Source organism: Drosophila serrata, unplaced genomic scaffold (genome assembly GCF_035046125.1).
Source record: "Drosophila serrata isolate PLE 108 unplaced genomic scaffold, ASM3504612v1 contig_49, whole genome shotgun sequence".
Classification (NCBI taxonomy): domain Eukaryota; kingdom Metazoa; phylum Arthropoda; class Insecta; order Diptera; family Drosophilidae; genus Drosophila; species Drosophila serrata.
In genome coordinates, this window is record NW_028256947.1 from 17,565 (window position 1) to 89,653 (window position 72,089).

General features: G+C 37.0%; 1 pseudogene; it reads left to right on the top strand.

Moving 5' to 3' along the window:
- Positions 1–23,537: 23,537 nt before the first annotated feature.
- On the top strand, positions 23,538–32,165 carry LOC147644959 (uncharacterized; annotated as a pseudogene).
- Positions 32,166–72,089: the final 39,924 nt, after the last annotated feature.

A 72,089-nucleotide genomic window follows, 5' to 3' on the forward strand; every position in this document is an offset into this window, starting at 1 on the left:
CTTTACAACTATGTATACTGCAAATATACATAATATACATAAATACACAAGAAAAGTTTAACAATGATGTGAACTTATTTATTTTATTTTAATATTGTTTAACATAAATAAATCTTCATATATTTTTTAGTTGACTTGTTAGGGTAGACCCTTATATAAGAGTTCACTTCTATTTCTTTTTTAACGTCAAAAAAGTATTATTCAAAGTAAATTATTATTATTTAAAGTAAATTTGAAAGTCTATAAGAAATTTTATTTTTAAAAAATGTCCTTTTTCCAATAAGATCATCTTAGAGTTGAACTAAAGATATAAACAAGAGAAATGAATTTAATGTTTTTTGCTAACTAAGCAAAGTCAAGTTCTTGTATTCAATTGTCTTATGCATGTATATAGTCAAAAATACCATAATACCAACGCTTCTTTTAGGGTATTTTAGATAGTTAAGTAAATACCGCATCACTTCTTAATAAAAAATATACAAAAATTAATCAAAATTTAAGTTGTTTAAATACTCTTATATTATTGCGGGGGCTTGCATCTTCCAGCCGAAGTACCGGAAAAATCCAAATCTTTTTGTTCAATGATTGGAATGCGATCGTCATACAAAGTTGGAGCTTGTAAAATGATTGCTGCAGTACCAACAAGAACGGCTAACGTAAATATCCATAGAAAAAGTCTATCTAACACCATTGCAACATATTTCCAGTCTTCTTTAACCTAGAAAAGAAAAAAAATTAAATATATTAGATTTTTTATTGTTGTTTTATGATATTAATTAATTCGTGAAATTTTGGTTGTGCGTAAACTCTAAAAAAGCTGAATTCATTTTCAGGGTTTTCGTTGTATCTGGTACCAGTAGGGTAAAGGAATTATAGTTTTGTACCAACCTAGGAACCAACAAGACAATAGGCATATACAACCTTACCCTGCAGTACCGCGAGTCATCAATAGGCCACTGTCATCAACGCGCTGACTGCGACTTCTACCGAGGCGACGCTCTGCCGACTGCGACTTCTACCGAGTCGACCCTCTGCCGACTGCGACTTTTACTACGACGCTCTGCCCACGATACAGTTACAGCGGTAGTCTAGACGGCATTACCATGGCCGGCCGATGAGAAATTTGTTGATGAAACATCGATGAATTATTTATGAATCATCGATGATTTCATGACGAATTGTTGATGAATTTGTTGATGAATTGTTGATGAATCATCGATTAATTGTTGATGATTTTTTATTGATGACTGCCTAGGACATGCCCATGTTAAATTCATCAACAGTTTGTATGGCCTGTCATCGATGAATCACCAACAGCACCCCCTTGACTGTTGATGAAACGTTGATGAATTATTGATGACATAGACTGCAGGGTATCTTTTCGAAATACATACATACATACATACATATACAGGGGTGGTCAAAGGTATCCCTTCAGTACCATTCCTTTAGGATTCAGGTCTGAATCAGGTTGGATTGGCGAGGCCTCCATCTAGAATCATTACGGAGCTTTCATACAAGCCATCCAGGAATTTCCACACAGTAGGTGTTATTAAACCTGAATTCGGTCTCAAATTTCCCTGCAGTACCGCGTGTCATCAATAGCCATTGTCATCAACCCGTCATCAACGCGCCGACTGCGACTTCTATAGAGTAGACGCTCTGCCGACTGCGACTTCTACCGAGTCGACGCTCTGCCGGCTGCGACTTCTATAAAGTCGACGCTCTGCCGACTGCGACTTGTACGGAGCCTACGCTCTAATGTTGCCATGGTGATTGTCCCTCTCATTGTCTCACTCACTCTTCAAACGAGCGAGATAAGCCAAAAGCATATAAGCACTAAGCAAGAAACACATAGAGGTGTCAAACAGTACCAAAAAGTACTATCACAAAAACGGCTGAGCCTGGAACCCCAGAGCACCCGAACGATATGTCTAGAACCCCAGAGTGCCTTCGGCTTTTTCGAGTTCGAAGCAGTCGTTCGAAACCGAGCACAACAAGAATTCACTTTTCAGTGGCAGATCGACCGTGGAAGGATGAGCAGGGGTGCGTTTCTTTGCGCTGTGCTCTCGTTTCTTTGTATATGTGTATATGTGTACAAGCGCTCACACGTTTGTATGCGTGTGCAAATTTCTGTTCGCAGAGTCTTTTTCCTAGGTTTCGGACGGCCACAGCCAGTGGGCCCAAGCGGCGGCTCACTTGCTTATGACGTCACAGCAATACTTAGCGGCTAGCGCTTGCATTGGGGGACAAATTATTTAAGTTATCTAACTATAATTACCACTTATTTTAATTTAATTTTTGTTTTTCCTGACAATATATTTCCCAAAAGTCATTTTGTTGATGAATCATCGATGAATTGTTGATGAATGATCGATGAATTGTTCATGAATTTGTTGATGAATCATCGATGAATTGTTGATAAATGATCGATGAATTGTTGATGAATCATCGATGAATTGGTAATGAATTTTCATTGATGACAGCCTATGACATGCCCATGTTAAATTCATCAACAGTTTGTATAGCCTGTCATCGATGAATCATCAAAAGCACCCCCTTGACTGTTGATGAATTACTGATGACAGGTACTGCAGGGTATGTTGTTGTTGTCTATGCAAGTGATTTGCGCGTGTCACTTTTTGTTTTGTTTTGATTTTCTAAGATTCTTTGATTTGTTTTAATTATGCTTACATACATACATATGTCAATATCTATGTATGTATGTACATATGTACGCACTATTTTGTTGTTGCTTAGCAAATGAAAAAAATTAAATTAAATAAATAAATACTTAAATAAGAATGCATTAACAATTCATCGATGATTCATCAACAATTCATCGATCATTTATCAACAACTCATCGATGATTCATCAACAATTCATCAACAAATTCATGAACAATTCATCGATGATTCATCAACAATTCATCAACAAATTCATGAACAATTCATCGATGATTCATCAACAAAATGCCTTTTGGGAAATATAGTCAAAAAAGAAACTTAAATTAAAATAAGTAGTAATTATAGTGAAATAACTTAAATAATGTGTCCCCCAATGCAAGCGCTAGCCGCTAAGTATTGCTGTGACGTCATAAGCAAGTGAGCCGCCGCTTGGGCCCACTGGCTTTGGCCGTCCGAAACCTATGAAAAAGACTCTGCGAACAGAAATTTGCACACGCATACAAACGTGTGAGCGCTTGTACACATATACACATATACAAAGAAACGAGAGCACAGCGCAAAGAAACGCACCCCTGCTCATCCTTCCACAGCCGATCTGCCACTGAAAAGTGAATTCTTGTTGTGCTCGGTTTCGAACGACTGCTTCGAACTCGAAAAAGCCGAAGGCACCCTGGGGTTCTAGACATATCGTTCGGGTGCTCTGGGGTTCCAGGCTCAGCCGTTTTTGTGATAGTACTTTTTGGTACTGTTTGACACCTCTATGTGTTTCTTGCTTAGTGATATAAGTTAACAATTAAAATCGAACCAACTGTTTCGCACCCTAGAAATTTAGCATTTCTATTTGTATAATATATTATCATGAACAATTATAATGATAGTATTAGAAATAAATATTCTTTAAATATAAAACGAGAATGAAATAATAATTGCATACGAATAAATAGTTTGAGTGGCAATATCATTTTAAGTAACTTTTTGCCTAGTCGGATATATCCTTCATACCCTGTTTCCAATGGAAGCAGAACACTCGGACACAAGTTTGCCAAACGGGGCTTTGTGAAACGAAACGAACAATAAGAGAAAAAAACGGACTTGAGGATCCGTTTTTCCGGATCGTTGTTCATTTTGTTGTTGGAGGCACGGTCCTTTTTTTTCCTTTCCGTTTTTCGTGTTTTCACTTGCAGTTAAACAGTGAGCTAAGTAAGAAGTGTGCGCAGGCCAAATTTGAAAAAAAATTATACATATATGTACATATTCTGTTCAGTTTTCGATAATTGAAATTATATATCAGGTGAGTTTTTATTTAAAGATTTAAAAAAGTTTACTTTCGTATCAATTCTGTCTTCTATTTTGCGTACATCTTCCCCTTCTCCCACTTCGTGTCTGCATGCAGTTATTGTACTTAGAGTACAACATCGATGGTGCGAAGTGTAAGAAAAGGCTTCGAGACCATAAGAAGTTCTACTCAGCACTCTTAGGTAATTATGTATTTGTTTTTAGATTTCGATTTATTTTCCATATTTTTCTTTTTCAGATGCAATAAGTCAAGTTGATGCAACGGAGCCAGCTGCCAAACTGTTGACTAAAAGACTTCGTTGCGCAAAAAATTTGGAGGCACAACACAAAAAAAGGAAAAGGGATGATGGCGTTTTAGAATGCGGTCCGAGCGTTTTCCAGTACCTCAATACTTAATTTTTCATGTTTATTATTATTATTTTATTATTATTATTATTTTTAATTTATTTTTTATTATTATTATTAGAACTTTTTTTAATTTAATTATTTTTATTATTTAATGTATAATTTTAATTTTATTATGTTACTTTTTAATAGAATATGAAAAAAGTGAATAAATTGAAATATGAAATTATATTTTTTTTTATTTTTTTATTATAAAAGATAATTATGTTTTGTAATTGATTTATTGTTGACAATTCATTGATGAATTGTTGATGAATTGATGATGAATTGTTGATGAAACATCGATGAATTTATGATGAAACATCTATGTTTTATCGATGTGTCATCAACAAAACATCGATGAATTGATGATGAATTGTAGATGAAACATCGACGAATTGTTGATGAAACATCGATGTCAGGGTAGATAATCTGTCTGTCATGCCAAAGGCCCTTATAGCATTCCCACCCACGAGACATATATTTGTTTCACGACTTTCCCCATCTTAAACATCGGAAGATGTTATCGCCTTTATTCAAGGCAAAACCAGAGCCGACAAATTAAATTAAAGGTGGAAAATAAATGTTCCAAACGAAATCTTTAACACTATGCCCTATTAACTTCTGGCCAGAGTTTGTTGTTAAGGAAGTTCGAAGCTAAGGAGAAGAAAACGCGGCCTATGAGAATAACTATTCCCGGGTCTGATCAGACCACTTACGTCAGAATAATTAACTTTTAAGGAATGCAACGATGTTGAATTCCTTTGTGTGAAGCTATCTATCAATAGTAGTTCCATTTTTTTTTTACCTGTTCCTACATACCTCCTCTTACATACCTCCTTTCCGCTATTCAGGTGGCTTCCAGAAATCTTTTGAATAGAGACCAGTTGATGACTTTAATATTCCTGTTGCTATTTGGTGCTCAAATAATACCACCAATACTTTCCTAATTTCTGAACAACATGACTTTATCGCTGGCTTGTTCGACATTGCGCTGTTTCAAGTCAACCATGTACGAAATTTCTTACAGCGCTTGCTCGATCTATTCCTTTAGTGTTGCACCACTGTATAACTTCTTTTAAATTGCAAAAACCTTTAAGAGCATTGTGTGCAAATAATAATGATTTGTACACATTAATCTCTAACGTAGATAGCCTTCGAAAACAAAACATTTAATTCTAACCCACTTAATAGGCATGCAGGCAAGCAAGTTGGCAGCACTCCAGTAGTTAATTTCCTCTTGTATGTACTGAACAATAAACATCAATATTCAGAATGGCAGAACGCATAAGGTCCTTTTTAAGAATAACTAATCAATCTAATGTTCTCAGGGTTACTTTTGCCGTCCCGCAAGGTAACCTATTGGGTCCCCTATTTTTTACATTATTTATTTACGACCTGCCCAAAGTTCTGACTAACTTCAGAGTACTAATGTACGCTAAAGACGGCTAGCTTTGCATGCAAAATAAGGACGCCTGCCAGTCGGACTTACAAACAGATCTTAATAATTTTCAACCATGGTGCCGTGTAAAGTTATTAAACTTATATTCAAGCTACTGACATTCTTTTGTGTCCCAAGGTTGCAACTTACAAGCTGAACTGCTACTCTTTGGAAAGAAATAATTCAGTCCGCTGGAACCCTTAACATGACTTTATCGGTCATATTAGTGAATAGAGCCAGGGGTGTTATATATTTCATTAGTTCGTCCTTTCTTGGAGTATGGATCTTGCCTTTGGAGCCCTCAGTACGGAGTCCATAGTAAACGCATTGAATCGATTCAAATGAACTTTTTACTTTTCGCTCTACAACAAAGATTACCTACCTATTCTAATAGACTCTTGTTAATAAACTTACCGTCCTTAGCCAATCGTCGAACCATGCTAGGAATAATCTTTTTTATAACCTTATCCATGGTGATGTATAAAGTGCTGACTTGTTGAGTCAGCTAAATTTCCACGTTTTATTACGAGATGCGAAATGCGCCCCCCTTTGAATTGCATGAAAAGTCTTCCCAAATTAAAATCTTTAATACTAACACGCTTAATAAACATGCAACCAAACAACCTGGCAGCATGTTCTCTGATATTTTTCATCGCGCCTACAAACACTTAACACAAAATGGTTCGTGCCTGGTGTCATACGGGCCACTTGAGTGTAGTGACCGTAGTGCATAAACGCCCATAGATTGCACTCAGTCAACACTTTGGTTAGGTCGTTAACGATCCAATTGGTTCACTTGCGGGATGCCTGAGTTATGTTAGGTTAGGTTAGGTTTAACCGGAGGGGGCCAATCATAGGCCAGTATGGCCCTTACTTATCCGGATGTTGTTTTCACATGGACCTGGAGAATCTTACGCGGTGTTGAAGTCCTTTAAGATCACGGTATTTTTTGCGAAGGCAAGTAGTTCACTTGGCGTACTTCGAGGCTAGTTATGTCAGTACTGGGGCGCCTAAATGTTTTACTCTTGCCTGCGTTAGGGCTGGCCACTTACAGATGAGATGCTCCAAGGCTTCGGTTGCTTCAGATGTATCGCATTTCCTACAGTTGCCGTTGTTGGTGATGCCCAGCCTGACTGCATGCGCGGCAGCCGGCATCTGTCTGTGAGAATTCCCACCAACGGCTTGCAATCTTTCCGAGGAAGATGCAGCACGTAGTTCCTGAGTTTAAATTTGCGCTCTTTGCACATGATTTTTGATAGTTTCCAGGTTGTGGAGTTTCTCCCTTATCTGATTTTTCCACGTGCATCTGCCCACCTTCCCAATTCGCTTTGGATCATTCTTAGGGAGACGGGGACTTTTTAAATTCTGTCACTGACCGACTCCTTTGCAAGTGCGTCCGCGGTCCCGTTGCCATCGATGCCCTGGTGGCTGAGAACAAAATAGATCCGCATTTACGTTGTCGTGCGAAGGATATCTAGTACATTTCTGCTTGCCAGTACATTTTTGGAACTGACCGCTGACTATTGCGTGGATCTAATCGCTTCTTTACTGTCTACAAACAGGTCTGCGAAAGCTCTGCCGCCTTCCTGAAGGCAAATACCTCACCCTGGAATATACTGCATTGGCTTGGTAGCTTATACGACAGCCTCAGCTGAGGGTCTACGCAGTATATGCTCGCTCCAACTTTTCCTTCTATCTTGAAGTCGTCGGTGAGGTAGTCTAGACTACATTTCTTAGGCGTGTCAGCTCTTTGCTGAGGTTAGGATAGGTACTGGAACACACAACAAAAAGAATGGGGCTCATGGCGCTGTAAAAAATGTCCACGGCGGTTTCCGAGGACAAATACACATCGGACCAAATTAATTCGGATATTTGATAGTCAGCTTTTCAAAAACAACGGACTTTGTCAGGTATTCAGATTTCCTTTCTAATACAGCCCTCGTATCCGATAGTCACTTCAGAAGTTGGATGGAAAGGATCTTCAGGTCACAGTGGCGGTAATATCACATTTTGCAACAGCTCAGGACGAATAAAATTAACTTGTAAACTACAAAATACATTTAAAAAAAAAACAAGAAAGGAAGCTTACTTCGGAACGCCGCAAATTTATAAACCCTTGCAGATAGAACTTCGATGACTAGGAATCCATACAATATAAATTATATATATTTATGTTAAGAAACAATGAAGTAATACCTGCTTTCATTTCATTCACCTTTCCTTTTATTTTCCAATTTAGTTGTGCTGCTTGTGCTAGCTTTTGCATATTTTGCATTACTTTTTGTACCTTCTTCGTCTAGCTTTTGTTTGCGCCGTCGCAACAGCTAAACGTTTTTGCTATCTACTTATCTCCCACGCTCTCCCACTCTCTCGCTTTAGCTGTGTCGCTCCACTTCTTATCTTATCTGATCCCATACGCTCTCCCGCTCTCTCGCTCTCCCGCTCTCTCGCTCTCGCTGTGACTCTTCACTTCTTTCTTCTTAGCTCTGTTTTTTTTTTTTTTTTTTCAAGTACAAGTAGAGTGGTAAATCCTTATAATGTCCGTAAATATTGTCTGTTTCGTCTAAACCTGCAAAAAGGCAATTTCTGTAGGTGACCTTACAATCGGCTGCTGGCTGTACGACAACGTCATGCAACATTGGAGTTGCAGCTCGGACGATGTAAAAAAAAAACATCGGCCTGCGTTACTGTTGTGAGGCCTGTCGCGATGTAGAAAGGGAGATGATGTCTTTCATGCGGCAAACCAAAAGTGGTTTTAAGGGAATTTTAACGAGTTTTCGTAAAACTCTTGATAAGTATGTTCTTGGTGCTGGACACCTAATTTAATAGCCTTACGCTATTAAATGAGTCTCCTAGGCGCAAAAAAACTGCTATTGGTGGGCAGCATGTAGACAGACCCCAACTACCTGCAACGGGCTCTCAGCAGCAGCCTCCCTCGGCACAGCCCTCGACCTCAGCATTAATTCCAAGAGTGCTGAGATCGAGCGCTAGAAACTTCTGGCCAGAGTACAGTGTTGTTAAAGAGTTCGAAGCAAAGAAAAAGAAAAAGCGGCCTGTGGGAATAACTGATCATACCACTGCGCCTTCTACGTCTTCCAATCCCGACCCAAAAAACTAACCAACTCCCTAGGTATTTCCTATCAGAATGCAAGAGGCTTACCTAGTAAGCTTCCTAACTTGTATTCTGATAGCCTTTCGTTTGCATCTCAGGTTATTGTGCTCACAGAAACTTGGTTAAAGCCGGAGATTCTGAGCTCCGAAGTTTTTCCAGCTGTGTTCACAGTATATCGGCTAGATCGCCCTATTAGACGCGGGGGTGGAGTTCTTATAGCGGTGAACTCCCCACTCACGTCACAATTATTAACCTTCGAGGAATGCAACGATGTTGAATTCCTCTGTGTATCTGTATCTGTATCAAAGGTGCGCTCCATTTTTATTACCTGTTCCTACATACCTCCACTGTCGGAACTTCCTATTTATTGGAATCACCTTTCCGCTATTCAGATGGTTTCCAGTAGACTTTTGGATAGAGACCAGTTGGTAGTCCTAGGAGATTTTAATATCCCTGGTGCTATTTGGCGCTCAAATAATTCCACCAATACTCTCCATACACCTACACATCATGACTTTATCGCTGGCTTGTTCGACATTTCGCTGTCTCCAATCAACCATGTTCGAAATTCCTTAGCGCGCTTGCTTGATCTTTGCTTCGTCTCTGATCCCTTGAGAGTTAGTTTAGAAAGAGTGGCGCCTCTGATGCAGCCCGAAGATCCTTATCATCCAACTCTCGATGTGACTCTTGATATTGGGTGTGACGTACAGAACATTTCTGACCGTCCAGACAATAAAGTCCTATGTTTGAATAATTTTATAAACGAGTTTTTTTTTACTGAATGTGTTCCGTTATATCGTTATCCGCCAAGCTCGAATAAGCCGCCGTGGTTTACTACAGAATTGAGCCGACTTAAGAATAAAAAAACTAGACTGAATGCTACATTTAAATTCACCGGTTCTCAATCTGCCCTTTCCTCTTATTTAACAGCTCGGTCAAACTTTACCGTGCTGAACGCGCAGTGTTATAAATTTAAATATTGTAACGAATTTTCCTCTGTCGTGGTTGTTGTTGAGCCACAGGCAGAGTTCGTCACGGAAAGCCGAGCGGAACTTTTGATTTGGTGTGGCTGCCGAGTTCTTACTTAGTGGTTTTTATTGGTGATCAGGGACGCGTGTTTCTCCAGACACGTCCAAAAGAAGAAGAGGCGGAAATCAAGAGCGCTTAGAGAGACCAGGTCATCCTGGCTGTCAAAAGCTCTCAAAATTGCGTCTCAAAGGGATTTCGCGGTTTCCCGCGTTGCCAACGGTTACAAATATCGCGGATTATTCTAATCTAGCGGTTTTCGTTACATTACCCCCCTCTCAGACTCGAGCCTCCTGGCCGAGTACTTCGGGATTCGGATCCCGATAGGGTGACAGGCGGTTGACGTGAACGGTCCTAGTGGTACGCTTCCTCGGTAAGCGGATCTCGTACACTAGGTCAGAGTGGCGTCGGATGATGGTGGCGGGTCCAATCCAATCCGACTGCAACTTAGGGCATCGTCCTACCCTTCGAGTAGGGGCGTATAGCCATACTTCTTCTCCAACGACGAACTCCACTGGGTGCGATCGAAGGTCATAGCGTAACTTGTTGACGTTGGCGGCCGCAATTAAATGTCGTCGTCCGAGCTGCTGCGTTTGTCGGAGACGGTTCTGCAGTTGGTCCACGAATGCTGGGTAACTTTCCGGATTCGGGGACGGTCGCCCATACAACAATTCGCCTGGTAGCCTGAGTTCACGTCCCAGGGTCAGTAGAGACGGCGAGAACCCAGTCGCCTCATGTGGGGCCGATCGATAGGCCCACAGAGCTAGCGGCAACAATTGATCCCAATCGCGTTGATCTGCAGCAACGAATTTCGCCAGATAGTCCAGGAGAGTTCGGTTAAACCTCTCAACCATTCCGTCTGATTGAGGGTGCAACGGCGTCGTACGAGTCTTTTCCACATCAAGCAGGCGCAGGCAAGCTTGGAATACTTCTGACTCAAAGTTTCGGCCTTGATCCGAGTGAAGGATAAAGGGGACACCAAATCGGCAAAAGACTTCTTGCACTAGCGCTCGGGCTACCGTTTCAGCCGTTTGATTAGGCAGCGCTATGCATTCCGGCCATTTGGTGAAGTAGCACATCACTACGGCGATGTAGCGGTTTCCTTGTGCTGTAGTGGGCAGCGGACCCAGTATGTCGATTGCAAGTCGCTCGAATGGAGCGCCTAGAACTTTGGGTCGCAGTTGGCCTACCGTTCGACGAGTAGGTCCTCTTCTGGCATTGCATTCCGTACAGCGGGCGCACCAAATGGCAACGTCGGCTGTTTGTCCAATCCAAAAGTAGCGTTTCTTCAACTTGGCAACTGTCTTCTTGATGCCAAAATGTCCACCGGTCGTGGAGTTATGGGCGCTACGAATGGCTCCTTCCTGAAGAGAGCGAGGCACTACCAGAGCTGGGTCGGCTGTTTTGGTAGTAATCATCAACAGGCCTTTATCCATGAAGAGCTGTTCGAACAAATGCCAGTAAGCTTTTACTTCGGGGCTTTCACTCCATGTTGCAGGTTTTGCTGGCCGCTCTCCCTTCTCTACCCATTGTAAAATCAATCTTAAAGTGGGGTCCTTTTCCTGGCTGCGAGCGATGTCGAGGGGTTGAGTCTGCAGAAAGAGGATCTCGTGACCATCGTTTTGCTCGGCCCTGGTACATACGCGGCAGTCACCGCAGGGTCGACGAGACAAGGCGTCGGCATTTCCATGTTGCTTTCCGCTGCGGTGCTGGATGTCCATGTCATACTGTTGGAGTCTTTCAATCCATCGAGCTAGTTGTCCTTCAGGCTCCCGGAAGTTAAACAGCCATCGGAGACATGAGTGATCCGTGCGCAGCAGGAATCTCCGGCCATATAGGTAGTGGTGGAAATGCTTCGTAGCCAGAACAACGGCTAGCAGTTCTCGTCTAGTTACACAGTAGTTGCGCTCCGCAGCGCTAAACGACTTGCTGTAATACTCCAATACACGCTCCTGGCCGTCTTGCCGTTGTCCGAGCACCGCCCCGGCACCGTGGTTTGACGCGTCGGCATCCACGATGAACATCCCATCGGGAGCGGGAAACGTTAGTACCGGGGGCGTGGTTAGTTTGATTTTGAGCGCCTCGAAGGCGCCGTGAGCAGCTGTTGACCATGTGAAGGAGCGCTTAGCTTCCGTTAGGTCATGTAAAGGGCGCGCAATGGTGGCGAAGTCCGGAATAAACTTCCGATAATAAGAACATAGCCCCACAAAGGAACGCACTTCCTTTTTGTTTCGAGGTGGTGGCCAATCGACGACTTTTCGAACCTTCTCTGGGCACGCTCTTAAGCCCTTGCGGCTGACAATGTGACCCAGATAGTTAACCTCGGTCCGAAAGAAATGACACTTGTTGGGGCTCAGCTTCAGCCCTACGTTCTGCAATCTATCGAAGACTTGCTGTAAGTGGTCCAGGTGTTGCTCGGCGGTACGAGAATGTACAATGATGTCGTCGAGGTACACCAGGGTGAATTTCCTTGTTGAACCGGAGAATAATCCGTCCATCAATCTTTCAAAGGTGGCTGGCGCGTTGGTCAAGCCAAACGGCATTACGTTGAATTCGAACAGACCAGCGTCACACGTAAACGCGGTCTTAGGTCTAGAGTCCTCGTCCATCTCCACTTGCCAGTAGCCGCTCTGGAGGTCCATGGTAGAGAACCAGCAGGCTCCGTGCATAGTGGCGAGGATGTCGTCCATTCTCGGTAGGGGGTATGAATCTTTGACGGTGATGTCGTTCAGACGTCGATAATCCACACAGAACCGTGTGGAACCGTCCTTTTTCTTTACTAGGACAACCGGCGAGGCCCATGGGCTGGTGGACGGCCGAATTATGCCTCTAGTCTTCATATCGGCGACGAGCTGCTCTACCTCGTCCTTTCTTGCCATCGCTATGCGACGCACTGGTTGTTTAATGGGTCGAGATTGACCCGTGTCTATGACATGTCGTGTTAAATCGGTATGTCCCGAATCATCGTCGTTTCTGGCAAACACCCGGTGGAAACGGCCGATCAGTGCCGTCCATTTTGGGTGAAGGTGGGCCGGCAAATCCGGGGGCACCTCTGCGTGGGAGGATGCTCCGGCCCCGTCTACTTCTGGGATCGAGGTGGGCAGGGGTTCCACGGGCTCCACCTGTCCCACTATCATCTGCGCGGGTAGCAGGTATTCCTGTGCGCTAAGGTTCACTAGGTGCAGGGTGTTGGTGTCGTTGGAGGTGTCCACCAAAGTGCTGCCTAGTAGAACATGGGGTGGCAGTTGAGAACTTTTCCCACGTTCCAGTAAAGCCAGAGGAAGCAGTTTTTCCGACCTGCATCGCACTGCTACGTGGGTGTCGCTATGTGGCGGGATACTGGTGGGTGCAGTCGAATAAAGCAAATTTCGATGCTGGGTATCCGGGGCATATAGCGGCAGAGATCCCCACGGGAGTCGTAACTGAAGATCCTTTAGATCCACGGTGGCCTCATGGCGCAGCAGAAAGTCCATACCCAAGAGGCTAGGAGTGCTGCCCTCCACCAGTAGGAATTCGTGGGTGACCGGTCTTCCGACAATTTCCAGTCTGGCGTTGACTCGAGCGGTGGCCACGAATTGTTCTGCCGAGGGTCCTTGTAGAGTCACTCGGCACGGTGTGCTCGGCAGTCGTTCTGGCAGAACGCTACCATTTAGTAAAGAGACAGCGGCTCCGGTGTCGACGATGAGGCGAACCGGATGCTTCTGTAAAAACATCAAACAATGTAAATGTGGGCCACTAGCGGCACTACACGTATACGTAGCTTGACTAGGTGGAGGCTGGATCCCGCGAAGCTCAGGATTTCCAGGTTTCCTCCGGTTCCCCGCAGTTAAGGGGATGGGTGGTGGTTCTTCAGGTGGGCGTTCGGCAAACAAACGGCTCAAGATGGAGTCCACCTGGGTCAGGTCCGAGTCCTCTTCCTCGGCTGGCGGCGGAGATACGGTTCCATAGTACTCGGCGGCGGTCGTAGTTCGGATCGAAGTCCTTGGGCAGAACGGCGGGCGGAAGGCGGTTTCGCCTAGCGCCGGCTCCTGCGACAACTGTGAACGGGCGGCCTGCGCCTCCTCTGAGGGGGGGCCCGTTGGAACAGTTCTTCTCGGGGTGCTCGACGACTCTCTTGGTCGGCGCAGCGGGGCGGTATGCTGGATTGCGGCAGACTCTACGCTCGGGGACGGGGCGGCATTCTTGGGCGGCGGCGGCGAGAGCAAGGGGGCCAGGCCGGCTTCGATTCCCTTAGGAGGAAGACTGTGGCGGGCGCCAGGTTGCTCATTGGTTGGCGGCGGCGGCGCAATGAGGTGCGGCGAAGGGTCGCGGAGGTAGGAATCCGGTCCAGGGTTCCGTGTACGAAGGGAAGTGCCGTGTTTGGGCGCTTCTTTTGAATGGCAGAACGGCGGGCGGCAGGCGATCTTGCCTGGCGCCGGCTCCTGCGGCAACTGTGAACGGGCGGCCTGCGCCTCCTCTGAGGGGGGGCCCGTTGGGACAGTTCTTCTCGGGGTGCTCGACGACTCTCTTGGTCGGCGCAGCGTGGCGGTATTCTGGATTGCGGCAAGCTCTATGCTCTGGGACGGAGCGGCACTCTTGGACAACGGCAGCGAAAGCAAGGGGGCCAGGCCGGCTTCGACTCCCTTAGGAGGAAGACTGTGGCGGGCGCCAGGTTGCTCATTGGGTGGCGGCGGCGGCGCAATGAGGTGCGGCGAAGGGTCGCAGAGGTAGGGACTCGGTCCAGTATTCCGTGAATGAAGAGAAATACCGTGTCCGGGCGCTTTCTTTGAAGAGGGGCCTATTGGGGCATCGGTTATTTGGGGGGTGCTCGACGACACTCTTGGTCGGCGCAGCGTGGCGGTGTTCCGGATGGCGGAAGGCTCTATGCTCTGGGACGGAGCGGCACTCTTGGGCGGCGGCGGCGAGAGCAAGGGGGCCAGGCCGACTTCGATTCCCTCAGGAAGAAGACTGTGGCGGGCGCCAGGTTGCTCATTGGGTGGCGGCGGCGGCGCAATGAGGTGCGGCGAAAGGTCGCAGAGGTAGGGATCCGGTCCAGGAATCCGTGCACAAAGAGGGGTAGGAGACGTAGGGAGCGGGTATTCGCTGGGGCTTTCGGGGTGGGATGTCAACCTCTGCCCCGAGAAGTTGACGGCAGTTAGTTTCCCGAGGACGACATGGGTCTCCGGGAGGAGCTTGGGCCGGCCATTTCGTTTCTGTGCGGGCCTCGGTTTCCTCCTCGGGATGCGCCGAAGTGATCGGCTGTAGGCATGGCGGCGACAGTCATCACGGCGGCCGCTGGGCGTCGTCGACATTGCGCTTCGATGCGGCAGGCCATGTCCAGAGCCTCGGTCAGCGAGCGTGGATTGCTGCTGATAATAGGGACCTGGTATCCGGTCTCCCGGATCCCATCGATGAAACGTTGCACTATGATGCTGTTATAAGTCGCGGGCGGTAACTCGCCCAGGACGCATCTGCCTAAACGCTCCAGCTCCATTGCGAAGTCTTCGAAGGACTCTCGTGGTCCTTGCATCCGATTATGAAAGGCGTGATAGCCGGCATGCTTGCCGACTGTGAAATATTCGCGCATGGCGGCGGTTACGGCGTCATACGAGCGGAGTGTGGCCTCTGGGAGGGTGGCGTGAAAACGCTGGGCACGCCCTCGAAGGCTTGTATACAGCTTCCGGCACCTCTTTCTCTCGGACCAGTGGTATTCCTCGGCCATGTCATCTAAAAGGCGCTGAAATTCCGGCCAGGGACGGGTGCCGTCGAAGGTGGGCGGTAGTTCTGCGTCCGACACTTCCAAAATTCCCCAATGTGAGGTTAGGTCGCCCGCTGTAGGCGGCGCAGAGATTGGTGCTGCACTTGGCCCGGTATCCATTCCTCGAGGAAACACCTGCCGCTGTCCGGAGTCCACGTTCGATGCCTCACCTACGCGCGGGGTGCTCGCAGAATGTCGATCGTTCCCGGCTGGCGGCATGCTACCACGACGGAGGGCCGGCTGGCTGCCGTTGTTTCCAGAACGGTCACCCAGCATAGTCCTCTCAAAAGTCGCCCACATTTGCTCAAACTTCTGCTCCAGTTTTAGGTGGAGCGACTGATCCAACGCGTCCACTTTCTGCTCCATTCGCCGGAACGAGCGGTCCACGGCTCGGTCCACGGCGTCCATCGCTGCGACTCCTTCTCGCAGCTCTCCCTGTTTACCACCTTCGGGTGAGGCCTGACGGCGGTGGCGAGCGGAATTCTTCGGCATTTTCATAGGTCAGGGTTTTCGCAAACCCTAGTGACCCCACACCTGGCACCAATGTAACGAATTTTCCTCTGTCGTGGTTGTTGTTGGGCCACAGGCAGAGTTCGTCACGGAAAGCCGAGCGGAACTTTTGATTTGGTGTGGCTGCCGAGAACCCGGTCTGACCCACTCACTCGTCCAAGTCTACTCTTGGCCCCATGTGGAAAAAGGTGGTTCTTACTTAGTGGTTTTTATTGGTGATCAGGGACGCGTGTTTCTCCGGACACGTCCAAAAGAAGAAGAGGCGGAAATCAAGAGCGCTTAGAGAGACCAGGCCATCCTGGCTGTCAAAAGCTCTCAAAATTGCGTCTCAAAGGGATTTCGCGGTTTCCCGCGTTGCCAACGGTTACAAATATCGCGGATTATTCTAATCTAGCGGTTTTCGTTACAATATATTTAACTCGTTGTAGGGCCCAGCTCTTACAGGACCCAAAACAGTTTTATAATTTCGTTAACACTAAACGTAAGCCTAAAACATATCCTTCCTCGCTTTCGTTTGAAAATACTACCGCAAATAATGATCAGGCAATAGCTGATCTATTTTCGCCGGTATTTCAAACAACCTATTCAAGCTCTTCGTATTTACACCAGACTTATTCCTACGACATTCCCAAATCAAACTTAATTTTCTGTCCTAGCCTAAACGAAAGCTCTCTCCTTTTAGATCTTCATCCTGTCAAGCCAGCTTATTCGCCAGCTCCCGACGGAATTCCTGGCTGTGTGCTCAGGTATTGTGCCGACGCCTTGTGCTATCCCCTTCTGAAATTGTTTACCTTGTCCTTAGAAACCTCCCACTTTCCCATTATTTGGAAGGAATCGTTTATTATTCCTCTCCACGAAAAAGGTAGAGAATTGGATGCCAGCAGCTATAGAGGAATCTCTAAGTTGTCGGCCATCCCTAAATTATTTGAAAACATTATCACCCCTCACTTACAGCACCTTTGTAGATCGGTTATTTCTCCATGTCAACATGGTTTTATTAAGCGAAGATCAACAACAAAAAATCTTTTGGAGCTCTCTTCCTATATTATAAAGGACTTCCATAATAATTGTCGGACAGATGTAATCTATACTGATTTCAGTAAAGCATTTGACTCTATTAACCATTCTCTCCTCGTTAGAAAACTTGATTAAATGGGTTTTCCAAGTGATCTTCTTAATTGGATCTCAAGTTATTTGAATGGCAGGACACAAAAGGTCCTCTTTAAGAATAATTTATCCAATGTTCTAAGGGTTACATCTAGCCTCCCGCAAGGAAGCCATTTGGGACCCTTATTGTTTACATTATTTATAAATGACCTGCCCAAAGTCTTGACTAACTCCAGAGTACTTATGTACGCGGATGACGTCAAGCTTTGCGTGCAATACAATGACGTTTCCTGCCAGTCGGATTTACAAACAGATCTTAATAATTTTCAAACTTGGTGCCGTGTAAAATTATTAAACTTAAATGGCTCGAAATGCAAGCTAATGACATTCTCTAGTGTCGTTCCAAAGCTTGCTACTTACACGCTGAACTGCTGCTCTTTGGAAAGAATTAATTCTGTAGACGATTTGGGCGTCCGCTTGGACCCAAAACTTGACATTATTGATCATATGTCGTCTATGGTGAATAGAGGCAGGGGTGTGGTTGGATTTATTAAACGGTGGTCGAAGGAATTCAATGACCCCTATGTTACTAAATCATTATATACTTCTTTAGTTCGTCCTATCTTAGAATATGGATGCTGCGTTTGGAGCCCTCAGTACGGCGTCCGTAGTAAACGCATTGAGTCGGTTCAAAAGAACTTTTTACTTTTCGCTCTACGCGGCTTAAATTGGGATGCAAACCAAAAATTACCTTCCTACTCTAGTAGACTCCTATTAATAAACTTGCCGTCCTTAGCCAATCGTAGAACGATGCTAGGGATAACCTTTATTTTTAACCTTATCCATGGTGATGTGGAAAGTGCTGACTTGTTGGGTCAGCTTAATTTCCATGTACCATGTAGAACCACTAGATCCTATATCCCATTAGTGTTGCGCCACTGTAGGACCTCCTTTGAACTGCATGAACCTTTTAGAGTGTTATGTGCAAATTATAATGATTTGTACACACTAATCTCTAGCGTAGATACCCTACCCAAATTAAAATCTTTAATATTAACACACTTAGTAAGCATGCAAGCTAACAATCTGGCAGCACGCCGGTAGTCAATTTCCTCGTATTCTGTCCTATATTTTCCATTGCGCCTACTAACACCTCACCCAAACAGGCACGTGCCTGGTGTCATACGGGCCACTTGACTGTACTGACCTTAGTGCATCAACGTCCAAGATAAGAAATTATAATACCCTTCAAGGGTATAAAAACAAAAGTTGTAATATATATGTTAGACTTAACTTAGCTAAATATAATCGAAATATAGTTTGCGTCAACGAAAACAAGGCTGACTGGTTGAATAATAACATGAACATGGAATTTAGTCGGAAAAGCTCACATTTTTCCCACAATCTTAAAAAAAAGGACCTCAAATGAGTTAAGAGCTCATAACATAAAATGGCAACTAACCTAGTTGACCTGTGGGGATAACAACACAAGTTTGTTGCTGTACGCAACATCGGTTTCAGCAAAGAAACAAATCAAAAACACACCGTATGCATTTTTGCAGGAGCAAAAGGAGTTACAGTACCTCCAACTCCAAGCAAAGGTTTGGCATATGTTCACATCAGGAGGCGCTTCGCGGTGGTCGCTGCCCCCCTGTCCACCGAGTTTCCAAAAGCTTGACCGCTCTTGCACTCCCGCATGTTGATCCTTCGTGCACTGCTCATCGAGCTGTCCTACGTGCTCCCGCTCTCCTCTTTTTGGTATTCGCGAACGGCCGCTCCCGCTCCAGAGCTTCGCTCGCTACAAAGCGAGCTTAGAGACGGCTAGTTCGCGCTCCACTTCTCAGGCCTGTTATCGCACTGTTAAGTTTAGCTTATCGGTCGCGAGCGCAGCCTTTATGTTTAAGCTAATTAGTGCTATGTTTGCAGCGAAATAAAGCTGACGAACTGAAGCGAGCGCCACGACGCCCCCGTCGCGGGAGCTATTTCCACGCCCAGGATCTTTACCGGCAGGATCGCCCATTTATATTTGTTTCTTCGATCTGGATACGGATATCCTTCGGTCATTTCACCAGCAGTTCCCGGCGATTTTCCGCTAATGGAAACGGTCGAGGCTTATGTGCAGCCACATACACATTCTAAGCTTGTGCACATAATATAATATAATTTTAAAATTCAAAGTGAGCAAAAACAAATAGTTCAACATCCGCCAATAGATCCAGAATTTGAATTTCCTGAGTTATAAGTAAATTTGAAAAGGCGTTTCAGAGTGCTGTGTGTAAAGTGCTACTATATAAAGTGCACTCCAAACTTTAAACGTGTTTTTCTCCAAATGTTGTTTTCAAAGTCGGTGACCAACATTTCTTGAAAACGGCTAGCCCGATTAGTCTCAAATTTTAACACGACCTTCTTAAATATATTTTTTTGTAGTTAAGATTTTAATATTTTTTCTTTCCAATAAATATTTGATTTTTTATAAACAATTTAAGGTGAAAATTTCGGCGAAACCCCGATTTTTTTTGCGAAACTGCCATTTTGTCATTTTGCTTATTTCTTCGATTAATTACTAGATTTGCTATTACTCTGATGAAATCTGTTTGGTTTTTTAATTTCGGATAATCCAGTTCCGGCGTATAGTGGTCACCGCAAAACGTCTTTTTTTAGACGAGCTCCCGGAGATCAGGTGTAACTTTTTTTCAAATAAATATTTTTACTACTTAAAATACAGTTAAAAGATACTAGAATATGTGTATACATTTTTGGATCAATAAGCTAAAAAGTTTCTTCAGAAAACACTCTGAAAAATTCACTTGTTTTTGGCCCTCTGTATGTAACCCCTTAATTAATTAATTTTTACTACTTTCACTATTCGTGACCAATGTTCTGAGCAAAATATATAAGCAAACCTCCACGTCAGAGCTACGTAATATTGAGGAAAAAATACATCGATTTTAAATTCATAAAGGAACACACTCTAGCCCGAACTAACAACCATATTTAAATCCATTCTAAATAAAAAAAATTATTTCTTACAACAATTTTAGTCCCGTAAGAGATAAAGAGATCATATTCTGCCGTTTACTCTGTCGGCATGACACCTTGCTGCTAAAAGTGATTATTAATATGTAGAATTAATCTACACAGAAAATCACATGCAACATTACGGTTACGGTTACAACGTTTGACATTTTCCGATCGATTGTCGAAGAAATCTTAGTAGTAAATTGTCTAAGCAATATGTCCTGTAGAACTATCTTTCCCCTAGTATCCTTATTTTGCAACTAAAAGAAGTTGGGATATGAAAAAAAATTTTGAAATTGTGTAAATACTCTTGACCTTTTAATTAATCACAAGGAAATTTTTCTTGCACATATCTAGAAAGACTTTTCATAGTTTTAGAGCTAGAGTCTGGAAAAAATCCTCCAGCTGAACCCTCCACGAGGGAGCCGGCTGGGCAATGTGCACTGTATTACCCCTCACAATGGTAATGCAGTGTCTAGCTAAGGCTTCGATTCAATTTCTCCTGCTTAAACGCCGAAGGAAATGAATCACTAGCCATGGTGTTAGGTACCTGTCGGCAGGCATAAAACGCAAGTGGGTGGTTTCCCGGAAATAAATAAATTTTTCGCAGGAATGGAGACAGGAGAGGCAACCGGGGCCGGGATGTCAGCCCAAACGTCGATGGAAGGCGTGACTGCTACCACAGGCGGGCACGGAGGGGAGAAATCCTCTCTATGTGTCGCCAGCGGTCACACCTCTGATTTGACGGGAGCAGGTCAAGTCAGTTGCAACGCTACTGCCAAACTAAGACAAAAAGAAGGCTAAGCCACACGGGTGCCGTTGTCTGTACAGACTCGGACCTGCAGAGCGTGCAGCTTTCTTAGGAAGAGGAAGAAAGCCTTTTTCGCTCTCCAGAACCAGGCACCAGCTTCCCGCGCAGGGACGGACCGAAGCGTTCAAGCGAGGGGAAGAAGGCCACGGCGCAGTACAAAGCTACCCTTCGAATCCAGAGCCGGCTCCGGAAAAAAGCTGTCATATGCGAAGAGGAGAAAGTAAAGCTCAACTGGGCCAAGCAAAGGATCGAGGAGAGCAGGCTGCACTTTGCCAAGCTGCCTAGCATGGCATCATCGTTCGGTTTCGCCAACAAGGTGGAGGAGATGCTTGCCACCAAGCGGAAAAGCTCTGCCGAGAGTGCCATAAAAGACACTCCGGCGAGCAAGCGGCAATGCGTGCCCAAGGAAGCAGGCCCCCCCTTAAAGGCGAAAACCCAAAAGGAAAGGAAAATCGCGAAGCCCTGTGAGGTGACCAAACGACATTTAATCGTGGCACTCAGTGACAGGAGCGATGAGATGGCCTAAGCGCGGTGGAGAACGGTGCATGCGCGGCTCGTTGAGTCATTAGTTACACGGATGGAGGATCACCTTGTAGCGCCCATGTCCACATTCGATGGTCCCGGGTGGCTTAATGGGGTCAAAATCTATCGGGTATGGATGACCCGACGAGTAAGTGACTGACGCAATCGGTCGCCGAGATGGGGGCGCTGTGGGACGGGGCCAAGCTGGAGGTGGTGGACAAGGAACTATTCCCATCCATCCCGAAAGCGAAGGTACTCTTCCCCATCGCTATCCAAGGGGACCGAGCGCTGAAGCTGGATACGGATATCCTTCGGTCCTTTCACCAGCAGTTCCCGGCGATTTTCCGCTAATGGAAACGGTCGAGGCTTATGTGCAGCCACATACACATTCTAAGCTTGTGCACATAATATAATATAATTTTAAAATTCAAAGTGAGCAAAAACAAATAGTTCAACATCCGCCAATAGATCCAGAATTTGAATTTCCTGAGTTATAAGTAAATTTGAAAAGGCGTTTCAGAGTGCTGTGTGTAAAGTGCTACTATATAAAGTGCACTCCAAACTTTAAACGTGTTTTTCTCCAAATGTTGTTTTCAAAGTCGGTGACCAACATTTCTTGAAAACGGCTAGCCCGATTAGTCTCAAATTTTAACACGACCTTCTTAAATATATTTTTTTGTAGTTAAGATTTTAATATTTTTTCTTTCCAATAAATATTTGATTTTTTATAAACAATTTAAGGTGAAAATTTCGGCGAAACCCCGATTTTTTTTGCGAAACTGCCATTTTGTCATTTTGCTTATTTCTTCGATTAATTACTAGATTTGCTATTACTCTGATGAAATCTGTTTGGTTTTTTAATTTCGGATAATCCAGTTCCGGCGTATAGTGGTCACCGCAAAACGTCTTTTTTTAGACGAGCTCCCGGAGATCAGGTGTAACTTTTTTTCAAATAAATATTTTTACTACTTAAAATACAGTTAAAAGATACTAGAATATGTGTATACATTTTTGGATCAATAAGCTAAAAAGTTTCTTCAGAAAACACTCTGAAAAATTCACTTGTTTTTGGCCCTCTGTATGTAACCCCTTAATTAATTAATTTTTACTACTTTCACTATTCGTGACCAATGTTCTGAGCAAAATATATAAGCAAACCTCCACGTCAGAGCTACGTAATATTGAGGAAAAAATACATCGATTTTAAATTCATAAAGGAACACACTCTAGCCCGAACTAACAACCATATTTAAATCCATTCTAAATAAAAAAAATTATTTCTTACAACAATTTTAGTCCCGTAAGAGATAAAGAGATCATATTCTGCCGTTTACTCTGTCGGCATGACACCTTGCTGCTAAAAGTGATTATTAATATGTAGAATTAATCTACACAGAAAATCACATGCAACATTACGGTTACGGTTACAACGTTTGACATTTTCCGATCGATTGTCGAAGAAATCTTAGTAGTAAATTGTCTAAGCAATATGTCCTGTAGAACTATCTTTCCCCTAGTATCCTTATTTTGCAACTAAAAGAAGTTGGGATATGAAAAAAAATTTTGAAATTGTGTAAATACTCTTGACCTTTTAATTAATCACAAGGAAATTTTTCTTGCACATATCTAGAAAGACTTTTCATAGTTTTAGAGCTAGAGTCTGGAAAAAATCCTCCAGCTGAACCCTCCACGAGGGAGCCGGCTGGGCAATGTGCACTGTATTACCCCTCACAATGGTAATGCAGTGTCTAGCTAAGGCTTCGATTCAATTTCTCCTGCTTAAACGCCGAAGGAAATGAATCACTAGCCATGGTGTTAGGTACCTGTCGGCAGGCATAAAACGCAAGTGGGTGGTTTCCCGGAAATAAATAAATTTTTCGCAGGAATGGAGACAGGAGAGGCAACCGGGGCCGGGATGTCAGCCCAAACGTCGATGGAAGGCGTGACTGCTACCACAGGCGGGCACGGAGGGGAGAAATCCTCTCTATGTGTCGCCAGCGGTCACACCTCTGATTTGACGGGAGCAGGTCAAGTCAGTTGCAACGCTACTGCCAAACTAAGACAAAAAGAAGGCTAAGCCACACGGGTGCCGTTGTCTGTACAGACTCGGACCTGCAGAGCGTGCAGCTTTCTTAGGAAGAGGAAGAAAGCCTTTTTCGCTCTCCAGAACCAGGCACCAGCTTCCCGCGCAGGGACGGACCGAAGCGTTCAAGCGAGGGGAAGAAGGCCACGGCGCAGTACAAAGCTACCCTTCGAATCCAGAGCCGGCTCCGGAAAAAAGCTGTCATATGCGAAGAGGAGAAAGTAAAGCTCAACTGGGCCAAGCAAAGGATCGAGGAGAGCAGGCTGCACTTTGCCAAGCTGCCTAGCATGGCATCATCGTTCGGTTTCGCCAACAAGGTGGAGGAGATGCTTGCCACCAAGCGGAAAAGCTCTGCCGAGAGTGCCATAAAAGACACTCCGGCGAGCAAGCGGCAATGCGTGCCCAAGGAAGCAGGCCCCCCCTTAAAGGCGAAAACCCAAAAGGAAAGGAAAATCGCGAAGCCCTGTGAGGTGACCAAACGACATTTAATCGTGGCACTCAGTGACAGGAGCGATGAGATGGCCTAAGCGCGGTGGAGAACGGTGCATGCGCGGCTCGTTGAGTCATTAGTTACACGGATGGAGGATCCCCTTGTAGCGCCCATGTCCACATTCGATGGTCCCGGGTGGCTTAATGGGGTCAAAATCTTAAAGTGTATGGATGACCCGACAAATAAGTGACTGACGCAATCGGTCGCCGAGATGGGGGCGCTGTGGGACGGGGCCAAGCTGGAGGTGGTGGACAAGGAACTATTCCCATCCATCCCGAAAGCGAAGGTACTCTTCCCCATCGCTATCCAAGGGGACCGAGCGCTGAAGCTGGTGCAGCGTCAGAATACCGACATCCCAACCGCAAAAAGGGGGGCCAATGCGCAGTCCTCCAGACCAACAAGGAGGCAGAGGACATCCTGTATCTCAGATACGGGAAAATGGCGTGGGGCATGTGTAGCATCTAAGTTCCATGGTATCAGACTGGAAGGTCCTGGAGGAACCATCCTTTTCAGACCACAGGTACATAAAGTTGCAATGCGAGCTCGATTACTCTCCAATACCAACAGTCTTTAAGTTATAATTTTTCGTAAACTCGTGACTAGTCCGGGCACAGTAAAATCCGATGAAGACATAGAAAAGTCCTAAGAAACCCTCTCAAAGGAATTACTTGGTGCATATCACGCATCATGCCCGATTTCAAGAAGCATGAAAAGGACCAGATCACCTTGGTGGACCAAGGACCTCTCGCTCCAAAGCTATAACCTCAGAGAATTCTTCAAGCTCGCCAAGCAGGCGAAAGATGATATAATCAACGAGGAATACAAAATCCTGCTAAGGAACTACAAGAAGGAAATACGCAGGGCACAAAAAAACTCTTGGCGGAACTTCTGCTCCAACATAGAGACGGCCCCAGAAACGGCTAGACTACGGAAGTTGCTTTCAAAGCAACCCTCCATACAAAGTCAGCTCAAACGCGACGACCGGCAGTGGACTTAGGGCAACGAAGAGGCCCTAACAGCACTAATGCATGCGCACTTCCCAGGTTGCACAGAGATCACCGATGCTAACAAGCACCAGGTGCTGGCAACCAGGGAAGAGAATCTCCCGAATAAACTCATATCCTCTAGAAGAATTCACTAGGATACAGACTCCTTCCCGGGGATAAAAGCGCCAGGACTATTTGAAATATTTCCAGCCATGCTGTAGGCGACCAAAGAAGTTATCATTCCATGGCTATAAGCAATATACACAGCCTGTCTTAGTACGGCCTATATCCCAATCCAATGGAAACCCTTAAGGATTGTCTTCCTCCCTAAAGCAGGTAAGAGCAGCAAAGTCAGTCCAAGGGACTACAGGCCGATAAGCCTCACCTCCTTTATACTCAAAACACTACAATAGCTGCTGGACATATACATCAGAAACAATGTGGGCAGATAACTGTCAACCAACCAGTACGCATATACAAAAAGGAAAACAGTGGAGACGGCGCCACATTCGCTAGCAGCCACCATTGAGAGAGCCCTGCACAACAAGGACTATGCGCTCGGAGTCTTTGTTGACATATCCGGGGCATTTAATAATGTAACCACAAACGCAATAATGGAGCGCCTAGGAGCGACTAACACGCACCCCGTCATCAACTTTTGGATTGGAAATCTATCAAGTTGCCGACGGGTACAATAGGATTGGAGCAGCGCTTTTATGGTGAAAGGAGTGCACAGATGCACGCCACAAGGTTGAGTCCTATCGCCTCTCCTATGGAATCTAGTGGTCGACGACCTAATCAGAAGGTATATAATATATCACGGGAGTATGTTCATCAAATCAACACTCAGGGAAATATGTGAGTGGACGGACAAGGTAGGACTCAGTATCAATGCGGATAAGACTGACCTAATTCTCTTCACTCAGAAATATAAGGTACCGCCATGAATCCCCCCAAAAATTAATACAACCAGGCTGACTCCGAAAACACAAGTCAAATACCTTGGCACAGTACTGGACAGCAAGCTGGCATGGAACCCCAATGTACTAGAGAGGGTGAAAAAGGCCATTGCGCTATATGCGTCCAAGAAGATGCCCAGCAGCACATGGGGCCTCACACCCGATCTGATGCACTGGGTCTACATATCGTTGGTGCGTCCGACTCTGCTATACGTCGTCTTAGTGTGGTGGCAAGCCATGGAAAAGAGGACCTACAAAAAGCTTATGGAGAGAACCCAGTGGCAAACAATACTCTGCATATCTGGGGAACTGAGGACAACCCCAACAAAAGCTCTAGAAACGATACTTAGGATTGATCTCCTGGACATCCACGCGCAATTGACCGCGGGAAAGGCCACACAGCGCCTAGTAGCGCTAGGAAGTATGTCGACAAAAGGATATGGGCACAGTTCAATTGGTCGAACCATGAGTGTATCTGACTTCATGACGCCTAGAACTTGCCCGGATGTAAAAACATCATAAACGGTTCAGGACCACGCTCGATGCCTCAATATATACACTGACGACTCCAAGATGGAAGGAGGAGTTGAAGCGGACATATACTGTACAGACCCAGAAATGAGGCTGTCGTATAAGCTACCAAGCCATAACAGCATATTCCAGGCGAAAGTCTTCTACATCAGGAAGGCGGCAGAGCTTGCGCAGGAAATAGCCCACCCATGTGAGGCGGTAAACCTGTCATAGACAGTCAGGCGGCGATTAGATCCATGCAATCGTCAGCGGTCAGTTCCAAAAATGTACTGGCAAGCAGAGACGCCCTAGAAATCCTGAGCACGACAACGTCGGCGGCAAACCTGTCGTGGACAGTCAGGCGGCGATTAGATCCATCAATCGTCAGCGGTCAGTTCCAAAAATGTACTGGCAAGCAGAGACGCCCTAGAAATCCTGAGCACGACAACGTCAGTGCGGATCTACTGGGTTCCCAGCTACCAGTGCATAGAGGGAAACGAAATCGTAGACGAACTGGCAAAGGAAGGAGTCGGACTGGCTATTGATAGAACAGAAAACGTCCCAATCTCTCTAAGAACGCTCCAAAGCGAGTTAGAAAGGCGGGCGGACATACGAGCAAAAAGCAGGTGGAGAGGAAACTCTGCGACTTGCAAATCAACTAATGACAAACTCCGCCACTACGTACTGCATCTATCCCAAAAAACTGCAGACTACTAGTGGGAATGCTTACGGGTAACTGCCTGGCTGCCGCGCATGCAGTCAGGCTGGGCATCCCCAACAACGGCAACTGCCGGAAATGCGATGAATCTGAGGCAACGGAAACCTTGGAGCATCTCATCTGTAAGTGCCCAGCCCTAACGCAGGCAAAAGTAAAGCGCTTAGGTGCCCCAGTACTGGCATCACTATTAGATGCCTCCAAGAGGTCGCCAGGTGAACTACTTGCCTTCGCCAAAACTACCGCGATCCTAAAGAATTTCAACACGCGTAAGATTCTCCAGGACCATGTAAAGAACAACATCCGTATAAATAAGGGTCATACTGGCCTATGATTGGCCCCCTCAGGAGGGCCCTCCGGTTTAACCTAACCTAACCCAAATAAAAAAGTTTGAAACTGAAAATAGCAACGCGTTTGAAATTTGGTCCGATATTTTGTATGGTAGCTATAGGATAAGTCGGGCGATATGCCCAATTTTTTTTGCTATAATTAAAATATTTTTTAGAATTTTGGGGAAAATTTCGAAAGGATATAACAACTAGAAGTATTTTTGACCGCGGTTTCCATACAGGTCCAACCACTTTGTGGATCAATGTCCATATATGTACATATGTCCGTATATAATAAAAATTTGGATAATGTGGCAACGCCGATTTGTGCCTAGAGCTTAAGAACTGTGCAATTGAAAATTCTACTTTCAGCCGTCTATCATAAAAGGCAAGTAAAGGTACATACGAGTGTGACTAAACGTAATAATTTTATATGTATGTTAAAAAATTCTATTAAGTAATCAGGCAAATGTACCTAGGAACATACATCAACAATGTAGATGTTGCTGATGAATATAAGAATTTCAATAAAAAACCATATTTTTAATGTATATTTTATATATTGTTATGTTTGCAATAGGGCGAAAGGTCATGTTTTTCTGTCGATCACAACTAGAAGAAGATTTACTGGATCACACAGCCTTAATCGTTAACCAATAAACGAAAACAGTTAAAAAAGGCCACTTAGTCCGAACGATTTGGCAGCCAATGAGACTACCCTAAACAATTTTATTTAGGTGGGAGAAGTACAGAACGCTAAGCTATACATTTTTCTAATTCCTGTACTACGGCAACCGCCTTCGAGGCGAATTTCGTTAACAGCAATTGAATTAACGTTTTAGGTTTCAATAAATGTGTAATTTTATTAATTGTTTAACACTTCACAAAAAAGTTGTTTCGGCAACTCAAAGGGCTAAGGAAAGTAAAATCGATTAAATTTCCCTAAATATCCTACTTACTTTTGTGGAATCCTCTTGCATTTTTGTATGCTCTGCAATAAAACGAACACAAAAACAGCTTTTATGGATCTTAGGGGGACATTTCGAATGAGAAAATGCTGGGTTATCTAAAAGGGGACTTTTTATCTCTGAAGATCCGATATTCAAGTCGGGGACTGCAGTCATTTCCTCTGAGCAGTTTGATAGCGGCGGCAGTGGTCCATGAACTTGACAGCTTCCTCCAAACGGGCCACTGGTAGTCAAGCTGTAAATAATTAAACCACAAATCATATTATAATACACAAGCTTAGATGTTAAATAACAATTAACAAAATTTACATATGGAAAGGCTGGCTTTCGATTGAATGGAATATTCAGGAGCCAACATTTAAGCTTTATTATTATTATTTAAATAGATAAGAATAATAAAAAAGTGTTTTAAATGAGTGAAAGGATCAAATGTTATAAATTCCATTTCCATTTTTTCTCATTCTGCCTGCATTTCCATACGATTCGCAACCGGCTAGGGTTCCAATATTAAAGTAGTTGTAGTTGAAGACCTACAAATAAAAATCTCAACGAGCTATGCGAAGAGGAACTTCTTTCTTTTCCATCGTCATCCCAAAGCATAACCCCCATAATAGCCAAGACCATAATGATCGTATTTTCTATCAAATGGTGAAATCTTACGGCTCACTTAATAAACTGGGTTATAGGAACTGTCTTAAGGATTTGTTGGCAATAGACTGATTCAAAAAAAATGCGTGGTGTTTGTTTTGTAAGCTTAGATTGTACAACTTGGATTGTCTACCTTCGTTGATAAGTACAACCTCTATGTATCATTATTCTCTTTAATACTCTACTTCTATTTTCATGCCCTTTATCCGCTAAGACGATATGCCCCAGAATTCTTCTGGTCCAGATCTGAGTCCTAGCTGCATTTTGAGATACTATACTGGTGCTTTATGGCGACCTCTTTTATATCTTTTTCGGATGTCCTTAAAATTTTTCCAGAAAGATGAAAACATATTTCATCATTCCTCTCATTATCGAAAACTTCAAAGGGATAACAAAATTTAGTCTTATTCCCAAGTTATTTGAACTTTTGATAACTGCGCAGCTGCAGCACCAACGTCGGTCAAATATGTCCCCATCGCAGCATGGCTTTATGAAAAACTGATCAACGTCTACAAACCTTCTTGAGTTTTGTGCTGTTATTATAAATTTTAAAATGAATTCCCAAGTTTATGTTATCTTCACCGAATTCAGCAAAACTTTTGACTTGACTTGACTTTTGACTCTCAAATCGAGTTCTTCTGGCGTTCCTTAAGGGAGCCACCCAGGACTACTGCTGTTAAGCCTCTTTATCAATGTCTTGCCTGAAGTGGTTCTACACTCACATGTGATGATGTACGCAGATGATGTTAAACTATGTTTGGCATTGACGACTTCTCATTCACATATGCTTTTAAAAACGGACTTAAATCATATGCAATTGTGGTGCACATATAATCTCCTGTTTCCGAACAATTCCAAATGCAAACTTAACTCGTTTTACCGGAAGAATGACCTCCACGCCAATTATTCCATAAGTGCGAGAGATCTTGACCGCATCTATACGGTAAAAGGTCTCGGAGTTCTGTTTAACCATAACCTAAATTTCAATGACCACATTGGTATAATTGTTGTCAAAGCTAGAGGGCTTTTTGCCTCTGTTAAGCGATGGTTAAAGGACTTTGATGATCCTTACACTTCAAAACTCTTTTATATCTCACTTGTTCGTCCTATTCTTGAATGTTGTTTGTGTGTATGGTCATTTTCAATATGAAAAGTATCAAGAACTTATTGAATATGTTCAGAAACAATTTTTTTTGTTTGCTCTACGAGGTTTATACTGGAACCCATATAATCGTCTTTCACACGGCGACAGACTAAGCCTTTTAAGCCTTCCCAATCTTAAGGATCGTCGAACCTGCTTCGGTCCGATGTTCCGGAACAAAATAATTAACGGACATATTTGCTTCAACTTTCTGTTAAATAAATTAAGGATCTTTAACCCTGTAAGACCTTCTCGTAATTTTCGTCCAATAGCCCTTAATGTGTGTAAGAAGAACCTTGACGAGCATATTCCTTTCCGTATTTAATGGTTCCTGTATAATAATTATTATTGTCTTTTGCATGTTGAATTGTCAATCGAAAATAATGTACGTAATATTTAATGACACCTATCCTTGCCTCTGCCCACTTGATGTGAGCCGGAGCATATAGTTAAAAAATACTACCTTTTGTCGCGCAGGTCAGGGTATAGTTTTTTTATTGGCAGATATTTTCTGTTTCTTTTGTAAAAACAAATTAAACAAAATAAATAAATGAGAGCAGCCTATAACTTTTCATGTGACACTTTAACTTTTCATATTTTGGATCCTCCCTCATTAAATCTCACCAAGGATTGTAAACGGATCCTGAATTCAGACCAAGGAATCGCAGAAATACCTTGTTTGTCACGTGGTTCGGGAAGTTGTTCCGCAGCTTGTATCTTTTAATGGCCTGGAGCTATGGAATATGTAGCACTTACTCAATTTGATTTGCAAAACATTTCTAAAAGCAATCTCCTTTATCTTAGCAAGCCCTTTCTTAATGTCCTGGTTGTGTAAATAATGACAAATAGGTGGCGATGAGACCTCTTAAACTGCAATGATGAATCTGGTCAAAAACAGTAGGTAAATTTTATATGCCAAATGTAGTGTAGCGTTTTCAGCTCTCAAAAAGATGCACCATCGTGGACATGTCATTAGCAAAACTACTTTTTTTTGCAATTAATGAATAATTGATTAATTAGCGCAACAAAATTAAATGCAACGGGGGCTGGGATGTCAGGGCACGAAGGGAGCAATCCTCTTGTCGCCAGCGGTCACACCTCCAGCATGACGGGAGCAGGTCATACTAGTTGTACCACTTCTGCTACCACCAAAACGACACAGAGTAAGGTATGCCTCAAGGGTGCCGTCGTCGGTACAGACTCGGGCCTGATAAAGTGTGCAGCTCACTAAAGAGAAAGAAGAGAGACTTCTTAGCCGAGTAAAAGATTGTAGAGGGCAGGCTACACTACGCCAAGCTTCCGTACATGACCTCCTGGCTGAACGGGCTCAAAGTCCTAAATTGTATTGGGGCCAAACTGCAGGTGGTGGACAGGGAACTAGTCCCATCTATATCTAAGACAAAGGTAATCTTCCCCCATCGCAGTCCTAGGAGACCAGGCGCTGGAGCTGCTACAGCGACAAGACCCCGACGTACCTACCGCAGACTGAAAGGCTTTGCACATTGCTAGCCCACTACCCAAAGAAGGGGGCCAATGCGCGGTCCTCCAGATCAACAAGGAGGCGGAGGATATCCTTTATCCTAGATACGGAAAGATGGCATGGGGCATGGGTAGTGTCTACTTGCGTCTCAACAACCGCCTCCCCGGGGACAAGTATGCGTACACCATACAGGAAGGTGGATGATATATATATATATATCATGGAAGGAATACTGTACTGTAAGCATATAGCGAAGGCATACTGTACAAGCCATTCAATGTAAGGATGCACGCATAATATTATCAGACACTTATGAGTTAGGCCAGGAACGCTAAGACCCGCGGTGACCACTTATGTCAAACATATATACAAATGTGCATAAGACTCTCTCACGCATGTACACATGTGCATAAGACTCTCTCACGATTACATTAAAATGTGAGCAGCCGCTTCGCTGCTGGCGTAACAAGAGGCAGACCGCCGCTTGTGCCAACGCTGGAACACACCACGGGTGAACTAATCGGCAGCACCACAAAGGGCGCACAGCATGAAAATTAATATTATTAATAATATATATGTATAAAATTGTCAAACTATTGTAAGTCCCGCCGACAGTTGAGTCGACGTTTGGTCCTTAAAGCCATTCGAAAAATATTAGGCAGCCAAAAGAATTTAATTTTTTTTTTAATTTTGCAAAAGCTTTATATGTCTACTAGCAGCCCGTCCCGGCTTCGCACGGCATTAAACATTACATTTAGATTTGTCAATTTTAACACATTCATAATAATAATAATAATATGACACATATTTATCCTTTATTAATTTTTTTTTTTCAATTATTGAGGTCATAACCCCAAAAGAAAATACATTTATTTTGTTAGAGCTCTGTAAACAATATTTGATGTTTTATTTTGTGGCAGCAAAATAAATTGATTTTCATTGGCTCCGACTCGCGATAGACCAACATACAGTTGACCATGATTAAAACATTTCTTTCGCAGATCAATCCATACTAATTCGAAGGTTTTGCCTTGTGACTTGTTAATTGTTGAAGATGTTTTTACCGGAAATTGAAGCCGTTTAAATGGGACTGTCATATCATTTTGGATCATCGGTATCCTCGGTATATGAGCTAGTTGACCACCTGCTGGGCATATTATGGTTAAGAGTGCACTTCTGAATACATCAAGGTTCTGGCAAAATCATCTTCCTGGCATAAGGTGAAGAAGGCAGTCAGAGTTGTCGCTGGCGGATTCAGGACTCTTTCTTGCACATTTCTTTCTGTGAAATAGACACGTTGACCATTCTCCTAATGTACTTCCAAGTGAACTAAAGCTGGATAGCGTTCATTAATATGGAATGAAAAAATTCTCTATGCAGCCTCGTTGCTGCTTATGTAGATACATAATCCAGCCTGGTATTGAGATATTTCATCGATAACTCGTACTGCATTGTTGTCACCATTTTCTGCCTGAACACCAAAAGCTGCCATATCGCTGCCTTTATTCACGTACTTGCAGATATATTTAATCGATTTCACGGAATTGCAATATTCTACGTTGATGTGCGCTTTGTATGATTTTGACAATAGTGTTGAGTATGGAACCACCCAACGATTGTCTACCTCAATATCACCAATTCTCATGTTTAAATTTGCCGAAGTCCCTCCATCTTCAGTTGACCGTCTCCTATACATAGGATATCCATCGTCCCCTGTTACGGTGTTGGCTGTAAATGCTCGAGGATATCCCTTCCCGTCTACCATGCATGGTGAACATGGGTTGAGGGTACCACATGGGCCATGGATCATGTTCTTGATGACAACTTCATGCAAATCCGTATCAACCTCGGCCAATGGAATCTCAGCGCATATAACGTCGTCGATTTCGTCTGGAGTAATTTTATCATGCAGCCAAATCAGTATGTGCGCATCCGGCAATCCTCTCTTCTGCCATTCTACTGAATACATCCAGCACCGCACAGATCCAAAAACTCCATGTTTCACAATAAAATCCATCAGTGACTTGAGCTTTTGTCTGAAAACACGGGCTGTGATGTCATGCCTATCCCTATACGATTGTCCAGGAAATAACAGCTGTACTATCTCGTCCCAAGCTGGATTGCATGTGAAGGTGATAAATAAGTCTGGACGGCCGTAGCAACGAACATATGCCATGGCATCTTGAGCATATTCATGCATTTGGCGTGGACTACCTATGTATGAGGATGGCAAAATCGTGAGCTTTCCAACGTTGGTTGTATTACGGTCATTCATCACAGCATCCCGCAAATGGATATATTCCTCGGACCGAAGTTTCGTCTGATTCAATCGAGGGAGCCTGACAGTATATGCAGACCTGATGCATCCGGCCAATAACGACATTGCGTCTCTCTCTGTGGAGGCCCGTTCTTCGTCACTCATATTCGTAATCTTACGTTTTTTTGCTTCTGTATTACGCTTACGACGACCCAAACTCTACTTCTTGGGTGGCAGGACTTCGTTTCTTACTGAACCTGAACAAAAAAATAAAATTTTTATCTCCAATTCCTTATTTCAATATGTTTTGAATGTTTGACAGGAAATGCTTTGGCTGCCTGTAGAGGGCGGTAGATGTAAGGTAGTTTTTTGGTTTTTTTTTTAACACCTTGGATTACGTTATCTTAATTTTAGTAAGGATGCCTATTTTTTTTTTAAATGAAATATAGCCTATAACACTCAGGAATGATGTAGCTTTCCAACAGTGAAAGAATTTTTCAAATCTGCCAAGTACTTTCGGAGCCTATTCAATACATACAAACAAACTTACATTACCTCTTTATATAATAGTATAGATAAAATAAGTAAATCAGCAGAAATAATCGAAAACTTTGACAACATGTTAGATCTAAAAAATGAAGACTCGACAGGTAATATTATAAATATACTAGCTGTACCCTGCCACGTTTCTCTGTGGCATATTATGGTTAAGAGGGCACTTCTGAATACATCAAGGTTCTGGCAAAATCATATTCCTGGCATAAGGTGAAGAAGGCAGTCAGAGTTGTCGCTGGCGGATTCAGGACTCTTTCTTGCACATTTCTTTCTGTGAAATAGACACGTTGACCATTCTCCAAATGGAGTGCCAAGTGAACTACAGCTGGATAGCGTTCAGGAATGGGGATGAAAAAAATCGCCATGCAGCCTCGTTGCTGCTTATGTATCTTCCAGCCTGGTATTGAGAGATTTCATCGACAACTCGTACTGCATTGCTGTCACCATTTTCTGCCTAAACACCAAAAACTGCCATATCGCTGCCTTTATTCACGTACTTGCAGTTATATTTAATCGATTTAATCGATCGGAATTGCAATATTCTACGTTTATGTGCGCTTTGTATGATTTTGACAATAGTGGTGAGTATGGAACCACCCAACGATTGTCTACCTCAATATCACCAATTCTCATGTTTAAATTTGCAGTTGACCGTTTCCTATACAGAGGATATCCATCGTCCCCTGTTACGGTGTTGGCTGTAAATGCTCGAGGATATCGCTTGGAACACTTCCCGTCTACCATGCATGGTGAACATGGGTTGAGGGTACCACATGGGCCATGGATCATGTTCTTGATGACAACTTCATGCAAATCCGTATCAACCTCGGCCCATGGAATCTCAGCGCATATAATATCGTCGATTTCATCTGGAGTAATTTTATCATACAGCCAAATCAGTATGTGCGCATGCGGCAATCCTCTCTTCTGCCATTCTACTGAATACATCCAGCACCGCACAGATCCAAAAACTCCATGTTTCACAATTAAATCCATCAGTGACTTGAGCTTTTGTCTGAAAACACGGGTTGTGATGTCATGCCTATCCCTATACGATTGTCCAGGAAATAACAGCTGTACTATCTCGTCCCAAGCTGGATTGCATGTGAAGGTGATAAATAAGTCTGGACGGCCGTAGCAACGAACATATGCCATGGCATTTTGAGCATATTCATGCAAGTGGCGTGGACTACCTATGTATGAGGATGGCAAAATCGTGAGCTTTCCAATGTTGGTTGTATTACGGTCATTCATCACAGCATCCCGCAAATGTATATATTCCTCTGACCGAAGTTTCGTCTGATTCAATCGGAGGAACAGCAAACGTTCTGTTTCAATTTTTGCATACATATCGACAATGTACTGATGAAACAACTGACGTCATTTCAATATATGATTGTCTTCGGTCCTCCGAACCATTAACCTGTATGAGTAAAAGTTCATCGCGCTGCTCTGTTTATTCGTTTCTACACCATTGACTGGATCTACTATCTTCACATTGAAATGGTATCCATCGGCACCATCCCAGAAGATTAGTGGATACTGCAAAGCATCGTAAAAACGGTGAGTTTCTGCGCCGTTTACCAATCGATCGTTTCGTCGATGCAGAACAATATCTCGAGGTTGAAACTGATCCCCGACTATGACAATTGCCACTTCGTCTATAGTTGGAGCATTATATCTCCTGATATGTTCTTCAGCAGGCGTTTTGTCTGCATGAATGACAATTTTATTGGTATCCGAAGGTATCATATCGATTGCTGTTTTGAACAAACGCACCAAATTGTTCCTTTCGTTAAAAAGCTTCTGTAGCTGCGAAATAATGTGCCTCTTCAGCGAGGTATTGATTAAATAAAAAATTTGTGTTCGCTGTCTGTGAACGGAAGCTTTGTGATAGATTTGTCCTTTGATTTTAAAAGTTGGCATGAATTGCGCATTTATAATTTCCGCACCAAATGACGTCATTTGGAAGCAAGAGTTGTATTTCCTAATGGCTGCCTGTAGAGGGCGCAGCAGTAGAGGCACGGGGAAACGCTAAAAAAAAGTGATATATTCGCAAATGCAGATAAGCTATCAACATCAAAAGTAGACAATAACCGAGCTGGAACCTCAACGCATGTTCTCTAAAAATTTGGGCTTAAACGGTTCAGAACTTTTCAAGTCTATGAAGGATGTAGACACGAACAGAGCATTTATATATATATAGATTTTTTTGTAATAACAATAGTAATCATAACAATATTTGTAATAATTCTGATGCATTTACTGTACAAATTGTACAATTATCATAATAAATGCATTAATAAACTCTATTAAAACCAGGCAAATGACCTGGATAAACTTTAAGAACATTTTTAAAATATAAAACAGCAACAAAGATTGCTTAAAATAATATAAAATAATAAAAAAAATCATATAAATGTTTTGCATATATAATCAATGTTACAATTATTCTAAGGGCACCTATCTGTAAGGGAAGACTTATGAAAATATAGAAAAATCCTACACCCCACGCTTTTAACTCTGAATTTAGTGATATTGTTTATTATTTATTGTAATTATAAATTTATTTCTTCTTTTTAGTTCGGTTACTTATAAAAGCGTGTTTTTTTTAGTTTTATTAAACTATTATTTATTTTCTGTTTTTTAAACGGTTTTATTTAGCCCACCCCGTTTGTTTTCTTTATTCTTGGGTCAAATTTGGTAATTCAAATTTCACCCTCTTCCTGTCAACCGATTAATCTGAAAATTTGTATACACTTTGGATTTTTGTGACAATACAATTATGTTTATTCATTATCATTATAAATTCAAGATGGCCGCCGCAACAAAATGGCGGATAACTTAGATTTTTATCAATACCATCAACATGGGTATCAAATGAAAGGTCTCAACAAGTAGAATACAATTTACTATGCAAAATTGAAATCTAAGATGGCCGCCGCTACCAAATGGCTTATATCAATTGTTTATCAATCCCACCAACATGGGTATCGAATAAAAGGGCTTGACAAGAAGAATACAGTGCACTATACAACCTCAATATTTAAGATGGGCACATCCACTAAATGTCGTCTAATAATAAGATTAAAATTTAGAAATTGAATCTGTAATTTAGGTATCTGATTAATCCAGCCTGAATCCACCACCCAAGTCAAGATTTTGTATCGTGTTGAGGATTGTGTGGCGTTAGGGTGGCTAAATATAATACGTCGTTAGCGGTACACCACCCAAGTTAAGGTGAAAGGTTAAAACGCGCCGAGATCTGTATGGCATCAGGGTGGATAAAAAAACTAAAAACTAGAAAATAAAAATAGGTACAAAAACTTTTTAAGTTAAACTGTTTTATGTTAAACATACATTGCAATGTTTAAGATAAATTTACTAAAAACCAAAAAATAATCAAATAGGTACAGTCGTGGGTATTATAAACAAATGCATAGACTAGACTAAAATAGAACCGTGAGGCATGTCAATTGTCTACAAATTATCGACTTAATGTGCGATAGAAGATCCGTTTAATTCGTCGTTAGGCAGTTGGCCCGCAGACGGTGAGGAAATTACTTGCTCATGGAAATTCCAATAGTTATACACTCCATGTAAATAAAATAGATGTTTCAACTAGTTTATCGTTGGATATTCACACTGCTGGCTGGCGAGGAATCGTTTCACTGCTCGTAGTTTGTCTTTAATCGACAAAACATATGATAAAAGTACTACTCGCTCACCACTATGAAACCCTAAAACTCGCTTATAATCGAGCTTGCTAGCTTGTTTCCACAGTCTAGCCATACTTATCACACGTCCATCGTTGTCGATTGAACAACTGCCTAATTATAGTGTAACATTACAAAACAATCATTTTAATCAACGATTGTAGACAATTCACGTGCCCCACGGTTTTATTTTAGTCTAGCCTATGCATATGATTTTAATTCCCACGACTGTATCTATTTTAATATTTTTTGGTTTTTAGTACATTTATCTTAAACATTGCAATGTATGTTTAACATAAAACCGTTTAACTTAAAAAGTTTTCTTACCTATTTTTATTTAATTTTTTAAGCTATTAGTTATTTTTCAAATTTTAGTTCGATTTATCAATAATCAATTTTTGCGGACATGTAATTATGAAATATCTTACGAACTATTTCGTTATCTCATTATTTCAGGCCTCTTTGTTGCATGAGGTTTTCCCTGTTAACTTTAAGCAATCAAGTTCTTCAATGCGAATAGCTCCGTCTCTCTTACTCCTTTACGGAGGATCTATAATAGAATTTATCAATCCTGACGATCCTAATCAGGATATTAAAAAAAAGTTTACAAATTATTGCATTGTCACCGGTCCTTGAGAAATATGCAAAGCTTCAAGATTATCAGATATTTGGAAGCCCTTGAAAATAGTCTTCAAAGATTCCGTTACATACATACACATATACATATGGGCAGTTCTCCAGAAAGGTCTACCGCGGCCAAAAACTTAAAATTGCTTAAAAACGAGTATTTTTAACATAATTACATAAAAAAAATTTGTCAGGATGATCAAGACTAAGAGAATTTTTCATTTTCTAAAATAAATTTTAAAAAAATCGATGTCAAACACGCGCAAACGCAAATAATGGTGTTTTTATCAAAAAAAAAGTCATAAAAAATGGCATGTTTTATTTTGTTGTCAATCTCTTAAACAAAAGCATTTTGCTTCGACTTTTGTTTTCTAATATCACAAAGAAAACCCAAAGAGTCAATATAAAGTGAAAAAGGACTCATGCAATCGCCATTATTCTCACAGTTTTAGTTTGAATTATCGCTTTCCAAACTATCGCGTGCGACAAGTCACGTATAAAATTAAAATACAGTCTTGGCACATGTGTTTTTTTAGTTTGAATGTGTACGAATATCTCATTCGACACCAGAGAATTGCCCATATGTACATCTCGAACTAATAAACGCGTATTAATTAAAATTTTCATCAAATTTAAGTTATAGCCATTTTATATCATTTTACATTGTTGCGTACTATTTTATGAAAATCGGACTACGGACTACAAAGCTGTATATGGAACGATCGATAAATTAACACAATTAAATAATAGAACTTTTTCAGTTTTCAAGAGAATTTAATTAATTAAATTTGAGAGATAGCCATTTTATATTACTCTTAAATTTTGTGTAAAATCTTATGAAAACCGGAACCGGTCCTATTCTTGAATGTTGTTTGTGTGTATGGTCATTTTCAATATGAAAAGTATCAAGAACTTATTGAATATGTTCAGAAACAATTTTTTTTGTTTGCTCTACGAGGTTTATACTGGAACCCATATAATCGTCTTTCACACGGCGACAGACTAAGCCTTTTAAGCCTTCCCAATCTTAAGGATCGTCGAACCTGCTTCGGTCCGATGTTCCGGAACAAAATAATTAACGGACATATTTGCTTCAACTTTCTGTTAAATAAATTAAGGATCTTTAACCCTGTAAGACCTTCTCGTAATTTTCGTCCAAGAGCCCTTAATGTGTGTAAGAAGAACCTTGACGAGCATATTCCTTTCCGTATTTAATGGTTCCTGTATAATAATTATTATTGTCTTTTGCATGTTGAATTGTCAATCGAAAATAATGTACGTAATATTTAATGACACCTATCCTTGCCTCTGCCCACTTGATGTGAGCCGGAGCATATAGTTAAAAAATACTACCTTTTGTCGCGCAGGTCAGGGTATAGTTTTTTTATTAGCAGATATTTTCTGTTTCTTTTGTAAAAACAAATTAAACAAAATAAATAAATGAGAGCAGCCTATAACTTTTCATGTGACACTTTAACTTTTCATATTTTGGATCCTCCCTCATTAAATCTCACCAAGGATTGTAAACGGATCCTGAATTCAGACCAAGGAATCGCAGAAATACCTTGTTTGTCACGTGGTTCGGGAAGTTGTTCCGCAGCTTGTATCTTTTAATGGCCTGGAGCTATGGAATATGTAGCACTTACTCAATTTGATTTGCAAAACATTTCTAAAAGAAATCTCCTTTATCTTAGCAAGCCCTTTCTTAATGTCCTGGTTGTGTAAATAATGACAAATAGGTGGCGATGAGACCTCTTAAACTGCAATGATGAATCTGGTCAAAAACAGTAGGTAAATTTTATATGCCAAATGTAGTGTAGCGTTTTCAGCTCTCAAAAAGATGCACCATCGTGGACATGTCATTAGCAAAACTACTTTTTTTTGCAATTAATGAATAATTGATTAATTAGCGCAACAAAATTAAATGCAACGGAGGCTGGGATGTCAGGGCACGAAGGGAGCAATCCTCTTGTCGCCAGCGGTCACACCTCCAGCATGACGGGAGCAGGTCATACTAGTTGTACCACTTCTGCTACCACCAAAACGACACAGAGTAAGGTATGCCTCAAGGGTGCCGTCGTCGGTACAGACTCGGGCCTGATAAAGTGTGCAGCTCACTAAAGAGAAAGAAGAGAGACTTCTTAGCCGAGTAAAAGATTGTAGAGGGCAGGCTACACTACGCCAAGCTTCCGTACATGACCTCCTGGCTGAACGGGCTCAAAGTCCTAAATTGTATTGGGGCCAAACTGCAGGTGGTGGACAGGGAACTAGTCCCATCTATATCTAAGACAAAGGTAATCTTCCCCCATCGCAGTCCTAGGAGACCAGGCGCTGGAGCTGCTACAGCGACAAGACCCCGACGTACCTACCGCAGACTGAAAGGCTTTGCACATTGCTAGCCCACTACCCAAAGAAGGGGGCCAATGCGCGGTCCTCCAGATCAACAAGGAGGCGGAGGATATCCTTTATCCTAGATACGGAAAGATGGCATGGGGCATGGGTAGTGTCTACTTGCGTCTCAACAACCGCCTCCCCGGGGACAAGTATGCGTACACCATACAGAAAGGTGGATGATATATATATATATATCATGGAAGGAATACTGTACTGTAAGCATATAGCGAAGGCATACTGTACAAGCCATTCAATGTAAGGATGCACGCATAATATTATCAGACACTTATGAGTTAGGCCAGGAACGCTAAGACCCGCGGTGACCACTTATGTCAAACATATATACAAATGTGCATAAGACTCTCTCACGCATGTACACATGTGCATAAGACTCTCTCACGATTACATTAAAATGTGAGCAGCCGCTTCGCTGCTGGCGTAACAAGAGGCAGACCGCCGCTTGTGCCAACGCTGGAACACACCACGGGTGAACTAATCGGCAGCACCACAGAGGGCGCACAGCATGAAAATTAATATTATTAATAATATATATATATAAAATTGTCAAACTATTGTAAGTCCCGCCGACAGTTGAGTCGACGTTTGGTCCTTAAAGCCATTCGAAAAATATTAGGCAGCCAAAAGAATTTAATTTTTTTTTTAATTTTGCAAAAGCTTTATATGTCTATAAAATAAGTAAATCAGCAGAAATAATCGAAAACTTTGACAACATGTTAGATCTAAAAAATGAAGACTCGACAGGTAATATTATAAATATACTAGCTGTACCCTGCCACGTTTCTCTGTGGCATATTATGGTTAAGAGGGCACTTCTGAATACATCAAGGTTCTGGCAAAATCATATTCCTGGCATAAGGTGAAGAAGGCAGTCAGAGTTGTCGCTGGCGGATTCAGGACTCTTTCTTGCACATTTCTTTCTGTGAAATAGACACGTTGACCATTCTCCAAATGGAGTGCCAAGTGAACTACAGCTGGATAGCGTTCAGGAATGGGGATGAAAAAAATCGCCATGCAGCCTCGTTGCTGCTTATGTATCTTCCAGCCTGGTATTGAGAGATTTCATCGACAACTCGTACTGCATTGCTGTCACCATTTTCTGCTTAAACACCAAAAACTGCCATATCGCTGCCTTTATTCACGTACTTGCAGTTATATTTAATCGATTTAATCGATCGGAATTGCAATATTCTACGTTGATGTGCGCTTTGTATGATTTTGACTACCTCAATATCACCAATTCTCATGTTTAAATTTGCAGTTGACCGTTTCCTATACAGAGGATATCCATCGTCCCCTGTTACGGTGTTGGCTGTAAATGCTCGAGGATATCGCTTGGAACACTTCCCGTCTACCATGCATGGTGAACATGGGTTGAGGGTACCACATGGGCCATGGATCATGTTCTTGATGACAACTTCATGCAAATCCGTATCAACCTCGGCCCATGGAATCTCAGCGCATATAACATCGTCGATTTCATCTGGAGTAATTTTATCATACAGCCAAATCAGTATGTGCGCATGCGGCAATCCTCTCTTCTGCCATTCTACTGAATACATCCAGCACCGCACAGATCCAAAAACTCCATGTTTCACAATTAAATCCATCAGTGACTTGAGCTTTTGTCTGAAAACACGGGTTGTGATGTCATGCCTATCCCTATACGATTGTCCAGGAAATAACAGCTGTACTATCTCGTCCCAAGCTGGATTGCATGTGAAGGTGATAAATAAGTCTGGACGGCCGTAGCAACGAACATATGCCATGGCATTTTGAGCATATTCATGCAAGTGGCGTGGACTACCTATGTATGAGGATGGCAAAATCGTGAGCTTTCCAATGTTGGTTGTATTACGGTCATTCATCACAGCATCCCGCAAATGCATATATTCCTCTGACCGAAGTTTCGTCTGATTCAATCGGAGGAACAGCAAACGTTCTGTTTCAATTTTTGCATACATATCGACAATGTACTGATGAAACAACTGACGACATTTCAATATATGATTGTCTTCGGTCCTCCGAACCATTAACCTGTATGAGTAAAAGTTCATCGCGCTGCTCTGTTTATTCGTTTCTACACCATTGACTGGATTTACCATCTTCACATTGAAATGGTATCCATCGGCACCATCCCAGAAGATTAGTGGATACTGCAAAGCACCGTAAAAACGGTGAGTTTCTGCGCCGTTTACCAATCGATCGTTTCGTCGATGCAGAACAATATCTCGAGGTTGAAACTGATCCCCGACTATGACAATTGCCACTTCGTCTATAGTTGGAGCATTATATCTCCTGATATGTTCTCCAGCAGGCGTTTTGTCTGCATGAATGACAATTTTATTGGTATCCGAAGGTATCATATCGATTGCTGTTTTGAACAAACGCACCAAATTGTTCCTTTCGTTAAAAAGCTTCTGTAGCTGCGAAATAATGTGCCTCTTCAGCGAGGTATTGATTAAATAAAAAATTTGTGTTCGCTGTCTGTGAACGGAAGCTTTGTGATAGATTTGTCCTTTGATTTTAAAAGTTGGCATGAATTGCGCATTTATAATTTCCGCACCAAATGACGTCATTTGGAAGCAAGAGTTGTATTTCCTAATGGCTGCCTGTAGAGGGCGCAGCAGTAGAGGCACGGGGAAACGCTAAAAAAAAGTGATATATTCGCAAATGCAGATAAGCTATCAACATCAAAAGTAGACAATAACCGAGCTGGAACCTCAACGCATGTTCTCTAAAAATTTGGGCTTAAACGGTTCAGAACTTTTCAAGTCTATGAAGGATGTAGACACGAACAGAGCATTTATATATATATATAGATTTTTTTGTAATAACAATAGTAATCATAACAATATTTGTAATAATTCTGATGCATTTACTGTACAAATTGTACAATTATCATAATAAATGCATTAATAAACTCTATTAAAACCAGGCAAATGACCTGGATAAACTTTAAGAACATTTTTAAAATATAAAACAGCAACAAAGATTGCTTAAAATAATATAAAATAATAAAAAAAATCATATAAATGTTTTGCATATATAATCAATGTTACAATTATTCTAAGGGCACCTATCTGTAAGGGAAGACTTATGAAAATATAGAAAAATCCTACACCCCACGCTTTTAACTCTGAATTTAGTGATATTGTTTATTATTTATTGTAATTATAAATTTATTTCTTCTTTTTAGTTCGGTTACTTATAAAAGCGTGTTTTTTTTTAGTTTTATTAAACTATTATTTATTTTCTGTTTTTTAAACGGTTTTATTTAGCCCACCCCGTTTGTTTTCTTTATTCTTTTCACCCTCTTCCTGTCAACCGATTAATCTGAAATTTTGTATACACTTTGGATTTTTGTGACAATACAATTATGTTTATTCATTATCATTATAAATTCAAGATGGCCGCCGCAACAAAATGGCGGATAACTTAGATTTTTATCAATACCATCAACATGGGTATCAAATGAAAGGTCTCAACAAGTAGAATACAATTTACTATGCAAAATTGAAATCTAAGATGGCCGCCGCTACCAAATGGCTTATATCAATTGTTTATCAATCCCACCAACATGGGTATCGAATAAAAGGGCTTGACAAGAAGAATACAGTGCACTATACAACCTCAATATTTAAGATGGGCACATCCACTAAATGTCGTCTAATAATAAGATTAAAATTTAGAAATTGAATCTGTAATTTAGGTATCTGATTAATCCAGCCTGAATCCACCACCCAAGTCAAGATTTTGTATCGTGTTGAGGATTGTGTGGCGTTAGGGTGGCTAAATATAATACGTCGTTAGCGGTACACCACCCAAGTTAAGGTGAAAGGTTAAAACGCGCCGAGATCTGTATGGCATCAGGGTGGATAAAAAAACTAAAAACTAGAAAATAAAAATAGGTACAAAAACTTTTTAAGTTAAACTGTTTTATGTTAAACATACATTGCAATGTTTAAGATAAATTTACTAAAAACCAAAAAATAATCAAATAGGTACAGTCGTGGGTATTATAAACAAATGCATAGACTAGACTAAAATAGAACCGTGAGGCATGTCAATTGTCTACAAATTATCGACTTAATGTGCGATAGAAGATCCGTTTAATTCGTCGTTAGGCAGTTGGCCCGCAGACGGTGAGGAAATTACTTGCTCATGGAAATTCCAATAGTTATACACTCCATGTAAATAAAATAGATGTTTCAACTAGTTTATCGTTGGATATTCACACTGCTGGCTGGCGAGGAATCGTTTCACTGCGTTTCAATCGACAAAACATATGATAAAAGTACTACTCGCTCACCACTATGAAAGCCTAAAACTCGCTTATAACCGAGCTTGCTAGCTCGTTTCCACAGTCTAGCCCATGATACAATTATACAAGGTAGTCTCGTCGGCTGCCTAACCGTTCGGCTTATTTTCAGTGCGTTCGTGTTTGTCAAGCAGAAAGGTTGTGTGCGGACGATTTTTTTCTTACTATTAACCCTTGTGTGCGATGTCGTTCTGCTAAGAACATAAACATTAATTTAGATATAAAAAAATTTTACTTTAAGATTCGGATATATTTTAAAATTAAGAATTTAAACAAAAAAATAGCTTTAAAAAAACAAAAACAAAGATTAATGTCAAATTCCAAACTATTAAAAATTAAGTTATAAAACACTTCAACTCTTTTTACTATGTATGAACAATTTAACCCCCATGGACCATCTAAGGGCTAAACTAAAAGCTCTTTTGTCGTTTCACTCGCACTTACTTCGCAGACTCCTCTCACTCGCACTTGTTGTGAGTAATGAATAGCGGAGTGCTTTTGCCGACGAGACTACCTTGTATAATTCTACCATGGTCTAGCCATACTTATCACACGTCCATCGTTGTCGATTGAACAACTGCCTAATTATAGTGTAACATTACAAAACAATCAGTTTAATCAACGATTGTAGACAATTCACGTGCCCCACGGTTTTATTTTAGTCTAGCCTATGCATATGATTTTAATTCCCACGACTGTATCTATTTTAATATTTTTTGGTTTTTAGTACATTTATCTTAAACATTGCAATGTATGTTTAACATAAAACCGTTTAACTTAAAAAGTTTTCTTACCTATTTTTATTTAATTTTTTAAGCTATTAGTTATTTTTCAAATTTTAGTTCGATTTATCAATAATCAATTTTTGCGGACATGTAATTATGAAATATCTTACGAACTATTTCGTTATCTCATTATTTCAGGCCTCTTTGTTGCATGGGGTTTTCCCTGTTAACTTTAAGCAATCAAGTTCTTCAATGCGAATAGCTCCGTCTCTCTTACTCCTTTACGGAGGATCTATAATAGAATTTATCAATCCTGACGATCCTAATCAGGATATTGAAAAAAAGTTTACAAATTATTGCATTGTCACCGGTCCTTGAGAAATATGCAAAGCTTCAAGATTATCAGATATTTGGAAGCCCTTGAAAATAGTCTTCAAAGATTCCGTTACATACATACACATATACATATGGGCAATTCTCCAGAAAGGTCTACCGCGGCCAAAAACTTAAAATTGCTTAAAAACGAGTATTTTTAACATAATTACATAAAAAAATTTGTCAGGATGATCAAGACTAAGAGAATTTTTCATTTTCTAAAATAAATTTTAAAAAAATCGATGTCAAACACGCGCAAACGCAAATAATGGTGTTTTTATCAAAAAAAAAAGTCATAAAAAATGGCATGTTTTATTTTGTTGTCAATCTCTTAAACAAAAGCATTTTGCTTCGACTTTTGTTTTCTAATATCACAAAGAAAACCCAAAGAGTCAATATAAAGTGGAAAAGGACTCATGCAATCGCCATTATTCTCACAGTTTTAGTTTGAATTATCGCTTTCCAAACTATCGCGTGCGACAAGTCACGTATAAAATTAAAATACAGTCTTGGCACATGTGTTTTTTTAGTTTGAATGTGTACGAATATCTCATTCGACACCAGAGAATTGCCCATATGTACATCTCGAACTAATAAACGCGTATTAATTAAAATTTTCATCAAATTTAAGTTATAGCCATTTTATATCATTTTACATTGTTGCGTACTATTTTATGAAAATCGGACTACGGACTACAAAGCTGTATATGGAACGATCGATAAATTAACACAATTAAATAATAGAACTTTTTCAGTTTTCAAGAGAATTTAATTAATTAAATTTGAGAGATAGCCATTTTATATTACTCTTAAATTTTGTGTAAAATCTTATGAAAACCGGAACCGGTCCTATTCTTGAATGTTGTTTGTGTGTATGGTCATTTTCAATATGAAAAGTATCAAGAACTTATTGAATATGTTCAGAAACAATTTTTTTTGTTTGCTCTACGAGGTTTATACTGGAACCCATATAATCGTCTTTCACACGGCGACAGACTAAGCCTTTTAAGCCTTCCCAATCTTAAGGATCGTCGAACCTGCTTCGGTCCGATGTTCCGGAACAAAATAATTAACGGACATATTTGCTTCAACTTTCTGTTAAATAAATTAAGGATCTTTAACCCTGTAAGACCTTCTCGTAATTTTCGTCCAATAGCCCTTAATGTGTGTAAGAAGAACCTTGACGAGCATATTCCTTTCCGTATTTAATGGTTCCTGTATAATAATTATTATTGTCTTTTGCATGTTTAATTGTCAATCGAAAATAATGTACGTAATATTTAATGACACCTATCCTTGCCTCTGCCCACTTGATGTGAGCCGGAGCATATAGTTAAAAAATACTACCTTTTGTCGCGCAGGTCAGGGTATAGTTTTTTTATTAGCAGATATTTTCTGTTTCTTTTGTAAAAACAAATTAAACAAAATAAATAAATGAGAGCAGCCTATAACTTTTCATGTGACACTTTAACTTTTCATATTTTGGATCCTCCCTCATTAAATCTCACCAAGGATTGTAAACGGATCCTGAATTCAGACCAAGGAATCGCAGAAATACCTTGTTTGTCACGTGGTTCGGGAAGTTGTTCCGCAGCTTGTATCTTTTAATGGCCTGGAGCTATGGAATATGTAGCACTTACTCAATTTGATTTGCAAAACATTTCTAAAAGCAATCTCCTTTATCTTAGCAAGCCCTTTCTTAATGTCCTGGTTGTGTAAATAATGACAAATAGGTGGCGATGAGACCTCTTAAACTGCAATGATGAATCTGGTCAAAAACAGTAGGTAAATTTTATATGCCAAATGTAGTGTAGCGTTTTCAGCTCTCAAAAAGATGCACCATCATGGACATGTCATTAGCAAAACTACTTTTTTTTGCAATTAATGAATAATTGATTAATTAGCGCAACAAAATTAAATGCAACGGGGGCTGGGATGTCAGGGCACGAAGGGAGCAATCCTCTTGTCGCCAGCGGTCACACCTCCAGCATGACGGGAGCAGGTCATACTAGTTGTACCACTTCTGCTACCACCAAAACGACACAGAGTAAGGTATGCCTCAAGGGTGCCGTCGTCGGTACAGACTCGGGCCTGATAAAGTGTGCAGCTCACTAAAGAGAAAGAAGAGAGACTTCTTAGCCGAGTAAAAGATTGTAGAGGGCAGGCTACACTACGCCAAGCTTCCGTACATGACCTCCTGGCTGAACGGGCTCAAAGTCCTAAATTGTATTGGGGCCAAACTGCAGGTGGTGGACAGGGAACTAGTCCCATCTATATCTAAGACAAAGGTAATCTTCCCCCATCGCAGTCCAAGGAGACCAGGCGCTGGAGCTGCTACAGCGACAAGACCCCGACGTACCTACCGCAGACTGAAAGGCTTTGCACATTGCTAGCCCACTACCCAAAGAAGGGGGCCAATGCGCGGTCCTCCAGATCAACAAGGAGGCGGAGGATATCCTTTATCCTAGATACGGAAAGATGGCATGGGGCATGGGTAGTGTCTACTTGCGTCTCAACAACCGCCTCCCCGGGGACAAGTATGCGTACACCATACAGAAAGGTGGATGATATATATATATATATCATGGAAGGAATACTGTACTGTAAGCATATAGCGAAGGCATACTGTACAAGCCATTCATTGTAAGGATGCACGCATAATATTATCAGACACTTATGAGTTAGGCCAGGAACGCTAAGTCCCGCGGTGACCACTTATGTCAAACATATATACAAATGTGCATAAGACTCTCTCACGCATGTACACATGTGCATAAGACTCTCTCACGATTACATTAAAATGTGAGCAGCCGCTTCGCTGCTGGCGTAACAAAAGGCAGACCGCCGCTTGTGCCAACGCTGGAACACACCACGGGTGAACTAATCGGCAGCACCACAGAGGGCGCACAGCATGAAAATTAATATTATTAATAATATATATATATAAAATTGTCAAACTATTGTAAGTCCCGCCGACAGTTGAGTCGACGTTTGGTCCTTAAAGCCATTCGAAAAATATTAGGCAGCCAAAAGAATTTAATTTTTTTTTTAATTTTGCAAAAGCTTTATATGTCTATAAAATAAGTAAATCAGCAGAAATAATCGAAAACTTTGACAACATGTTAGATCTAAAAAATGAAGACTCGACAGGTAATATTATAAATATACTAGCTGTACCCTGCCACGTTTCTCTGTGGCATATTATGGTTAAGAGGGCACTTCTGAATACATCAAGGTTCTGGCAAAATCATATTCCTGGCATAAGGTGAAGAAGGCAGTCAGAGTTGTCGCTGGCGGATTCAGGACTCTTTCTTGCACATTTCTTTCTGTGAAATAGACACGTTGACCATTCTCCAAATGGAGTGCCAAGTGAACTACAGCTGGATAGCGTTCAGGAATGGGGATGAAAAAAATCGCCATGCAGCCTCGTTGCTGCTTATGTATCTTCCAGCCTGGTATTGAGAGATTTCATCGACAACTCGTACTGCATTGCTGTCACCATTTTCTGCTTAAACACCAAAAACTGCCATATCGCTGCCTTTATTCACGTACTTGCAGTTATATTTAATCGATTTAATCGATCGGAATTGCAATATTCTACGTTGATGTGCGCTTTGTATGATTTTGACTACCTCAATATCACCAATTCTCATGTTTAAATTTGCAGTTGACCGTTTCCTATACAGAGGATATCCATCGTCCCCTGTTACGGTGTTGGCTGTAAATGCTCGAGGATATCGCTTGGAACACTTCCCGTCTACCATGCATGGTGAACATGGGTTGAGGGTACCACATGGGCCATGGATCATGTTCTTGATGACAACTTCATGCAAATCCGTATCAACCTCGGCCCATGGAATCTCAGCGCATATAACATCGTCGATTTCATCTGGAGTAATTTTATCATACAGCCAAATCAGTATGTGCGCATGCGGCAATCCTCTCTTCTGCCATTCTACTGAATACATCCAGCACCGCACAGATCCAAAAACTCCATGTTTCACAATTAAATCCATCAGTGACTTGAGCTTTTGTCTGAAAACACGGGTTGTGATGTCATGCCTATCCCTATACGATTGTCCAGGAAATAACAGCTGTACTATCTCGTCCCAAGCTGGATTGCATGTGAAGGTGATAAATAAGTCTGGACGGCCGTAGCAACGAACATATGCCATGGCATTTTGAGCATATTCATGCAAGTGGCGTGGACTACCTATGTATGAGGATGGCAAAATCGTGAGCTTTCCAATGTTGGTTGTATTACGGTCATTCATCACAGCATCCCGCAAATGCATATATTCCTCTGACCGAAGTTTCGTCTGATTCAATCGGAGGAACAGCAAACGTTCTGTTTCAATTTTTGCATACATATCGACAATGTACTGATGAAACAACTGACGACATTTCAATATATGATTGTCTTCGGTCCTCCGAACCATTAACCTGTATGAGTAAAAGTTCATCGCGCTGCTCTGTTTATTCGTTTCTACACCATTGACTGGATTTACCATCTTCACATTGAAATGGTATCCATCGGCACCATCCCAGAAGATTAGTGGATACTGCAAAGCATCGTAAAAACGGTGAGTTTCTGCGCCGTTTACCAATCGATCGTTTCGTCGATGCAGAACAATATCTCGAGGTTGAAACTGATCCCCGACTATGACAATTGCCACTTCGTCTATAGTTGGAGCATTATATCTCCTGATATGTTCTCCAGCAGGCGTTTTGTCTGCATGAATGACAATTTTATTGGTATCCGAAGGTATCATATCGATTGCTGTTTTGAACAAACGCACCAAATTGTTCCTTTCGTTAAAAAGCTTCTGTAGCTGCGAAATAATGTGCCTCTTCAGCGAGGTATTGATTAAATAAAAAATTTGTGTTCGCTGTCTGTGAACGGAAGCTTTGTGATAGATTTGTCCTTTGATTTTAAAAGTTGGCATGAATTGCGCATTTATAATTTCCGCACCAAATGACGTCATTTGGAAGCAAGAGTTGTATTTCCTAATGGCTGCCTGTAGAGGGCGCAGCAGTAGAGGCACGGGGAAACGCTAAAAAAAAGTGATATATTCGCAAATGCAGATAAGCTATCAACATCAAAAGTAGACAATAACCGAGCTGGAACCTCAACGCATGTTCTCTAAAAATTTGGGCTTAAACGGTTCAGAACTTTTCAAGTCTATGAAGGATGTAGACACGAACAGAGCATTTATATATATATAGATTTTTTTGTAATAACAATAGTAATCATAACAATATTTGTAATAATTCTGATGCATTTACTGTACAAATTGTACAATTATCATAATAAATGCATTAATAAACTCTATTAAAACCAGGCAAATGACCTGGATAAACTTTAAGAACATTTTTAAAATATAAAACAGCAACAAAGATTGCTTAAAATAATATAAAAAAATAAAAAAAATCATATAAATGTTTTGCATATATAATCAATGTTACAATTATTCTAAGGGCACCTATCTGTAAGGGAAGACTTATGAAAATATAGAAAAATCCTACACCCCACGCTTTTAACTCTGAATTTAGTGATATTGTTTATTATTTATTGTAATTATAAATTTATTTCTTCTTTTTAGTTCGGTTACTTATAAAAGCGTGTTTTTTTTTAGTTTTATTAAACTATTATTTATTTTCTGTTTTTTAAACGGTTTTATTTAGCCCACCCCGTTTGTTTTCTTTATTCTTGGGTCAAATTTGGTAATTCAAATTTCACCCTCTTCCTGTCAACCGATTAATCTGAAATTTTGTATACACTTTGGATTTTTGTGACAATACAATTATGTTTATTCATTATCATTATAAATTCAAGATGGCCGCCGCAACAAAATGGCGGATAACTTAGATTTTTATCAATACCATCAACATGGGTATCAAATGAAAGGTCTCAACAAGTAGAATACAATTTACTATGCAAAATTGAAATCTAAGATGGCCGCCGCTACCAAATGGCTTATATCAATTGTTTATCAATCCCACCAACATGGGTATCGAATAAAAGGGCTTGACAAGAAGAATACAGTGCACTATACAACCTCAATATTTAAGATGGGCACATCCACTAAATGTCGTCTAATAATAAGATTAAAATTTAGAAATTGAATCTGTAATTTAGGTATCTGATTAATCCAGCCTGAATCCACCACCCAAGTCAAGATTTTGTATCGTGTTGAGGATTGTGTGGCGTTAGGGTGGCTAAATATAATACGTCGTTAGCGGTACACCACCCAAGTTAAGGTGAAAGGTTAAAACGCGCCGAGATCTGTATGGCATCAGGGTGGATAAAAAAACTAAAAACTAGAAAATAAAAATAGGTACAAAAACTTTTTAAGTTAAACTGTTTTATGTTAAACATACATTGCAATGTTTAAGATAAATTTACTAAAAACCAAAAAATAATCAAATAGGTACAGTCGTGGGTATTATAAACAAATGCATAGACTAGACTAAAATAGAACCGTGAGGCATGTCAATTGTTTACAAATTATCGACTTAATGTGCGATAGAAGATCCGTTTAATTCGTCGTTAGGCAGTTGGCCCGCAGACGGTGAGGAAATTACTTGCTCATGGAAATTCCAATAGTTATACACTCCATGTAAATAAAATAGATGTTTCAACTAGTTTATCGTTGGATATTCACACTGCTGGCTGGCGAGGAATCGTTTCACTGCTCGTAGTTTGTCTTTAATCGACAAAACATATGATAAAAGTACTACTCGCTCACCACTATGAAAGCCTAAAACTCGCTTATAACCGAGCTTGCTAGCTTGTTTCCACAGTCTAGCCATACTTATCACACGTCCATCGTTGTCGATTGAACAACTGCCTAATTATAGTGTAACATTACAAAACAATCAGTTTAATCAACAATTGTAGACAATTCACGTGCCCCACGGTTTTATTTTAGTCTAGCCTATGCATATGATTTTAATTCCCACGACTGTATCTATTTTAATATTTTTTGGTTTTTAGTACATTTATCTTAAACATTGCAATGTATGTTTAACATAAAACCGTTTAACTTAAAAAGTTTTCTTACCTATTTTTATTTAATTTTTTAAGCTATTAGTTATTTTTCAAATTTTAGTTCGATTTATCAATAATCAATTTTTGCGGACATGTAATTATGAAATATCTTACGAACTATTTCGTTATCTCATTATTTCAGGCCTCTTTGTTGCATGGGGTTTTCCCTGTTAACTTTAAGCAATCAAGTTCTTCAATGCGAATAGCTCCGTCTCTCTTACTCCTTTACGGAGGATCTATAATAGAATTTATCAATCCTGACGATCCTAATCAGGATATTGAAAAAAAGTTTACAAATTATTGCATTGTCACCGGTCCTTGAGAAATATGCAAAGCTTCAAGATTATCAGATATTTGGAAGCCCTTGAAAATAGTCTTCAAAGATTCCGTTACATAAATACACATATACATATGGGCAATTCTCCAGAAAGGTCTACCGCGGCCAAAAACTTAAAATTGCTTAAAAACGAGTATTTTTAACATAATTACATAAAAAAATTTGTCAGGATGATCAAGACTAAGAGAATTTTTCATTTTCTAAAATAAATTTTAAAAAAATCGATGTCAAACACGCGCAAACGCAAATAATGGTGTTTTTATCAAAAAAAAAAAGTCATAAAAAATGGCATGTTTTATTTTGTTGTCAATCTCTTAAACAAAAGCATTTTGCTTCGACTTTTGTTTTCTAATATCACAAAGAAAACCCAAAGAGTCAATATAAAGTGGAAAAGGACTCATGCAATCGCCATTATTCTCACAGTTTTAGTTTGAATTATCGCTTTCCAAACTATCGCGTGCGACAAGTCACGTATAAAATTAAAATACAGTCTTGGCACATGTGTTTTTTTAGTTTGAATGTGTACGAATATCTCATTCGACACCAGAGAATTGCCCATATGTACATCTCGAACTAATAAACGCGTATTAATTAAAATTTTCATCAAATTTAAGTTATAGCCATTTTATATCATTTTACATTGTTGCGTACTATTTTATGAAAATCGGACTACGGACTACAAAGCTGTATATGGAACGATCGATAAATTAACACAATTAAATAATAGAACTTTTTCAGTTTTCAAGAGAATTTAATTAATTAAATTTGAGAGATAGCCATTTTATATTACTCTTAAATTTTGTGTAAAATCTTATGAAAACCGGACTTCTACATCCTGTAGCTCCCATAGGAGCGTTTGAGAAATTTATACAATTGAAAATTTTAACTTTTTTAGTTGTCAATAGAGTTTGATCAAATTTGAGATATAGCCATTTCATATCATTCTACAATATTGTGTAAAATTTTATGAAAATCGGACTACTATATCACATAGCTATTTATGGAACGATCAAGAAATTAATACAATTAAAAATTAGAACTTTTTCAGTTTTCAACAGAATTTAATTAAATTTGAGATATATCCATTTTATTTTACTCTTCATCGAGAAATTTATACAATTGAATATTATAACCTTTTTAGTTGTCAACAGAATTTGATCAAATTCGAGATTTAGCCATTTCATATATCAAATAGCTCCCATAGGAACGATCGAGAAATTAATTTAATTAAATATTATAACTTTTTTAATTGTAAACAGAATTTAATCAAATTTGAGATTTAGCCATTTCATATCATTCTTCAATTTGGTGCAAAATTTCATAGAAATCGGTCTGCTATATCAAATAACTCCCATAAGAACGATCGAGAAATTAATACAATTAAATATTATAACTTTTTTAGTTGTCAACAGAATTTTATCAAATTTGAGATCTAGCTATTTCATATCATTCTACAATTTTGTGCAAATTTTTTTTAAAAATCGGACTACTATGTTTATCACATAGCTATACATGGAACGATCGGGAAATTAATAAAATTTAAAATTACAACTTTTTCAGTTTTCAACAGAATTTCATCAAATTTAAATTATAGCCTTTTCATATCATTCTACAATTTTGTGTAAAATTGAATGAAAAACGGACTACTATATCACATAGCTATATACGAAACGATCGAGAAATTAATACAATTAAATAATATAACTTTTTCAGTTTTCAACAAAATTTAATTAAATTTAATATATATAGCCTTTTCATATCATTCTACAATTTTGTGTTAAATTTTATGAAAATCGGACTACTATATCACATAGCTATATATAAGGAACGATCGAGAAATAATTAAAATTGAATATTATAAAATTTTTAGTTATCAACAGAATTTGATCAAATTTGAGATTTAGCCATTTCATATTTTAAAAAGCTCACATATGAACGGTCGAGAAATTAATACAATTAAATATTATAACTTTTTTAATTGTAAACAGAATTTAATCAAATTTGAGATATAGCCATTTCATATCATTCTACAATTTTGTGTTAAATTTTGTGAAAATCGGACTACTATATCACATAGCTATATAAGGAACGATCGAGAACTTATTAAAATTTAATATTATAACATTTTTAGTTATTAACAGAATTTGATCAAATGTGAGATTTAGCCATTTCATATTTTAAAAAGCTCACATATGAACGGTCGAGAAATTATTACAATTAAATATTATAACTTTTTTAATTGTAAACAGAATTTAATCAAATTTGAGATATAGCCATTTCATATCATTCTACAATTTTGTGTTAAATTTTATGAAAATCGGACTACTATATCACATAGCTATATAAGGAACGATCGAGAACTTATTAAAATTTAATATTATAACATTTTTAGTTATCAACAGAATTTGATCAAATTTGAGATTTAGCCATTTCATATAATTCTACAATTTGGTGCAAAATTTTATAGAAATCGGTCTGCTATATCAAATAACTCCCATAAGAACGATCGAGAAATTAATACAATTAAATATTATAACTTTTTTAATTGTAAACAGAATTAAATCAAATTTGAGATATAGCCATTTCATATCATTCTACAAGATTGTGTAACATTTTATGAAAATCGGAGTACTATATCACGACGCTATATATAAGGAACGATCGAGAAATTATTAAAATTTAATATTATAACATTTTTAGTTATCAACAGAATTTGATCAAATTTGAGATTTATCCATTTCATATATCAAATAGCTCCCATAGGAACGATCGAGAAATTAATACAATTAAATATTATAACTTTTTTAATTGTAAACAGAATTTAATCAAATTTGAGATATAGCCATTTCATATCATTCTACAATTTTGTGTAAAATTTTATGAAAATCGGACTACTGTATCACATAGCTATATATAAGGAACGATCGAGAAATTATTAAAATTTAATATTATAACATTTTTAGCTATCAACAGAATTTGATCAAATGTGAGATTTAGCCATTTGATATATCAAATAGCTCCCATAGGAACGATCGAGAAATTAATACAATTAAATATTATAACATTTTTAATTGTAAACAGAATTTAATCAAATTTGAGATTTAGCCATTTTATATAATTCTACAATTTGTTGCAAAATTTTATAGAAATCGGTCTGCTATATCAAATAGCTCCCATTAGAACGATCGAGAAATTAACACAATTAAATATTATAACTTTTTTAATTGTAAACAGAATTTAATCAAATTTGAGATATAGCCATTTGATATCATTCTACAATTTTGTGTATTATTTTATGAAAATCGGACTACTATATCACATAGCTATATATAAGGAACGATCGAGAAATTATTAAAATTTAATATTATAACATTTTTAGTTATCAACAGAATTTGATCAAATTTGAGATTTAGCCATTTCATATAATTCTACAATTTGGTGCAAAATTTTATAGAAATCGGTCTGCTATATCAAATAACTCCCATAAGAACGATTGAGAAATTAATACAATTAAATATTATAACATTTTTAATTGTAAACAGAATTAAATCAAATTTGAGATATAGCCATTTCATATCATTCTACAAGATTGTGTAACATTTTATGAAAATCGGAGTACTATATCACGACGCTATATATAAGGAACGATCGAGAAATTATTAAAATTTAATTTTATAACATTTTTAGTTATCAACAGAATTTGATCAAATTTGAGATTTAGCCATTTCATATATCAAAAAGCTCCCATAGGAACGATCGAGAAATTAATACAATTAAATATTATAACATTTTTAATTGTAAACAGAATTTAATCAAATTTGAGATATAGCCATTTCATATCATTCTACAATTTTGTGTAAAAGTTTATGAAAATCGGACTACTACATCACATAGCTATATATAAGGAACGATCGAGAAATTATTAAAATTTAATATTATAACATTTTCAGTTATCAACAGAATTTGATCAAATTTGAGATTTAGCCATTTCATATCATTCTACAATTTGGTGCAAAATTTTATAGAAATCGGTCTGCTATATCAAATAACTCCCATAAGAACGATCGAGAAATTAATACAATTAAATATTATAACTTTTTTAATTGTAAACAGAATTTAATCAAATTTGAGATATAACCATTTCATATCATTCTACAATTTTTTATAACATTTTATGAAAATCGGACTACTATATCACATAGCCATATATAAGTAACGATCGAGAAATTATTAAAATTTAATATTATAACAATTTTAGTTATCAACGGAATTTGATCAAATTTGAGATTTAGCCATTTCATATATCAAATAGCTCCCATAGGAACGATCGAGAAATTAATACAATTAAATATTATAACTTTTTTAATTGTAAACAGAATTTAATCAAATTTGAGATATAGCCATTTCATATCATTCTACAATTTTGTGTAAAATTTTATGAAAATCGGACTACTGTATCACATAGCTATATATAAGGAACGATCGAGAAATTATTAAAATTTAATATTATAACATTTTTAGTTATCAACAGAATTTGATCAAATGTGAGATTTAGCCATTTAATATATCAAATAGCTCCCATAGGAACGATCGAGAAATTATAAGAATTTAATATTATAACATTTTTAGTTATCTACAGAATTTAATCAAATGTGAGATTTAGCCATTTCATATATCAAATAGCTCCCATAGGAACGATCGAGAAATTAATACAATTAAATATTATAACTTTTTTAATTGTAAACAGAATTTAATCAAATTTGAGATATAGCCATTTCATATCATTCTACAATTTTGTGTAAAATTTTATGAAAATCGGACTACTATATCACATAGCTATATATAAGGAACGATCGAGAAATTATTAAAATTTAATATTATAACATTTTTAGTTATCAACAGAATTTGATCAAATTTGAGATTTAGCCATTTCATATATCAAATAGCTCCCATAGGAACGATCGAGAAATTAATACAATTAAATATTATAACATTTTTAATTGTAAACAGAATTTAATCAAATTTGAGATATAGCCATTTCATATCATTCTACAGTTTTGTGTAAAATTTTATGAAAATCGGAGTATTATATCACGACGCTATATATAAGGAACGATCGAGAAATTATTAAAATTTAATATTATAACATTTTTAGTTATCAACAGAATTTGATCAAATTTGAGATTTAGCCATTTCATATATCAAATAGCTCCCATAGGAACGATCGAGAAATTAATACAATTAAATATTATAACATTTTTAATTGTAAACAGAATTTAATCAAATTTGAGATATAGCCATTTCATATCATTCTACAATTTTGTGTAAAATTTTATGAAAATCGGACTACTATATCACATAGCTATATATAAGGAACGATCGAGAAATTATTAAAATTTAATATTATAACATTTTTAGTTATCAACAGAATTTGATCAAATTTGAGATTTAGCCATTTCATATATCAAATAGCTCCCATAGGAACGATCGAGAAATTAATACAATTAAATATTATAACATTTTTAATTGTAAACAGAATTTAATCAAATTTGAGATATAGCCATTTCATATCATTCTACAGTTTTGTGTAAAATTTTATGAAAATCGGAGTATTATATCACATATTTATATATAAGGAACGATCGAGAAATTATTAAAATTTAATATTATAACATTTTTAGTTATCAACAGAATTTGATCAAATTTGAGATTTAGCCATTTCATATCATTCTACAATTTGGTGCAAAATTTTATAGAAACCGGTTTGCTATATCAAATAACTCCCATAAGAACGATCGAGAAATTAATAATTAATTAATTAATAGAATTTAATCAAATTTGAGATATAGCCATTTCATATCATTCTACAATTTTGTGTAAAATTTTATGAAAATCGGACTGCTATATCACATAGCTATATATAAGGAACGATCGAGAAATTATTAAAATTTAAAATTATAACAATTTTAGTTATCAACGGAATTTGATCAAATTTGAGATTTGGCCATTTCATATATCAAAGAGCTCCCATAGGAACGATCGAGAAATTAATACAATTAAATATTATAACTTTTTTAATTGTAAACAGAATTTAATCAAATTTGAGATATAGCCATTTCATATCATTCTACAATTTTGTGTAAAATTTTATGAAAATCGGACTACTGTATCACATAGCTATATATAAGGAACGATCGAGAAATTATTAAAATTTAATATTATAACATTTTTAGTTATCTACAGAATTTGATCAAATGTGAGATTTAGCCATTTGATATATCAAATAGCTCCCATAGGAACGATCGAGAAATTAATACAATTAAATATTATAACTTTTTTAATTGTAAACAGAATTTAATCAAATTTGAGATATAGCCATTTCATATCATTCTACAATTTTGTGTAAAATTTTATGAAAATCGGACTACTGTATCACATAGCTATATATAAGGAACGATCGAGAAATTATTAAAATTTAATATTATAACATTTTTAGTTATCAACAGAATTTGATCAAATGTGAGATTTAGCCATTTGATATATCAAATAGCTCCCATAGGAACGATCGAGAAATTAATACAATTAAGTATTATAACATTTTTAATTGTAAACAGAATTAAATCAAATTTGAGATATAGCCATTTCATATCATTCTATAATTTTGTGTAACATTTTATGAAAATCGGACTACTATATCACATAGCTATATATAAGGAACGATCGAGAAATTATAAAAATTTAATATTATAACACTTTTAGTTATCAACAGAATTTGATCAAATGTGAGATTTAGCCATTTGATATATCAAATAGCTCCCATAGGAACGATCGAGAAATTAATACAATTAAATATTATAACTTTTTTAATTGTAAACAGAATTTAATCAAATTTGAGATATAGCCATTTCATATCATTCTACAATTTTGTGTAACATTTTATGAAAATCAGACTACTATATCACATAGCTATATATAAGGAACGATCGAGAAATTATTAAAATTTAATATTATAACATTTTTAGTTATCAACAGAATTTGATCAAATTTGAGATTTAGCCATTTCATTTATCAAATATATCCCATAGGAACGATCGAGAAATTAATACAATTAAATATTATAACTTTTTTAATTGTAAACAGAATTTAATCAAATTTGAGATATAGCCATTTCATATCATTCTACAATTTTGTGTAAAATTTTATGAAAATCGGACTACTGTATCACATAGCTATATATAAGGAACGATCGAGAAATTATTAAAATTTAATATTATAACATTTTTAGTTATCAACAGAATTTGATCAAATGTGAGATTTAGCCATTTCATATATCAAATAGCTCCCATAGGAACGATCGAGAAATTAATACAATTAAATATTATAACTTTTTTAATTGTAAACAGAATTTAATCAAATTTGAGATATAGCCATTTCATATCATTCTACAATTTTGTGTAAAATTTTATGAAAATCGGACTACTATATCACATAGCTATATATAAGGAACGATCGAGAAATTATAAAAATTTAATATTATAACATTTTTAGTTATCAACAGAATTTGATCAAATGTGAGATTTAGCCATTTGATATATCAAATAGCTCCCATAGGAACGATCGAGAAATTAATACAATTAAGTATTATAACATTTTTAATTGTAAACAGAATTAAATCAAATTTGATATATAGCCATTTCATATCATTCTATAATTTTGTGTAAAATTTTATGAAAATCGGACTACTATATCACATAGCTATATATAAGGAACGATCGAGAAATTATAAAAATTTAATATTATAACATTTTTAGTTATCAACAGAATTTGATCAAATGTGAGATTTAGCCATTTGATATATCAAATAGCTCCCATAGGAACGATCGAGAAATTAATACAATTAAATATTATAACTTTTTTAATTGTAAACAGAATTTAATCAAATTTGAGATATAGCCATTTCATATCATTCTACAATTTTGTGTAAAATTTTATGAAAATCAGACTACTATATCATATAGCTATATATAAGGAACGATCGAGAAATTATTAAAATTTAATATTATAACATTTTTAGTTATCAACAGAATTTGATCAAATTTGAGATATAGCCATTTCATATCATTCTACAATTTTGTGTAAAATTTTATGAAAATCAGACTACTGTATCACATAGCTATATATAAGGAACGATCGAGAAATTATTAAAATTTAATATTATAACATTTTTAGTTATCTACAGAATTTGATCAAATGTGAGATTTAGCCATTTGATATATCAAATAGCTCCCATAGGAACGATCGAGAAATTAATACAATTAAATATTATAACTTTTTTAATTGTAAACAGAATTTAATCAAATTTGAGATATAGCCATTTCATATCATTCTACAATTTTGTGTAAAATTTTATGAAAATCGGACTACTGTATCACATAGCTATATATAAGGAACGATCGAGAAATTATTAAAATTTAATATTATAACATTTTTAGTTATCAACAGAATTTGATCAAATGTGAGATTTAGCCATTTGATATATCAAATAGCTCCCATAGGAACGATCGAGAAATTAATACAATTAAGTATTATAACATTTTTAATTGTAAACAGAATTAAATCAAATTTGAGATATAGCCATTTCATATCATTCTATAATTTTGTGTAACATTTTATGAAAATCGGACTACTATATCACATAGCTATATATAAGGAACGATCGAGAAATTATAAAAATTTAATATTATAACACTTTTAGTTATCAACAGAATTTGATCAAATGTGAGATTTAGCCATTTGATATATCAAATAGCTCCCATAGGAACGATCGAGAAATTAATTCAATTAAATATTATAACTTTTTTAATTGTAAACAGAATTTAATCAAATTTGAGATATAGCCATTTCATATCATTCTACAATTTTGTGTAACATTTTATGAAAATCAGACTACTATATCACATAGCTATATATAAGGAACGATCGAGAAATTATTAAAATTTAATATTATAACATTTTTAGTTATCAACAGAATTTGATCAAATTTGAGATTTAGCCATTTCATTTATCAAATATATCCCATAGGAACGATCGAGAAATTAATACAATTAAATATTATAACTTTTTTAATTGTAAACAGAATTTAATCAAATTTGAGATATAGCCATTTCATATCATTCTACAATTTTGTGTAAAATTTTATGAAAATCGGACTACTGTATCACATAGCTATATATAAGGAACGATCGAGAAATTATTAAAATTTAATATTATAACATTTTTAGTTATCAACAGAATTTGATCAAATGTGAGATTTAGCCATTTGATATATCAAATAGCTCCCATAGGAACGATCGAGAAATTAATACAATTAAATATTATAACTTTTTTAATTGTAAACAGAATTTAATCAAATTTGAGATATAGCCATTTCATATCATTCTACAATTTTGTGTAAAATTTTATGAAAATCGGACTACTATATCACATAGCTATATATAAGGAACGATCGAGAAATTATAAAAATTTAATATTATAACATTTTTAGTTATCAACAGAATTTGATCAAATGTGAGATTTAGCCATTTGATATATCAAATAGCTCCCATAGGAACGATCGAGAAATTAATACAATTAAGTATTATAACATTTTTAATTGTAAACAGAATTAAATCAAATTTGATATATAGCCATTTCATATCATTCTATAATTTTGTGTAAAATTTTATGAAAATCGGACTACTATATCACATAGCTATATATAAGGAACGATCGAGAAATTATAAAAATTTAATATTATAACATTTTTAGTTATCAACAGAATTTGATCAAATGTGAGATTTAGCCATTTGATATATCAAATAGCTCCCATAGGAACGATCGAGAAATTAATACAATTAAATATTATAACTTTTTTAATTGTAAACAGAATTTAATCAAATTTGAGATATAGCCATTTCATATCATTCTACAATTTTGTGTAACATTTTATGAAAATCAGACTACTATATCACATAGCTATATATAAGGAACGATCGAGAAATTATTAAAATTTAATATTATAACATTTTTAGTTATCAACAGAATTTGATCAAATTTGAGATTTAGCCATTTCATTTATCAAATATATCCCATAGGAACGATCGAGAAATTAATACAATTAAATATTATAACTTTTTTAATTGTAAACAGAATTTAATCAAATTTGAGATATAGCCATTTCATATCATTCTACAATTTTGTGTAAAATTTTATGAAAATCGGACTACTGTATCACATAGCTATATATAAGGAACGATCGAGAAATTATTAAAATTTAATATTATAACATTTTTAGTTATCAACAGAATTTGATCAAATGTGAGATTTAGCCATTTGATATATCAAATAGCTCCCATAGGAACGATCGAGAAATTAATACAATTAAATATTATAACATTTTTAATTGTAAACAGAATTAAATCAAATTTGAGATATAGAAATTTCATATCATTCTATAATTTTGTGTAAAATTTTATGAAAATCGGACTACTATATCACATAGCTATATATAAGGAACGATCGAGAAATTATTAAAATTTAATATTATAACATTTTTAGTTATCAACAGAATTTGATCAAATGTGAGATTTAGCCATTTGATATATCAAATAGCTCCCATAGGAACGATCGAGAAATTAATACAATTAAATATTATAACTTTTTTAATTGTAAACAGAATTTAATCAAATTTGAGATATAGCCATTTCATATCATTCTACAATTTTGTGTAAAATTTTATGAAAATCGGACTACTGTATCACATAGCTATATATAAGGAACGATCGAGAAATTATTAAAATTTAATATTATAACATTTTTAGTTATCAACAGAATTTGATCAAATGTGAGATTTAGCCATTTGATATATCAAATAGCTCCCATAGGAACGATCGAGAAATTAATACAATTAAATATTATAACTTTTTTAATTGTAAACAGAATTTAATCAAATTTGAGATATAGCCATTTCATATCATTCTACAATTTTGTGTAAAATTTTATGAAAATCGGACTACTGTATCACATAGCTATATATAAGGAACGATCGAGAAATTATTAAAATTTAATATTATAACATTTTTAGTTATCAACAGAATTTGATCAAATGTGAGATTTAGCCATTTGATATATCAAATAGCTCCCATAGGAACGATCGAGAAATTAATACAATTAAATATTATAACATTTTTAATTGTAAACAGAATTAAATCAAATTTGAGATATAGCCATTTCATATCATTCTATAATTTTGTGTAAAATTTTATGAAAATCGGACTACTATATCACATAGCTATATATAAGGAACGATCGAGAAATTATAAAAATTTAATATTATAACATTTTTAGTTATCAACAGAATTTGATCAAATGTGAGATTTAGCCATTTGATATATCGAATAGCTCCCATAGGAACGATCGAGAAATTAATACAATTAAATATTATAAATTTTTTTATTGTAAACAGAATTTAATCAAATTTGAGATATAGCCATTTCATATCATTCTACAATTGTGTGTAACATTTTATGAAAATCAGACTACTATATCACATAGCTATATATAAGGAACGATCGAGAAATTATTAAAATTTAATATTATAACATTTTTAGTTATCAACAGAATTTGATCAAATGTGAGATTTAGCCATTTGATATATCAAATAGCTCCCATAGGAACGATCGAGAAATTAATACAATTAAATATTATAACATTTTTAATTGTAAACAGAATTAAATCAAATTTGAGAAATAGCCATTTCATATCATTCTATAATTTTGTGTAAAATTTTATGAAAATCGGACTACTATATCACATAGCTATATATAAGGAACGATCGAGAAATTATAAAAATTTAATGTTATAACATTTTTAGTTATCAACAGAATTTGATCAAATGTGAGATTTAGCCATTTGATATATCAAATAGCTCCCATAGGAACGATCGAGAAATTTATACAATTAAATATTATAACTTTTTTTATTGTAAACAGAATTTAATCAAATTTGAGATATAGCCATTTCATATCATTCTACAATTGTGTGTAAAATTTTATGAAAATCGGACTAATATATCACATAGCTATATATAAGGAACGATCGAGAAATTATAAAAATTTAATATTATAACATTTTTAGTTATCAACAGAATTTGATCAAATGTGAGATTTAGCCATTTGATATATCAAATAGCTCCCATAGGAACGATCGAGAAATTTATACAATTAAATATTATAACTTTTTTTATTGTAAACAGAATTTAATCAAATTTGAGATATAGCCATTTGATATCATTCTACAATTTTGTGTAAAATTTTATGAAAATCGGACTACTGTATCACATAGCTATATATAAGGAACGATCGAGAAATTATTAAAATTTAATATTATAACATTTTTAGTTATCAACAGAATTTGATCAAATGTGAGATTTAGCCATTTGATATATCAAATAACTCCCATAAGAACGATCGAGAAATTAATACAATTAAATATTATAACATTTTTAATTGTAAACAGAATTTAATCAAACTTGAGATATAGCCATTTCATATCATTCTACAATTTTGTGTAAAATTTTATGAAAATTGGACTACTATATCATATAGCTCCAATAGGAACCATCGAGAAATTAATTAAATTAAATATTAGAAATTTTTCAGTTTTCAACAGAATTTTATTAAATTTGAGATATATCTATTTTATTTTACTCTTCAATTTTGTGTAAAATTTTATAAAAATCGGACTGCTATATCATATAGCTCCCATAGAAACGATCGAGAAATTTATGCAATTGAATATTATAACTTTTTTAGTTGTCAACAGAATTTGATCAAATTTAAGATATAGCCATTTCATATCATTCTACAATTTTGTGTAAAAATTTATGAAAATCGGACTACTATATCACAAAGCTGTATATGGAACGATCGATAAATTAACACAATTAAATAATAGAACTTTTTCAGTTTTCAAGAGAAATTAATTAATTAAATTTGAGATATAGCCATTTTATATTACTCTTAAATTTTGTGTAAAATCTTATGAACATCGGACTTCTACTTTCTATAGCTCTTATAGGACGATCGAGAAATTTATGCAATTGAATATTATAACTTTTTTAGTTGACAACAGAATTTGAATAAATTTGTGATATAACAATTTCATATCATTCTACAATTTTGTGCAAAATTTTATGAAAATCGGACTACTATGTATATCACATAGCTATATAAGGAACGATCGAGAAATTAATAAAATTTAAAATTAAAACGTTTTCAGTTTTTAACAGATTTTCATCAAATTTAAGTTCTAGCCTTTTGATATCATTCTACAATTTTGTGTAAAATTTAATGAAAAACGGACTACTATATCACATAGCTATATACGAAACGATCGAGAAATACATAAAATTAAAAATTAGAAATTTTTCGGTTTTCAACAGAATTTAATTAAATTTGAGATATAAACATTTTATTTTTCTCTTCAAGTTTGTGTAAAATCTTATGAACATCGGACTTCTACTTTCTATAGCTCCCATAGGACGATCGAGAAATTTATGCAATTGAATATTATAACTTTTTTTAGTTATCAACAGAATTTAATTAAATTTGATATATAGCCTTTTCATATTATTCTACAATTTTGTGAAAAATTTTATGAAAATCGGACTACTATGTATATACTATAGCTATATATGGAACGATCGAGAAATAAATAAAATTTAAATTTAAAAATTTTTCGTTTTTCAACAGAATTTAATTAATTTTGAGATATAAACATTTTATTTTTCTCTTCAAGTTTGTGTAAAATCTTATGAACATCGGACTTCTACTTTCTATAGCTCCCATAGGACGATCGAGAAATTTATGCAATTGAATATTATAACTTTTTTAGTTGATAACAGAATTTGAATAAATTTGTGATATAGCAATTTCATATCATTCTACAATTTTGTGCAAAATTTTATGAAAATCGGACTACTATGTATATCACATAGCTATATATGGAACGATCGAGAAATTAATAAAATTTAAAATTAAAACGTTTTCAGTTTTTAACAGATTTTCCTCAAATTTAAGTTCTAGCCTTTTGATATCATTCTACAATTTTGTGTAAAATTTAATGAAAAACGGACTACTATATCACATAGCTATATAAGAAACGATCGAGAAATACATAAAATTAAAAATTAGAAATTTTTCGGTTTTCAACAGAATTTAATTAAATTTGAGATATAAACATTTTATTTTTCTCTTCAAGTTTGTGTAAAATCTTATGAACATCGGACTTCTACTTTCTATAGCTCCCATAGGACGATCGAGAAATTTATGCAATTGAATATTATAACTTTTTTTAGTTATCAAGAGAATTTAATTAAATTTGATATATACCCTTTTCATATTATTTTACAATTTTGTGAAAAATGTTATGAAAATCGGACTACTATGTATATACTATAGCTATATATGGAACGATCGAGAAATAAATAAAATTAAAATTTAAAAATTTTTCGTTTTTCAACAGAATTTAATTAAATTTGAGATATAAACATTTTATTTTTCTCTTCAAGTTTGTGTAAAATCTTATGAACATCGGACTTCTACTTTCTATAGCTCCCATAGGACGATCGAGAAATTTATGCAATTGAATATTATAACTTTTTTAGTTGATAACAGAATTTGAATAAATTTGTGATATAGCAATTTCATATCATTCTACAATTTTGTGCAAAATTTTATGAAAATCGGACTACTATGTATATCACATAGCTATATATGGAACGATCGAGAAATTAATAAAATTTAAAATTAAAACGTTTTCAGTTTTTAACAGATTTTCATCAAATTTAAGTTCTAGCCTTTTGATATCATTCTACAATTTTGTGTAAAATTTAATGAAAAACGGACTACTATATCACATAGCTATATACGAAACGATCGAGAAATACATAAAATTAAAAATTAGAAATTTTTCGGTTTTCAACAGAATTTAATTAAATTTGAGATATAAACATTTTATTTTTCTCTTCAAGTTTGTGTAAAATCTTATGAACATCGGACTTCTACTTTCTATAGCTCCCATAGGACGATCGAGAAATTTATGCAATTGAATATTATAACTTTTTTAGTTATCAACAGAATTAAATTAAATTTTAAATATAGCCTTTTCATATTATTCTACAATTTTGTGAAAAATTTTATGAAAATCGGACTACTATGTATATACTATAGCTATATATGGAACGATCGAGAAATAAATAAAATTAAAATTTAAAAATTTTTCGTTTTTCAACAGAATTTAATTAAATTTGAGATATAACCATTTTATTTTCCTCTTCAATTTTGTGTAAAATCTTATGAACATCGGACTTCTACTTCCTATAGCTCCAATAGGACGATCGAGAAATTTATGCAATTGAATATTATATCTTATTTAGTTGACAACAGAATTTGAATAAATTTGTGATATAACAATTTCATATCATTCTACAATTTTGTGCAAAATTTTATGAAAATCGGACTACTATGTATATCACATAGCTATATAAGGAACGATCGAGAAATTAATAAAATTTAAAATTAAAACGTTTTCAGTTTTTAACAGATTTTCATCAAATTTAAGTTCTAGCCTTTTGATATCATTCTACAATTTTGTGTAAAATTTAATGAAAAACGGACTACTATATCACATAGCTATATGAGAAACGATCGAGAAATACATAAAATTAAAAATTCGAAATTTTTCGGTTTTCAACAGAATTTAATTAAATTTGAGATATAAACATTTTATTTTTCTCTTCAAGTTTGTGTAAAATCTTATGAACATCGGACTTCTACTTTCTATAGCTCCCATAGGACGATCGAGAAATTTATGCAATTGAATATTATAACTTTTTTAGTTATCAACAGAATTAAATTAAATTTTAAATATAGCCTTTTCATATTATTCTACAATTTTGTGAAAAATTTTATGAAAATCGGACTACTATGTATATACTATAGCTATATATGGAACGATCGAGAAATAAATAAAATTAAAATTTAAAAATTTTTCGGTTTTCAACAGAATTTAATTAAATTTGAGATATAATCATTTTATTTTCCTCTTCAATTTTGTGTAAAATCTTATGAACATCGGACTTCTACTTCCTATAGCTCCCATAGGACGATCGAGAAATTTATGCAATTGAATATTATACCTTTTTTAGTTGATAACAGAATTTGAATAAATTTGTGATATAGCAATTTCATATCATTCTACAATTTTGTGCAAAATTTTATGAAAATCGGACTACTATGTATATCACATAGCTATATATGGAACGATCGAGAAATTAATAAAATTTAAAATTAAAACGTTTTCAGTTTTTAACAGATTTTCATCAAATTTAAGTTCTAGCCTTTTGATATCATTCTACAATTTTGTGTAAAATTTAATGAAAAACGGACTACTATATCACATAGCTATATACGAAACGATCGAGAAATACATAAAATTAAAAATTAGAAATTTTTCGGTTTTCAACAGAATTTAATTAAATTTGAGATATAAACATTTTATTTTTCTCTTCAAGTTTGTGTAAAATCTTATGAACATCGGACTTCTACTTTCTATAGCTCCCATAGGACGATCGAGAAATTTATGCAATTGAATATTATAACTTTTTTAGTTATCAACAGAATTAAATTAAATTTTAAATATAGCCTTTTTATATTATTCTACAATTTTGTGAAAAATTTTATGAAAATCGGACTACTATGTATATACTATAGCTATATATGGAACGATCGAGAAATAAATAAAATTAAAATTTAAAAATTTTTCGTTTTTCAACAGAATTTAATTAAATTTGAGATATAAACATTTTATTTTTCTCTTCAAGTTTGTGTAAAATCTTATGAACATCGGACTTCTACTTTCTATAGCTCCCATAGGACGATCGAGAAATTTATGCAATTGAATATTATAACTTTTTTAGTTATCAACAGAATTAAATTAAATTTTAAATATAGCCTTTTCATATTATTCTACAATTTTGTGAAAAATTTTATGAAAATCGGACTACTATGTATATACTATAGCTATATATGGAACGATCGAGAAATAAATAAAATTAAAATTTAAAAATTTTTCGGTTTTCAACAGAATTTAATTAAATTTGAGATATAATCATTTTATTTTCCTCTTCAATTTTGTGTAAAATCTTATGAACATCGGACTTCTACTTCCTATAGCTCCCATAGGACGATCGAGAAATTTATGCAATTGAATATTATACCTTTTTTAGTTGATAACAGAATTTGAATAAATTTGTGATATAGCAATTTCATATCATTCTACAATTTTGTGCAAAATTTTATGAAAATCGGACTACTATGTATATCACATAGCTATATATGGAACGATCGAGAAATTAATAAAATTTAAAATTAAAACGTTTTCAGTTTTTAACAGATTTTCATCAAATTTAAGTTCTAGCCTTTTGATATCATTCTACAATTTTGTGTAAAATTTAATGAAAAACGGACTACTATATCACATAGCTATATACGAAACGATCGATAAATACATAAAATTAAAAATTAGACATTTTTCGGTTTTCAACAGAATTTAATTAAATTTGAGATATAAACATTTTATTTTTCTCTTCAAGTTTGTGTAAAATCTTATGAACATCGGACTTCTACTTTCTATAGCTCCCATAGGACGATCG